The following is a 72,089-nucleotide window of genomic DNA, read 5'->3' as shown; positions in this document are numbered from 1 at the left end:
CACATCCGAACTCAGTTGAATATAGTGCGTGTATGGGTACGCATACTAAATTTCTCGGACTTCAACTGACTTCGCCAATACGCATACGGGTATACATACTATAGCTCCAGGAATTCATTTGACCAACCAGTACGTATACGTGTATGCATACTAGATTGTCGGTCTTGGACTACACATATGCAAGTACGCATACTGTGTTTATATGCAGTCATGGTTAATCGTTCTAAACTCCCATTTCAATCATTGAAACATCCTCGGAAGACGGGAATATCTGTCTCACTCAAACTATTAGCTTCAAAGCAATTTTCAAGTGATCGAATGATCGATACGAAACATTCCGAGTCTATATCAAATGACTGTCTCACACAAATCATATAAGATGTTACCCGACGATTTTCACATGTTCATCTTTTGACTTTCGTCAAGAATATAAGATGAACTTGGTTAAAGAAAAATCTTACCAACACATATTTCGAGAAATATGTAAGCGAGTTAAACTCAGCTCGAAATATCCAATGTGTATAAATTGAATATTATATAGTTATACGACTTTTGTCTCAAAAAGGATATAAAGAAATAAACTTTCCAAGTGATAGATGAGTTTGAGTCTCCGCATACCTTTTGTTGATGAGGTTCCACAAGCCCTCCTTTGTAGTTTTTCGTCTTCAATTGATGAATACCGTGAAGTCTAAATCTCAACTAGACAATCTATCCTAGTATGAGACATCACTATAAGTAGACCAGAAATTAAGACTTATAGTTTTGATCACTAAACTTGACAAACAAGATTGAGATAACAACGCTTGCGAGTTCGACCGAACAGTGCTCTAACAAATATCCAGCTGCTTTGCTATTCCCTAAGATGAAAAATCTAACAAATTAAACACAACATTTGATCAATCTTCTTCACTTTTATCAAAACCCACAATCTTAAATATATCATCTAAGATTTCTCGACTAACATGATTAAAAGCTTTTTTAAAATCAATGTAATTTCCTTGACAGTTCGTGTTATATTAGATTACACAAGGTGTGTCTTTCATATGTTGATATCAAAAATATTGTGATATACTTGGTACCCTCATCATTTCAAATATTATTCCTAGAGATATAATTTTTATGTAGAAAATTGTGCATGGTATCTTACCCACTAGTGTTAACCTTTGCCCGATATTGTTCTAATATATCTCCAGACTGCGATCTTTGTTAGTGTCATAAGTCTCTAAAAACCATAAAACATTTGTTCATAGATTGCTCTTTTAGTAGAGTGGTTTGGTTTGCTATATATTTCAATAGTTTGTTACTTCATAGGTCTTCATATTCCATGAGTCTTTGGTTAATTTATATATTTAACGTTAACAAAGATCCCAAGTTCCTCACCATCTTTTGTCCAGTTTTCTGCTCAATTATGTTATGGTTTATCTGGAAGGTGAAATATGGCGAGTATTTAAAATTCTTCGGATGATACCCAATTCTTGTGTCTTTTCTCAAAATAAATCATTTATACTCCCATGAGAAACTTTTTTTACTCCCGTTACTGATAATATATCATTGCTCATATATAGATCAACTGATGAATAATGTCTTAAATGTCCCACTATAATACGTTTTACATTTTCATTGACTCTAACATCTAAAGAGATTGGGTTACAATTGGTATTATTTGGATCACAGGTCATAGGAAGGAAGAATCAGAGAAACTAAAGGATATAACTATCCCGTCAGATCAGTAACTAAAGAAGAAGCTCTACCTGCAGCTCTGACAATGGGATGATATAAAGAGAAAGGTATCATCATTTTATAAGAATGATAATGAAGTTTAAGAAGATCTTTGATAAGCAAATGGAAGGGAGAAAAAAACGCCAACTGATCTCTCTACTTTAAACAACTATATTATTAATTTGAATTTCCTTAAGTGTGTATTAACTTTTGCAAGTTGTCAAAATTTAGTACTAAGCAACTCAAAGGTTATTGCCCTACGTTGGTTTAGGAAGGGATTATATTCCTCCTTTAGCGATGGGAAATCTCGAAACTCTTGGTTATTTTCTTCTCCCCGGTTGATGGGTTGAGTTATAATGAAAGGATTTCCAAGTCAGAAAAATCCTTGGTTCCATAAATATGGTTAAGATATATATAATTGAGGGGAAAATCAAAGACTAAAAAAATATATTTTAAATTTTTTTACGTGAGCCAGGCATGAAAGTATCTTTGATATGTGGTTCAATTCTTGAAATTTGTAACAGAAGATAAAATTAGAAAGTTCCTTGCTATGCCAATTTAGTTTGCTGGATCCAAATTTACGGTGCAAGAATTCCAAGTTTCAAATTTCATGCCACCTCATCGGTTGTAATTGATCATGGAATACCAGGTTTAATGGTTTTCTCTTCCAAAATCTCTATTGAATCTGATGAACCCTTATAACAAAAACATGAGGGAAAAAAATGTAATTGAATGTTGGAAATTTTTTATTAAATGTGGAACCATGGAACTAGAATCACACATGCCAGAGACATGGATAATAACCCAAAATACTTTCACAGGATTTTGGTGGGCCCGGGAAAGCGTATAAAATTGAAGTAAAATGAAACGGGCCTACAGTAATACCGCAAGTGCACGGTTGTCAGTTGTAGCTCGTGCAAGTACGGGTCGATCCACAGAGATTGGGGGTGTTTGGAGTTTCTAGCTATTTGGGCTCTAAATTGCTATTGGGCTTCTAATTGTGCTTTGGGCTTAGTGGGTTTTTGTAGCAATGAAAAGGTTTTGGGCTCAGTGGGCTTTTGGTCTTTTGAATTGCACTGGGCCTTGGGCTAACAGTGACTGTGAATTGGGCTCTAGCTTTTCACCTGGGCTTTGATTAAGTCCACAGTGGGCTTTTGTAATGACTGAACTTGTAGCCCAGAATTGAACTGGACCTGAAGCAGCAGCAGTAGTGGCTTCAGCAGCAGCAGAAGCAGTCACAGCAGCAGCAAAAGCAATGCACAGCAGCAGCAAAAGCAGTGTATAGCAGCAAAAGCAGTGCACAGCAGCAGCAGCTGGGGGAGAACAAGGCAGCAGAAGCAAAGGCAGATGCTCAGCAGGGAAAGGGAGAGCAGGAGCTGTGCAGGCAGACAAGGTAAAGCAGGCTCTAGGCAGACAGGAAACAAAATCACACAGGGCCAAGGATGGCATTTACAATGACAATGAAGATGGTAGTGAAACAAACTAACAATGATCATGGGAAAGAAGCAAAAATCAGTGGCAATGAGGCACAAAGGCAGTTAGCCTAAGGCAAGGGAGCAGCAATGAAACAAATGATAACAGTGGCAGTTAACAGGAAACAAAACCAAATAAACCAAGGCTGTTAGCCAAGGGCAGGGAGGAGTTTGCAGCTGTGGCTAAGCTAAGGCTTAGAATCCACCTTGTGTCCTAGCTAAACAATGCAATTCTAGATTTAAAAACTTAAGCATCCAACTAGAATGGGAAGAGAATCAGCTTGCTCACTGATTTGCCCCTAGCATTGACTGTCTTTTGACAGAACAATCAATCACAGGCATATCAGAGCACCAACTTCTTCCCATTACTCAAGCAAAACAGGCCTTCCTAGCAATTCATCATTCAATAGAACTAAGGTTTCATCTGAGCCTCAGCAGTGAACTCAGAACATAATTAACACTACAATGGAACTAAACATGATCATTTAAACTACTAAACAGTGAATGAAAATTGCAAAAGAAGAACCCTAAATATTAACAGTGAAATCAGCAAAGAACAAACATGAACAGAAATTGAAGAACCCTAAATATTAAATTGAAAATTAAAACTAAAATTAAACAGTGATTAACCCAAATTTGGGGGTATCTCGGCTAACCAAGAACAACCTTTAACATCCTACATCACTTCCCTTTTATAGCTTACAACAAATTACAAAACCCTAATTCGAAACCCTAATTTTTTGGGGAAAATCAAATTCTCTCACCAATTTCCTGAATTGAGCTCGACCCATGCTTTGGGTATGTCCCCTCTGCTCTTCTGAAGCTTTTCCTGCCCTCAATTTTGTCTTCTCCTCGCTGTTGGTGAAACCCTAGCTCGAGATTTCTTGTCAAACCCACACCTAGGGTTCAGAGATGTGAATTTGGAAAGAAGTCTAGGCTAGGGAGAGATGTCGTGGTGTTGTCGGGTGGTTGTGGTGGTGGTGTGGTTCGAGAAGAAGGTGTAGCTGGTGGAGGTGATGGAGTTGCAGAGCTGTGGAGCAGCTCTCTGCAGACGGAGTGGAGGAGAAGAACTCGATGTTTTTGGGAGAAGGGTCTGTTTGTTTGGGGTGTAGGTGTTCGGTTGCTAGGGTGTGAAGCGGGGATAGCGAACTTTGATGAACATCGAGTAAAGAGCGTTGGATGATCCCATATAGATTGAATCGAACGGCTACGATGGAGAGGTATGTGGCGACCGTTGGATTATGAGATACAACAAAATTGACGGCTTCAGATGGAGTTAGGTACTATGGTGTTTCACAGGAGCTTCGGATTTTGATGCACAATGATGAGGAGACCGTTGGATTCAGATGTGATCCAATCTGACGGATAACGATGGAGACGGGTATGGATATTGGAAATGGGTTTGGGTAAGGGTTTTGGGCCTTGGGTATGCCAAGCCCATATCTTCTTTAAGAACAATTCTTCCTCTTCAATCCCACTTCTAGTTGATCCGGCTCTTGCAAACATCATTCTTCGCTTCCTCCTAGCGAGAGTCTTTGCCGTTCCTTTGCTCTTTTCGCTCCGCTATTCATCCAAACTTTATTTATTACCTAAAAATGCAAAATTAATTAATAAAAATATTTATTCTTGAAAACCAAGAAAATACAGAATATGGGATAAAATGTAGAATTAATGCACAAAAGATGAGTTAAATGCAAACAAAAAGATATAAAAATATGCACTTTTTAGCACTCATCAGATTTCTACATAAAGAAGAAGAATGAGTTACATAGAAGTTATAAGAATGCATGGGAATACGACAACCGAAATTGAGGAAATCAAACATAAATTATTCAGAAATATGCCTCACCCCGATACACAAATCTAGGCCTGTATTTTTGCAGTTTGCAAATCTAGGCCTGTATTTTTGCAGTTTGCAAATATAGGCCTACTTTAACTTTTCTATCCATCTTGGTCAAGTCACACAACATTTTATTTATTTACCCTTTACTCGTCGCCGCATTGACCTTTTATATAAGTTTTCAGGTTCATCAAGCTTGGTTCAGGATTTTTTCACAGTTATTATTTTATTTACATAATTTTCCCAAAGGGTTCATTATTTCTAAGTGTTATGCGATTTTTGGTTGGTGTGGAATCGACCATCTACAATAGTTTTGAGGTTCGTCAAGCACGATTTAGGGTCGTTACACTGTTTTTAGGTTCGTGGAGCATGTTCAGGATCGTTACACTGCTTTCAAGATCGGAAAATCATTTACCCTCCCCACCAAAGAGATGTAGTTCAGGGTTGGATATGACTTTTTAATAGGTGAAATAAAGGGTTTTTTCATAAACATGCCTACATTTGCGAAGTGAATAAAAAACAAACTTAAATTTGAAAAGTGCAAACAAAATTAAAAATAAAAGGACATCAAACAAGGTATTGTGGGCATTTTCAAAACCTTTTTTTACTCTCAAGCTCAAAGGCATATTTCGATAGAAAACAAGCAATTTTCTAATGTTTCAGCTGAACACACTAGTCGGATGAAGGGTGATTTTGATGAGGATGAATGTACAACTGCCATGGAACCATTGGGTTAGAATATATACCCTGGGCCTAATGGATTTCCCACAAGCTTTTATGTTGTTTTTGTGACCTCATCAAGCATGCATTCATTGGTATTGTTAAAGAATTGTTAGATTTTGTTTTTGGATTGGAGATCGAAGATTACTTTTACTGCGTTGACTCATAATAAAAAAATCCATATAAGAGATAAAGGACTTGTGGCCTATCAATTTCTTCATGGAGTTTAGAAAATCTTCTCTAAAATGCTAAATGAAAGACTCAAACGTATTGTGCTTCCTAGTTTAATTTTAAACAATAATAATATACTTTCATTAAGAAGAGAGATCTTTTGGAAAGATTTTTAATAGGTAATGAACCGATAGACTCAAGAGATATAACATAAGTTCGAATCTGAACCAGTATATGAGACCAAACCATGTGTTTATTAACGTAGACATGTATTTACTTCAATTATAAATAAAAATCTATGTAATGGGGAAGTAAAGTAAATCACACGACAAAACAATATTTTGTTAACGAGTAAAACTACAAGGTAGAAAAGCCCTGGGACCTAGTCCTATTTATAATACCCTCAAAATTAAGCCTTTATACAACTAACACTGCAACAATTTTGTATAGTTGAGACCAAGTAATATAAATCCAAGTTACCCAGTCCCTTCAATTATCCCTGCACCTACAACCAGTCTGGTCTACGCATGTGAATCCCAAGATAGATTCTACTGTCTCAAGTTGCTTCACCTACTGCGAAGTATTATACCACTCAACTTCTTTGGGTTATAATTCGAAACAGTAAAGGGCTAACCTGTTTCAGTAACCTCTCTATCAATCTCTAGAAATAAATCAAAATTAAGTTGAGTACAAAGGTTCTTCCATTTAATTAGTATAAAATCCTTTGTCGGTTAAATCAACTAAGATCAAAACTATCGAAATTATAAATCTTAGTTTACAAATATCAGAGTTGATCTCAAAGAAAAACACCAAGATTTTTGATATATACAACAAGCTTTAAAGTATATTCGAGATAAACAACTTATTGGATCTCAGTCAATCAAGTGTGTAAGAAGTTAGCATAAAGATCAGAACACCAAAAACAAAATTTTATAACCTTTATTTTCCAAAATAGCTGCACAAAGAACTTGATTCCCACTAATGATGGATAATGCAGAGAAATGATTCTGTCAAGAATGGATGATAATAGTCATATCTTCAGATTTTGGGCAATAAAGTAGACTGGAATAGTTTATACTTGAAATTTTCGAGTGACCTTATATCATAAAAGAAGAGAATAAACATACCAGATATATCAAGGTTCAAATTCGTAGTTAGTCAATCAAATCAATAATCGTAAACTAAAATAATAATACGATGTAGTTTCTCACCAAAATTAATACTAAAGCTCCCATATAAGACTTCAAGCGAAGGCCATGTAAGAGATATCTAGCGAGGAATATCTTAGGAAATAAACCTCTACCAATAGTTTAAATGAATTCCATGTAAGCATCCCAGGACTTAGGAAAGAAACCTCTACCAGCCTTTAAAACCGTTCCTCCAAGACAAATTTCTAGCTATTCTATCTATTTTTTTTGTGATAGCCTAAGGCAACATAAAACATCCCATATTGTAGGTGCCTATAGATTCCTCGGTAAATTTGATTTGAATACTCCTACCAGCAGGGGAAAGACTTTTTCTTGTCCATCCCTTCAACCTTTCGTGCACTTTGTCCACAACCGACTGGAAACACCTATCCTTGGAGGTGTGAGTAAAGAGATCCACCCCTAGATGCATGTCATTTATACTAACTCTTATGACATTTAAGGTCTTTTTTGCTTTTAATAGTGATAATTTTAGTCTTTTTATTTAAAAATATCCCACTTTTTTTTTCTTTCAAAGTTTATCATTTGTCCTGAATTGGCACTGATGGTTCTAGAAAGTAGTAAGACTTGTGAAGATATGATTTTAAATCTAATTTGTAATATTCAAATAGAAAACTTAATCAAAAGATGATATCAAGATTATAAAGAGTATTGAAACTAAATATTCCAATATTCAATAATTTTTAAGTGATTCATGAGTGATTCAATTCATGCAACTCATACATTCAAGTTGATTCTAAAATATTGCCAATAATTAGATTTTCAAAATAATAGAAGTAAATCAAAAGCATGGAACATCAAGAGCACTAGACTAAACATGTACCATCAAAAATAAAATAAAATCTATTTAATAAAAATCATACATTCAATTTTAATTAAAAGCAAATAATCATAAAAAAACTGCAAAAATTAATCAAATAAAAATATACCGCTTTATTGTTGGGAAAATGACTCCCTTTGTCGGCTCAACAATGGAGTTTAGCTCCTCATAGTAATCACTCTCTCAAAATAATAGTTCATGGCGCAAAATGTTTACAAAAAAGAGAAAAATAAAAAATAAAAGAAAACAGAGAAATCATAACGTTTATAGATGTTGCAGAACCAGTGTTACAGTGGAACAATCATAACGGAGTGTCGCATCTGAATGATAGACTTTTTTTGAAGAAAAGGTAACGGTTTATAAACGACTATTTGTTAGTGTATGTTCTTCTTGTTATTCATACTTTTTCTGTTGGTGATGAAAACTATCTGCAATTTTATTTTTAACTCTATTCTCTGCCCCAAGCACTCTGTCTACTCCCTAAACTTCACCCAAGACTCCAAATTATACTACTAAGAGAAACCTAGGTCGAAAATCATCTCAATTACTTTAAACAATTCTCGTAGTTGATGAAGATATTTACAGGAATATTTTTTCTCCTTTTTCACGCGTCATCCGAGTTGTCTAATTTATCCACATCCTCTCATTCGATGAGCTAAATAATGAAGAAAATATATTCTATTGAGTCGCATGATAACTGCCTCACTTCATAACTGACCCCGTGTATACCTCTTTTCTTGTTTTCGAAAATATCCAAATAGATGTACGATTGTCCATCAAGTCTAAACATGTAGAAAGTCTTGTTATTATGGTAAAAAGATAATCATGTCTTAATGATACGAAAATCCCCATATCATGACCAAAATCTCACATATTTGATATTTACTTTTCCCGCCAAAACTTCTGTTTCAAATGGTGAAGATGGAGTACCCCTATCTGAAATGGGGTTCCTTTAGCAAATTGGGTGACCTTATCTAAAATGAGAGCGCCGTTGGTGTCTGTGTTAAAAGTCAACTTCAAGAAGAATGTTATTGCAGTTGTTGGTAATACAACCAATGCAGTTGAGTGTGCCACTGTCTTTGGTTGTCCGTCGACCTCTTTTCCAGTGAAATATTTGGGTATTCTATTAGGGAGTAAATCTAAAGTTATGGGTGTCTGAAATGTTATTTTACAAAGATTTCGAAAAAAGGTTGAGCTCTTGGCAGAAAAGATAATTATCAAAGGATGGAAGACTAATTCTTATTAATCATGTACTCTCAAGCTTGCCAATATACTATCTCTCTTTGTTTCAGTTGTCTGTTTCAGTTGAGAAGAAAATGTAGAAAATGATGAGGCATTTCCTATGAGGTTCATCTATTCAAAAACCAAAGAAGAGCTGGGTTGGATGGAGTAATGTTTGCCTTCCAAAGGAAATATGAGGAGTATGTATAAAAAAGTTGCGATCAATGAACAAATCACTTCATGCCAAATTGATATAGATATATAGGAAGGAACAAAAAGCTTTATGAAGGAAAAATTATCAGGTAGAAGTTTGGTGGTAATGCGAAAGCTTTTCTTCCAAATGAGACTAATAAGTCAATTGGTAAAAGCTTGCAGCAAAATACTATCATACAAATAAGAAGTGGTAACAAAAGTTTGTTATGGAGGATAATAAGGTGAATGGTCACTCTTTAATGTCTCTTTTCCCTAGCCATTACAAACTGAGAAAAAAAAGGATTCAACTATTCAAGATTGTGCTACCACCGATGGAGGTTGGAATTTGGATTTTTGTAGGAATTTGAATGATGATGAAGTGGATGAAATTTCTCAACTATTGCCATTACTTCCTAACATTGTTCTTGGAGTGGTGATGATCAGTGTGTTTGGCAGCTTGGTAATTAATTTTTTGTTATAGGTTGTTATAAATCTTTTAAAGATGATGGTATACTTTCATTCCTGCTCTATGGAATCCCAAAATTCCACAAAAGGTGATATTAATTGTATGGACTTTATGTTACAATACTGCACCTACAATGGACTCCTACATAAATTCTTTTTCTGTGAATGGATGCTTGCTTTATTAGAAAGATTTAGAATCTGATCATCATATCTTCCTTCATTGTCAAACTACTAAAAGTATATGGAACTACTTTATGCAGGGGTATCACATTCAATGAGTGTTTCATGATACAGTGAAGAAGACCCTATAGGAATAGAATAAGAAAAAATGGTAAAAATCAGTCTCTTAGAAGGAACATGTAAGATTTGATTCCATTTTCCATTTGGTGGGAAGTTTGGACAGAGAGAAATAACATGGTTTTCAATGAAAAATATAAGCACTTAGATTGTATTATTGATAATGTCAAAACTCTCATGTATAACTAGCGTGTGGGTTCAAATATTTTTGAGAGAATTGCTCTTAACATGGTTTTGGGTAATTGGAATGCTGTAATGAGTCATTTGTAGTGTGTAGTACTCTATTATAATTGAGTTACTGTCTTTGTTTCTCTCTAACTGAATCACATTTCAGTGATGAAGTTGTCTTCTCAATATATCACCCTTTTTTGTAGATATTTAAGAAGGGATCGTATACTGTAGATTGTAAATGGTGGATCAAAACAATACGATTGATATTTATATAGTGAAATGCGGGTTTGATTCTATTTGTGACCAAAGCGATATTAGCTTTCCAAGTGAGATTATTTGGAGTCGTCATTATCCGTATAAAGTAAACTTTTTTCTATGGATTCTATACCATGAAAGGTTGATGACGACCGACAAGATTATTGAAAGGGGTATGGATGTAGATAGGGTGCGCCGGTTTTGTGAAGAAGAAGATGAAACAAGTGCCCATTTATTCTATGATTTTTAGCGAACAAAGAGAGTGTGGGATTATTTTTCCCAAGGATGCAACCCCGATTGAAATTACGGTAGTAATATATCCGCAATTATAAAAACTTGGAGTCATGATTGGGGTGATGAAAGACTTGACCGTATATGGAACAACTTATCGGTGGCAATATGGTGGTTCATTTGGAAAGAAAGGAATTTTAGAATCTTCGATCACAAAAAGAGAAACTTGGAAAGTATTATAATTCGAGATATTAAGATTCAAGCTTATTTTTTGGCGGAGTCAAACATTAATATTGGTTTGGACGGCTAACTGATGTAATTTTATATAGTGGTAAGAAGGTTGTCGTTCTCTCGGACTTTGTTGAATTGATTCTAGACTTAAATATACTAAAAATAAGAAATTATATACAAAATAAGTCACGGGATGAAGAATTTACTGGGACTCGGTATTCCACTGCTTTTCATGTTCATGAGGTTCATAAATTAATCCTAGACATTTATAGCTCAAAACAAAAGAAATAATAACTCTATTCTTTGCCAAAGTAGATTTCATAAAACATTAGTTGTAAGTTGTGAGCATGACGCATCAAAAGTAATTAAAACCAAGCATGCGACATCAAACAAAATAACAAATAATTATTGGAAATCATAAAACAATTAAATTCTATGTAAATAGTTATAAAAGAATTATTTTAATTACCACATGAACGAAACACAGCCTCCTCCGTCGTCCCAGTGATGGATCTAGTTCCGCATGGTGAAAACACACTCAAAGGAATTTTTCATTGCTCAAAAAGGTGTTTACAAATGATGGAAAAGGTGAGAAATAATTAAAACCGGATTTGTAACAATTATATTTGTTACAAACCAAACTGTTACAGAGAACGATAAATATGAAGTGTCGCTGGCACTGTAGCAATACGACTGTCTTCTGTGGTTTAATGTTCTTCGTGTTCTTCTTCACCAGCAAAACTGGTTCATCTCTGCAACTTGATTTTTCTCCATCCTCAACCCTCTGTTCGCTCCCCTATCACTCCATATCTCGCTCTGCTTCTCTACGTACACCTTAAATAGTCTCCCAGAACCGAAAATAATCCTCCATAACTCCAGCAAATCTTCCATTACTCAGTATTGAAGAAAAATATTCTCGGGAATATTTTCTTCCCCTGTTTCACGATATTCCGTGTATATTCCTCTTTGATCTAATTGAAAGCACTTACCAACCTTGTTGTAGTATAACAGGCTGGTATATATCCAAAACAAGAGAAAATCCGACCAAATATCCATGAGTTTAATGGAGAATATCTTCCCATGCACGTACGCCTCTATCTTCTTCAACACGAGAATCTAGCCAATTTTATCCGACAAAATAGGTCATACCATGTCTGTTAAGACCAGTCACATCATCCCAACAATTCTCAGCCATTGAGTCTCTCTAAAATGTCCTCAAATCTGGAACAAAAAATTCTGCAGGTGAGAAACAAGTTTCCTGCCAAAATTCAGTTTCAAACGAGGAAGATGATGGTTGTCCCCTATCCAGAGTATGGGCGCCTTTAACAGCTGGGGTGTCTGGGGGTGCCCTTATCCAAAATTAGGGTACCTTTAGTACTTTTCCGGGGGGTTCCCCGAGCAACTTTTCGAGCCGAATTTTCCAAAAAATTTTATTTCCAAAAAATGCCTACAAACACATAAAACACCATAATAAGTACGAAATCGAGTACCAACAATACAAAACATTGAGGACAAATTAGACACAAAAATGTGTCTATCACTAACATAGTGATAGTTTTATGAGACTCGTATTCTTATCGGCCCATTTGAGTCGGATATGGGATGTTTGGTGCTTATTTATTTCATTTTTATTCTCACTTGACTATCTGCTCTTTATTCTTTTCTTAGGGTGACCGATTCCAAACTCGGTTTCCTTTTTTTGTGTCGGTTGTATTTATTAGGTTGAGGTACTCTCCTTAAGTACCTTTTTTCAATGAATTCTTTTCCTACTGACCTATTGTTGATGGTGGCTTTTAGTTTAGGGAAAAAATTGTTAAAGTCTCTACCTGACCCGGCATCAGAAGTAGTAGACCTTGGTATGTCTATATTAAAGAATATATCAAATCTGATGAGTGCCTATGCCTCTCTTCATATTGTATTGAAACTAAATATCTTAGATGAATTGTTCACTAGTATAGATCCTAACGAGTATTTAAGCTCCCGGTTGCATTATTCACTAATGCAGGGCCCGATGAGTATCTATCATATGTTTCGTTCCCAGCTGAACTCTTAGTACTGACATGAAATGAAAATTAATGTTCACTCCCAGCTGAGTAGCATGAATTTCCCAAAGTGTCAGGATTAAGATGCACATGGAGATACTCAATCAGAGGCGCGCGAGTTGCGCCAGTGAGACCAAAGCTGCGCTGCTCTCTAAGATAAATATTAATGATTTTGTGTTAACGTGCAAAAAATACACCAAAATTGATTTAGTTTGTGTCAATTCACAAAATTTAATTTATAACCTAATTTTGTGTCAGAAAATTAGGGTTTTGCCCAAAACTAGAGCTTGCATGATATATCGATCCCTATTAGTCGATACTAAACCTAAGAAAGCTAGGAAACCGACCCATCATAAAGCTAGTAGGAGTAGAATCCTACCAAAAGTTGCAAAAGAGGAAAAAAGAGAAACCGTGACTAATATGGGCGGTAACAAAAGGAGGCGCGACTGCGCCACTTGGCCGGTCTATTTACCCTATTTGCACCTACCATCACCGATCGGACCCGCCTCATGTTGTTGTCCGTCGACCCCGCTTTCCCATAGGCCAATCAAATCTCTCTAAAGTTGTAAGCTACACTTCTAATTAAAGATGGAAGTAGGTTAGTCAACACGTTTAAATCCTTGAGAAAATAGATTTTGGCTGTCCAAGTCAGTTGCAAACTAATCACGACCACCCAACTTGGAAAGCTCCATTACCTAACCTTAGCTCTTGCAAGCTCGGCAAACAAGGTGCCGTTATGACAACCATTCGCCCACTTATTATCACGACCAATCACGTCGCTCATAGCCTACCTTCTTTGCTCCAAATCATTGACTAAAGTAGGTTAGTCGAGTGGCTTGTTTATATAAGAAATTGAATCTAGGCTACCCATGACAGTATTAAAATGATCACGGCCGTACGACTTGGCCGGTCGATTTAGCAAGATTGACCCTCTCCTGGCGCGACCGAGCAGGCTCCATGACACTCATCGACGAGCCTCTATTATTTTGGCTAATTAGAGCTCTCCTATCCTGCATGCGACGTTCACAACTGCTGACCAAAATAGGCTAGTTGAGCGGCTTGAAAAAGAGTCCTAATTAGGTCAAAACCGCGCATGGCAGTCTTAGATTAATCACAGCCGTCCAACTTATCTGGTCGAATTGATCGGCTTAGATTTAAGTTTGAGCGACCAATGAGGTGCCTTTATGTTCACCAGCGACCCATCTTTGGCGTTGACCAATCATATGCTCCTAGCATATCTTCCCCTCTCCGAATATTTGGCCAAAGTAGGCTAGTCACGCTGCTTATAAAAATCTTAAATACATTCAACGATAATCAACAACTGCCTCAAATCATCTCAACCATCCAACTTACCTAGCCGATTTAACCGGCTTAGATCTAATTTGAGTCGACCAATGAGATGCCATAATGGTTATCGGTCGTCTTTCTTCCATAAGGAGCGGTCACTCCGTCCCAACCTACACGAACAACTCCTGGCAGTTGCTCAAAGATAACCGGTCATACTCTTTTATGAGACCGTAAATCCACGCGTGGTTTGAGAAGGCTATGAACAACGATGCTTTACATGCGTCTATTATGTTTAAGATGCTTGCTTAACAGCGATGCTTTACAAGCATCAATTACAAACAATATTTCATGAATATTTAATTATTTGTTTAACCTAAAAGCATCATACGCTATTTTTTGAGTACTAACTCACGACAAGTCTCATTCATACGAATTGACTTGCCACTTATGACCACATGTCGCGGCGTCGCCTAGCTTGCGCGTGATTGGTAAAAATAATTAGGTCTTGCAAGCAAGATCCACTTAGCAACTACCATGAAAGACTTGTTCCATTCATCATATAACTTGCTCCATATCTTCTATAAAGATACTCGAGACATCAAACATGTCACAAACTTGGGGGATGTTCATCAGGGTATTGGTTTGGCGGTTTACAACATTGCGGTGTGCAATATACCCATTATGAGAATGTGACAGGACGAGCGGACATTTCACGAGTAAAGGAGTAGTGAGTACGAAACCGTCCAGTCTTCCTCCATGATAGGGACACGGTTGCATCACTTTCATATGATCTCCACCTTCTCACTCCTTCACAACTTCCGCTTCCTATGAGATCAGGGTGTACAGGCATGGTTACACATAAATAGGTTTTCTAATATATTTCCGAGGGAATCATCATGGTCAACATGCAAGTATCTAGAACACACAGAGAACACTGCTTACAACCTTCAAGCAGGCTCTACTTTCTGATACACGTTCATGCACCTTCACCTCTCACAGAGTCTGTCACTCTGATCTCAATACCTTCTTTGCTTCCCTCCCTAAAACCAACCCTTCTCCTTCATTTTGTGACCGAAACAAGACTAAAACGACCATTTCTTCGTTTAGGTCAGAATTGTTCAAATTGATCTCTCGACACTAAAGTACTCCTGTGTAGTACATTTGTTTAAGGTCTATACTCGTTTCTCATTTACACACCTAATTTACCATTTTCAGCAGAATCAGTTTTTATCCTACTATGAGATTTGACAAATTTAACAACTTACTGTGGGTTCAATTTTTTTTTTGAAGAAATTACTCTTAATGTGGTTTTGAGTAATTGGAATGCAGTAATGAGTTCTTTGTAATGTGCAGTACTTTACCATAATTAAGTTACTGTCCTTGTGTCTCTCTAGCTGAATCAAATTTTAGTGATCAGTCTGTTTTCTCGATATGTAACCTTTTTATGAGTAGAATTTCCTTTCAAACACAATCCTTACTAATCCGGTACTCGAGTTAGTGGCCATGGATAATACAAGGTCATCGTCAATCCTTCCAAGGATGCTAATAACAGGTACGATTTTGTTTGGGGTGTACCAACCCAAAAAGAATGACCGTTTGTCTTATTTGTATTTCAATACACCCCGAGTATATTTGTACCCCAATTAGCAACCTTGAATCTTTCTCTCACCATTTTTTCCCCTTTGGTTCTTTAAAGTCTAAACTATGCAGCCGCCCACTTGAGGAGCAAAAGAAATACTCTATCCAGTCGAATGATGCATTTCAGATTTCCTTGAAGAAAACGCCATAATTGGTGCTAGAGCTAGATGGTGATATATCGCTGTCGATTAAAGGAGCAAAAGTGTGTACGCATTGTTGGGTAGGGGACTAAAAACAAAAGCTTTAAAGACTTTAATTTTTTAACACAGAAGACATCAATTTGCTCCACTTGGCATATGCCTGAGACACCTACTATTTCTAGGATACATTCCAACATTTTCTTGTAGAGTTAACAAGGATACAATTGAGGCAATTAAAATTATGGACCACTCTTGATAACAGAATCTCCAATATGCCAAAACAGTAAGATTCTGCATGCCGATTGTTTTAAGACCTTGTTAGCAACGGAGACGATTCAAGCACTTGGTTTTTACTTTGATCAAGCATTATCATGCCAGTCTCTAACACCAGTCACTGCAAAAAGATGAGATGTTTTGCAAGCCCATGGGAACTTCTTGGATATATTTTTTTGCCAACGTATCTTTTAGAATCAGCTAGGTTGGTGATGTGTTTAACATAGCCGATTGTATCGAGGAAACTCTAAGACTACTGGATGGAAGTTGTGCAATCTTGTCTAATTAGAGCAGCCCCCCAGTATCATAAGCCTGGATGGGAATGTTATCGGCTATATCCGTAGGCGAAAATGAAGAGCAGTTCCAAGGCGTCTACCTTGTTTAAACACAATGTTCTACTGATTTCGATCGATCATAGCTACAAATTTTCACTGTCTTCACTCGATCATAGCTATAAAAAAGAGCTCAACCACGTTTTGTTGCTTTATATTTTAAGAACAATGTTCCCTTAGACAATTTCAGTCATGTATTCTTTCAACGGGTTACTTTCTGATCGGGCCACTGCCCAGAAACCCCTTGACCCAGTGGGTGCTTCCTAGACTCCGACGACATGACCTATCAGCTCAATCACATGTTAAGGCCTTTTTTCCATGCACATGGTTAAAAAAATTTGTTTGACATACTAGGTGATATGACAAATGAGTTGTGTCATTATGGAAAAACCGCTGAGCGACCGAGTTTCTAATGAACGAAATAGATCGCCAGTGCTATCATGAATATCACTCGACACAAAGTCTAGCACCAATGGCTATTTTTTTGTCGCCTATAAATAGGTAATTGTCAAACTAAAAAACCACACCAAAATTCTTACTCGAGTTTTTTCTCTCTTTCTCAATCTAATTTCTCTGTTTCTCTCTTTTTCAATCTAATTTATTTTTTCAGTTTTTCCCAAATGGCACAATTTTAAGCCAACTTAATCCGCAACACAACTTGATTTTTCTGGAGTAGTACTTGAAGGTGCCGTTAAGAAGACATGTGATAGTTCTAAAGAAAAAGGTAAGAAGCAAAGAAGTCTTCAAGTTTTGGATACTAACCAATTCAAAACTACAACTAAGAAAAGGCAAAGAAAAGTTCAAGACAAGAAAAATCAAGGCAAAACAAATTTGAAGACGAAGAAGAAGATAAACAAAGGAAACTCCATTCATGAGCGCATTGACTGAAGGTTTTGTGAAATGAAGAAGATAAACTAGATGAAGAACATTGTCCCAAATTTTTATTTTTATAGTCTATATTTCAAATTATTATAATCTAGTTTTATGTGTTGTAAAATGAATGTTAATGATTAATTCGAAGTTTAACAAAAATGAAAATTTGAATCGTGTTATTGAAAATTAAGCTTAATTCTATTCTTAATTCAATCTTACATTTTAATTAGAGCTACATTTTAGTTTAAACTAAAGTAAGAAAAATATTAAAACTTAATACTTGACTTAACTTGGCAATTAAGAAATTAAACATAAATATTGAATTATATTTACGAAATCCTCTTAAAATCTCGAAACAACTTCCAAATTGGAAGTCTTTCCGTTGATGCGACGATATTCCGCACGACACCTTTGTTATAATGGTTTCACTATCGCTCATGTTTGGGCCTTCTTGCTGAAGTAAAACAAGATACATACTAATTTCCTTATTCATTACAGTGAAGCGATGAGACAACCCTGAAGCATCACGATTGTTGAGGTTCATTGTTTGTTCTTGAAATTTTTCAAATATCCTTTCCCAAAAAGTATCACGATGGAATGCATCTGTGAATATAGTCTCAGTAAAAAAAAACATAATTCCTGCAAATACACAGTAGTAAATTTTGGTAATCGCCTCCTAATTCAACTTTGCACATTGGCACAATCAGCAACTCTTTGATTTTCGGCAGCATGTTGGTTTGTTATGAACTCAACCATGTTCATATTATCAGCTTTGCTCTTTGAAGAATTGGAAGAATGATGAAAAGAGTTGGAAATTGAGAAATTTTAGAGAGATTTAGAAATTCTGATATGAGTTGAAATGAGTTTGAAATTGGATATTTATAGAGGGGAAAATTGTAGCCGTTGGATGAGGAACAAATAAGCGATGATCAACTCAGCGAGCAACATCATGACTATCGCTTGTGCTCGAATGACAAACGAGCGATCTTATGACCGTACAACAATGGACAATCTATCGCTCGTTAGACACTCTATCGTGTATGCCTAAGCGGTATATTTTACACTTGGATAGATATGCTTGTCACTTTGGCATACCCATAATGGGTGCTAAAGTGGCAAAATCAGCTCTTGACATGTTCATAAAAATAGGCCTAAGAAGTTTTCGCCCCTTTGTACTTGCAAATAAAATGAGTAAAACAATATATGATTAGCTATGTTGAAGTAAATTAGAATTGCAGATTGCAATGAATATTACCATTACAAAGGGTAACTCAATCATCTCAATGCCTCTCATACATCCCTTTTGTCCTACGTGGGACAAATGCACCATCTAAGGGTGTGCATGGTTTGGATTTATTTGATTTTAATGTCATCTATATCCTATCCGATGAATGAGGGATTTCAAATTTGATATTTACATTAAATTCGAATATGCTTAAAAAAATTTGTAACATTTGGGAATATCCAACAAAATTCTACTCTCACATCCGCATCCGATATAAAATCCACTGAATATTAAGAAAAACATCTGGGCCCAATCTATTAATGCACGAACCGGACATCCACCTGCAAAAAAAAATAGGTGGGATGGTTCGGGGAGGTGGATTGGGTGCAAATGCTCATCCCAATAGGCAACCCCCTTACAATGAACGATTTTTTTGGGGACTACTCCATTTTGGTGGGGGACTATTATTCATTTTTTGGGTAGATATTAGAAGTAATCCTAAGCCATCTCTTATCCAAATATTTATGTTAATACCAAACTTACTCTTCTTAATTAAATAAGTTAGTGTAATGATTAATTAAATAATTAAGTTAAGTTAATTTATAATTAGTGAGGTTAGATTAATTAGTCGGGTGTTTTTAGAAGAATAAGTTTTGAGAAGAAGGGGGTTTCGTGTTTTTTTTCTTTTCTTTTTCTAAGATGGTTGATTTCGAAATGAGGGTTTTGGGTACTTAAATATACTTCAAATTTAGTTAATTTTGCTTGAATTGGCCAAAACTTTCGAAAAATGAAAATTTTATAAACTGATTTCGGCTATGACAATAGAGTTCGGCTACGAAATCTGAAGAACAGGTAGTCGAACTCTTCTGCTAGTGTAGTTCGGCTAATGGTTCTGAAGACACATATAGCCGAACTAAGCTTTAACGGAGTTTTTGCTTTCAGAGAAGAGTTCGGTTAGGAAAAAAATTGCGACATAACAGAACTATCAATTCGGATAGGAATTTTTTTTACGACGTAACCGAATTAAAAGTTCCGCTAGGGAAAAAAACTGCGACGTAACCGTATTTTTCTATGAAAGCAAAAACTCCATTAAAACTAAGTTCGGCAACCTGTGCCTATAAACTTTTTTTTTTTTGCGAAATAGCCGAACTTTTCTTCATTTTCTTTGTTTCCATTAGGTTCGGCTAGTTCGAGAAAATTCTTCCCAAAATTCCTAACTGAAGTTCTCTTTGCAACTTCCATTTTCAACTCATTTTGATGATTACTTCTCATTTTTCCAACCAAAAACGAATGAAAAGTAATGGGTTTGGAGGTGGTGGTGGTTTGAGGTGGTCGGTGGTGGTGATAGCGAAGGTTGTAGGTGGTGGTCGGTGGTGGTGAGTGGCGGTGGTGATGGGAGGAGGTGGTTATATATATGTAGGTGGTTATTAGGTTGGTTTTAAATTGAATTAAGTAAAGGGTAGGTTAGTCATTTCCACACTTTAAGACATCCCTTATAACTATAGGGTAGATATTCTTATCACACAATAATCCACCACTAAAAGAGAGTACTTTGCCCGAAAAAACAGTTCCTTAACGGGAAAATTAGGGGGAGACCCAAAAAAAAAAAAATTCTCATTGTCAGGCCCACGATTAATTTTGGATACTGTGACACACATAAATATTTCCGTGACACTCATAATTATCCGAAATTATTAAAACCTGTCTGCATGACGGTTTTCGCATCCGTATGACGTGTTATGCATACTATTTTTTTAGGGATAACTCGTTATGCATCCTAATTTTTCAGGGGTATAATTGGCAACACAACTTGGATATAACATATCTAAAAATCCGCGCCTTGGAATTTTACAAATTTTATATCGTTGGAAATCTTTTAAAGAGATCTACGCAACGAGTACAAACAACAATATCAAATTTTTGTTTTTCACGAAAAAATCGGAGGTTATCATCGTTTTAGGGAAAATTTTCGAAAACTGACTTCATATTCATTATGCAGCCTCCAAAAAAGATGCATAACACATTATGCAGACGCATAACGAATTATGTAACCATTTTCTCGACTGCATAACAAGTTATGCATCTGCATAACAAAGTTATGCATCTATAACAAGTTATGTAGCCGTTGTTTTGGTAGATTTTAGTGTGTATATAAAAAAAATGATGCATAATGCAGTATGCATCCATATTTACAGATGCATATCAGGTTATGCATCTATTTTCTCGATGCATAAAAGATTGTTCAACAATTTTCTCGATGCATAATGCATTATGCAGTCACATTTTCGGATGCATAACAGGTTATGCATCCATTTTCACGGCTGCATAACATGTTATGCAGATATTATTATAGGTGCATGACAAGTAATGCAGTTTTTTTTATTGCTGGTTTCGATACTAGCAAATAAGTTGATGCATAACGTGTTATGCAACCGTTTTCTGGACTGCATAACAAGTTGTGCAACAACTTTTGTAGATGCATAACAGGGTATGCATCCGTTTGCATGACTTCATAACATGTTATGCAGATATTTTCTCGACTGCATGACAGATTATGAAGTCATAACAACATCATCATCTTCTTTCATGTTTCAATAACTTCCATGTTTCAATAACTTCTCTTGCATACAATCATCCATTTTCATGAATTTCTTCTTGCTCAAACCCTAACTTCTTCCATCACCACCTAAACATACATATAATGCTTCACGATTCCCTTTGCTTCGTTGCAGCAGAACTCAACCCTGAGATGCATCCACAGTTCTGCAGCTCAGTCCATTTGCATCAAATACATTACAACATCACAACAACACCATTTTTATAGTAGCAATTCCAACTGCATCTGCAATCAACATTCTACATCTCTGTAACCCTTCCATCAAGTACTTCCAGTGCCCATCCAACCACAAAGCACATTCTTAACTCCATTCTTACAACATCCAAGCCTGCAATCTCAGTCATGTCCATACTCAGTGCCTCCAACAACCTTGTATCAACATCTAGTCAACAACAACAACTTAACCTGCAGCTCACTGCACCATCTCATATCCACCTGCGACATCTGTTAAGCCGCAACTTCGAATTCAATAACCACTTTCTGCAACAGCTGCAACTCCACAACCTGTGACCTAGGCATACATCTAACATTCATCCAATACCAATTTCATCTCTTATTCCCTGCAATACTCTCAGTTGCATTTTCAGTAGCACCAATTCTGAAATCCACCACCTGCAACAGCTCACAATCTATCCTGTAAGTTCATATCCATCCACCTAAACCCATTTTACATCCTTGACAGTGACCACCACCACAGAACACCCATCACCATTTCTGCAGCTGCTGCAATTTATAATCCAGACCTAGGCATTCATCTATAAACTCAGACCATATTCTCCCCGTCAAATCAATCTCTCCCAAACTCTCAAATAACACAACACAACAACATCATCTCAGATCTTTTATTGCAGCTGAACTTCAATTTTTTTCATCTTCCACCTCATCTGAGCACCCTAATTTCATTAACAACAGCAACATCATAAGCTGTAACTCATCTTCATCTTATTCTTGACTGCAATAGATTCGAAATCCCCATCGATCTCAACTCGATTGAATCTTTTCTCGTTTGTGTTATTCTCACAAATCCTAACAATCAACACATATCTCAACTCCAACAACTTCATCTCCTTCTCTGCTCAAATTTTAGTTCGATTCCACTCTGAATTTCATCGATTTCATCTCCCCATCTCAGCAGCCGTCTGTTCTTCTCAATCTTATATTCGAAATCAATTCCCACAACCCCATGAATCTCTTTTTTTTTTTGAGTTTCTGGTGTCGCCATTCTTCTCACGGTTTCAGACAGTGTAGAACTAACAATTCATATTGACTGATTTGATTTCTAGGGTTTTTCGATGGATAATTTTACTCATCGGGAATTCACGGTAGAGTGGAGAGGAAGAAGAAAAGGAATTGAAGATGAAGAATAAGAAGAAAAAAAGACTGAACCTAATTTTATAAATTCTGAGTGTGGGAGAAATTTTACCCAGAAAATGGGTGCGGGCTTGAACTTTTCTGAGCGTGAGTTTCACAGTGGAGAAAATCACAAAAATGGGTGTGATTGTAGTTTTCACTTCCTTAAAATACCATGTATATTGTATATCCCCAGAAAAACGTTCACAACACTAAGAACCCAACCCAAGTAAACCACAGTTAACGGGCATGGGCTGTCAACTTCAGTTCCACACCTTAAAGAGCCCAACTAGTTAGGAATCATTCTAAGACGGCAAGACACCAATGGACATCACATTTGGATTTGGTGGAAACTCCACCATCCACACCGTATGGAGCATATATAAGCTACACGGCAGAAACACTCGCAACAAGTTTTGATATGATCGACTTTGAATGTCGTTGACTACAGCCGGAGCCTACAGAAGTCCTAGACTGATGGAGAAAATTCCTATTCAACCCTCCAGATAGAAGATATAATCAGCCAGGTTATTCTTTCTTATGCTTCATATTACTTCCATTACATTTAAACGTATTAAGACTCACTAAATGGAGTTTAAGAATGAAGGCTTACAACTTTAGGAGCACCAAAGACGCTGCCAGTAGAGATCCGTTTACAAAGGTTCCCCCGAGGAGGCTGCATATACGATTCGTAGGTACCCTCCCTGGGATTAATCCACTGAAGAGATGCTTTTATACTGATTCCCCGAGATTTTACACGGATATCCCGAGAAGGGTCCTTAAACAAACGGTAAGAAGTTGTACCTATGGTTCTCCGCCCACTGCCGTCGCCGATTGTGTATACCTGGACCTCTCCTTTTTCGTAACCATCCGAACCTGGGTAGCAGATCCTAACAACTTTGTATTGATTATTAGTCATTCAATTGACGTATCAAAACCCAAAGGTAGCTAAGTAATCTTTTTCGCGTAAGGTGTATTCAGGAAGATTGAATATGTGGATAGGATCAGTTCCATGGTGATATCTGAGGAGACAAATCAGTCCGTTACATGAACCAACTATGCCACCCGATTCGAGCATACCATGTATGCTGACACTGGTTTCTTGAAGTGTCTTGTAAGAGAAGTTGTCATGGTGCTAGTCCGGTTCCGGGTTTTTACCCATGGCAGTTATGCAACAAGAACCAACAAAGATGTTACCAGTAGAACCTTAAAAATAAGAATGCAATGTCAAACAATGCACATCACAAGACCAAGCAAAACAACAATGGAATTTACAAGGCAATAATTTATCAGACTTAAACTCGCTCATCTCCTGTCCAATAATCCTTCATCTTGGGGCCAGTAGGTCCGTCTTCTCCATAAACTTCTCTCGGCAGACCATTTATGACGCGCTTGAATACATCCTTAAGCTTTCCAGGAAGTAATTTCTCAATCTTATCAAATTCCTCCTTAGTATTGTAGTCGATTTTCGGACCCCATTTCTTCAAATAGTTCAACCAAGGAGGCTCAACGATTACCGTACCCAAGTACTCCGCTGACACTACAACATATCTCTCTCCTGTATTCATCACAAAGTCACTCTTAGCGGTATCGTTCCGTATGCCAATGCCAAGACTAGCATTCCCCTGGAGAACCAATCCTGGTTTCGCGTAAAATGGATGGCCATGCAGCGCGGAATACGTTACAAACTTGTTTCCACCTTGGAACTCCAGGTCTGATGCATTCACCCAACTTCCTTTACTGTGCTGTGAGAAATAAGCATCCCATAGTTTCCCGTTGAAATTACTTATTCTTAAGGTCAAATGCTCCCAGTCGCCAATATGTTCACCAATCTTTCCTAACGGTATGTTGATGAGTTCCACCTTCGCCGTCCCCGGACCATTAAACGGGTAGAAGAACCAGAAAACAAGATCCGTGAAGGTTCCACCTAGCATTGGCTTAACATGTATATAAGATTCCGAGCTTCCTAAATCACCTTTCTTAACTCTCTCCTTGGCATCCTTATCAATTGGCAAGTCCAACCAGTATGTGTCATCATTCCAACCGCCTTGCGGAAGATTCGAACCCGTCGGATCGATTGGGGCGGGATTAGACTCGTCGCCTTTCTTGTATAAAAGAGCGCCGTTGTTGAAGTACCAACTCACGGAAGAGGGGAGATATTGTTCTTTTGGATGAAAGTAAATCCATGGTGAATAAGTTTGTACTAGTGCTTGAATTTGGCTCAAGTTCGGCATACACGATAGATTAGAATCTTTGTTCTTCAAACAAGACATGGCAGCCGTTGAACTTTGTCCGCCGTCAATTTCCGCCACGAACGTACCGACGGAAACACTTAGGGACTGAGTTGCTCTGTTGGTTGGTCTCAAACCATATGCATTGATCCCGCCTATATATATTCAGATAGTTCACCCTTAAAATGATTAGTAATTTGGCACTCATTTAAATCCAATGTGCAAGTTAAAGACTTCAATTCATTCGATAATGATATCAGTGATCTGAGTTCGAAATTCGCTGTCAGCAAAATAACTCCAATTTAAACACAAAAAGATTGAGCAATGGTCGAAGTTCATTGATTACCTGCTCCAAACAACAAATCAGAACGCTCGCACGACTCAGTGAGGTCCGACCGGACGCACCGGATTTTGTCAAGAGATGGCTTTGCAGATGATTTGGTGACGACGTGACCTACAGATCTGTAACCTTCAGGAGCAACAGGCAACCAAATATAACCATTGCCATCTTTTTTTATCGTAGACTTTTCACTACTCCAAACAAGTGTATAATCAACCGGCATCTTCAGCGTTCCACTGTTGCCAATGTCTTTTCCAACAAGAATCCAACCAGAAAGAGGTTTGTTGTTCTGTTGGACGTAGCTGCCAAGCATGAAATATCCATATGGAATTGGCGACGGTTCAAAAAAAGTGACCCCTTGATTTCCCGGACCTCCGTCGAGGATTCTCCAGACTTTTGTGAACGTTGAGATTTGTTGCACTTCTAGTCCTCCTAGGTTTATACTCCCACTTCCAAATCCTCCACCATTATTATCACCTGTTGATCATCAAAATATAATAAACTCCATAAGAGAAAATTCACAAACTAAATGAAACTAACAATATATATATACAGAAACTAAGTTTTGGTGCGGCGAGACGATGAAAATTATTCCCTACCGGGTAATGGCGGCCAAGAAGGTAAAGGAGCGGGTAGATTGAATAAACTGTCAACAGGCAAAACCTTAGTTGCTCCGGCGGATGGAAGGTTACCCATTTTTCAATACTGATCAACTATGTCTATGAGTTTTTGAGGTGTATGCATTATATAACTTGATTAATCATATGAAAGTAGTGGTAACATGGATAATGTGAACAAATTAATAATTTGATTATATTCAAGTCAGCAACTGCAGAGAAATTTAACTTGATTAATCATATTGAGATAGATAGACATTATTAGGTGAAAAGGATATTCTTAATACACGAATATTATGAATATATGAAGATGATTATCAAAGAATAGAGTTGAAGAGTAGCTTGAATATTTATTTAAACAGATGATTATCTGGATATATATGTGTGTATATATATATATATATAATAAAAACAACGTGCAAGTAACATTCATGCTAGCTATAGTTGATACGGATATCTTTTTTGAGCCTTAAATTATATAGACTGACGAAGCCAACGTTTTTCTTATCTAGTTGAAGAAAATAATTGATCACTGAGCATATGGGTGGTGGTCGGTTGATGTAAATGTATGAGTTATGACTATAAATATATATATATATATATATATATATTTTGACAAATCAAGAGGCACCAACTAATAATGGCTTCACAATAACATGGTTTAAGGCTTACATGATAATTTAGACGTTGCCTTTCTCCTGGCTCTTACCAAATGCACACACAAAACAGATGTTAATTTTGCTAGTGATTGGATGAATATAGAGATGTTAGATTAATTCGTAATGCACAGAACTTGATTGCTTGAATCAAGTGTAACACTATTTTTACGCGTTAGTTGTTGTATGTACGTAGCAAGAGTACCACCATTTTCAACCCTTTTTGGCATCATTTATTTTATCTCGGCCATCTGCTGTCCCGCTTAACTTTAGTAAGTAAGACTTTTTGTTGTACCCTTTGGGATTTATATCGGTGGTGGTGGATGTTAGGTAAGGAAAGTTTTATCAGTTTCGAACCATGTTTTTCTATTGGGGTATTAAGAAAGTATATAAATCTTGTCCTGTGGAATCATCCGTTAAGGTTTTGATGACAATAATACAACTTTCTTCCACACAATAGTCTTCATTCACTGTAGTTGTAACAACATATAGTAATTGTAAGATCAACAAAATAACCGGGTAAGAGATAAAGATCAGGTAATCTGAATCATCCTTGATCATTTTATTGATCAATACACAGCCCAAAGTACAATAATAGAAGAGGAGCTCTTTGCACAAATGACATCTAGATTATCATCAAGACAATGTACAAAGCTCATAGAAAAGGTGACTACAACGGAAATCAAACATGCTTTGTACTCCATCAACTCTGAAAGCGCTCCTAGACCTGATGGTTATATAGTAAGTTTTTTAAGGTATCTTCGGAAACCACACACCATCAATTGATAGCCATGGTCCGCAGCTTTTTTAGCACCCTAAACATTCACCCACTCATGAATCACACCAATATTACCCTAATCCCAAAAATCGATCATCCATCAAAACTATCCCAATTCAGACCAACCAGCCTTTGCAACGTAGTGTACAAAGTGATATCAGAAATTCTAGTAAATCGCATACGCCCTCTCCTACCATTTATAATAAGTTCATATCAGAGCACTTTCTTCCCACAAAAATCAATACATGATAACATAGCAATCGCTGGAGAACTATTCCATCATATTAAAACCTCAGCTTTCATCAAAGATCCAAAAATATCTCTGAAACTGGATATTAAGAAAGCTTATGATAGCTTAGACTGGGGCTTTATCAAAACAACATTTACAAAAATGGGATTTCCAACCATATTTGTAGATTACATTATGTTATGCATCACTACAGTTACCTACTCAATTAACATAAATGTACCCTTCACGGATACATGACCCCTACGTTGATGGTGGATTTTCGACAAAGGCTAAAATCGTAAAATTATGATCTTGCATATTTCTGATACGGCTTCAGACGCGTACGTGTAACTCATATTTTAGAATTCGTGAAAACTCATTTCACAATATCTGACTAAGTGTACACCTTCTCAGAGCATGCATGAATATGTGATTCGTAAAGCCTCTCAACTGAGCTTTCGACACTTCACATATTTCATAAATACTTCTGTATAAGAATCAATAATGATTGGACGGCTCATAGACATATTGCATGCTAGTATAGAGCGTTAACGTCTTCAGGATGTCTCAATGTTTCCTGACTATACAGAATTAATATTCAGAACGAGTATGATGTCTCTACCATCTCATACCTCGATTATCGAATAAACGCTCCTAGACATATTTCATGCTAGTATAGCCATTCTTAGATTAATTGTAATGTAACATTCATCAATTTAATTCCTAGAAAATAATCTATTTTATCTCATTACTCCGTTTCATGGCTTATTCTTAGCTGAATTCCATGGATTAGTAATAAATATTCAATCTATCTCATTACTCCGCTTCATGACTTATTCTTAGCTGAATTTCATGGATTAGTAATATATATTCACTTTCCGGGCATTTAGGCCAGCACCGAGTAAGCCCCGAGAAAATGGTGCGAGTGTACTTAACAATAATGCACGAACGAGCACCTAAAAATATGCATAAGTGAGCACCCAAATGCATAAACGAGCATTCAAAAATATGGAAGAACGAGGAAACCTATGCAAAATAGGGAAAGAAAGTAATATAAAATAAAATAAACAAGAGGCGCACGGGATCGGGACCACCGGTCTGCCGGTCATGCCACCGTGGCCGGTCCCGCCTCTCCCTTTATTTTATTTGGCCTATTTTATTATTTTCCCTAGTCTCATGAAAACTTATTGTTTGAGCAAACTTCTTCGCTTGAGCAAAACTCTTTGTTTCTCCATATTTCCTCACATGATGAAAAATAATAATATAAATAGGGAAGAGCACGAGACTGGACACACGGGCCGGCCGGCCATGCCTTGGTCGTGGCCGGTCCCACACCTCCCTAATTTATTATTTTATTATTATTATTTCTTCTCTCATCTCATGAAATTCTCTCATTTGAGCAAAAAACATAATGTTTCCATATTTCTCAAATATTGCTCAAACTACCAAAAAGCCAAAAAGTCAAATGGTCACACGACCATCAGGGCTTCTCACGACAAATATTAAAATATCATTACTTTAGTAATCTCAAAATATTGGTTGCACGAGCAAAGTTTTACTTGCTCATTTAAGCAAAATCGAGAGTTTCAGTCAAGACTAAACTCTTCTGAAAATCCAAAATATTGCTTGAACGCGCACCATATATAAAATATCAAAATTATCATAATTGAGTTACGGATAATATGGTGACATGGCCATGCTACCTTGACAGACCAAGGTTCGCCCTTTGGTTTGCATAATCCGGTCTCACACCCTATTATGATTTTGACCTAATTAATCTTCCATAATTCATATTGGGTCCACTCTTTCCAAAGAACTTGGAATTTGATCAATCGACCATCAATTGGTCCAATGACCACCAAGGGCCGATCTCATACCCCTTGGTCGGTTCCTCTCTCTTCATAATTAGGTCTTACCACCTAATGCTCAGGCGAGCACTATTTTTATAATGATTAAACAAGCATTTAATCATCCTTTCACCAACTGGTCCACAAAGGACTTTGGTGCATGCTCATTCGAGCACCTATGTACTACGTGATCGTCCCGTCATCTCATATATCCGGTCCCTATCTCACTCACGGTTGATTTTCAGTAAATCATCAATTCATCGACAATCGATCAAAATTAGGGTTTCAAACCAAATACTCTGCAAAGCATAATTCTGAGCAAGTTCAGACACTAATAAGTTTATGTTGATCCAGCAATCAACATCCTAATTAATTACACAATATTCGGTCCAGCTACCAGTATTTTTAATTAATATTTTATTCGGTCCTGATACTAATAATTCATGAAACGAGCAATATTTATTTAGCTCCTCTAGCAACACTAAATTGCTTAAGTTAGCAAAATACATGATCAACTGGGTTCCAGCAATATTGATTCAACTATCAATATTTAATTGCTCGACCGAGCAATATTTCTCATACTGATCCAGCTATAATATTCAAGTAGCAATACTCCTCATGTTGATTCAACTATCAACATTCGAGAATTCTATTGATCCAGCAATCAATATTCTAATCTATATTTAATGTTTGGTCCTGCTACCAACATTTTTTCTCGACTGAGCAACATGGTTCGAACAGACGACCATCTAATATTTATGATTCCTACTTTGTCATTCGATCATTCATGATATATTAAATCAGAAATGATCATTCTATATAATTCAACAATATCTTCGATTTCCTGTTGAATACTCGACATATTAAAACAAGTCCTTGATCGAGCAATATCATAGGGCGCTCGACCCGAATTATGGAAATATCATTATTACCTCGACTGGTAATGATATATCACAATTCATCAAGACTCAACGTCTTTCCATTGTTTCGTCTCAACAGACACCTTATAATCAATCGATGAGTCTCAGAGCATACCACATTCGTTCATTATGATAGACTCATAAATGCTAAGACTAATCGTCTAATTAAGTCAACAACTGAGTAATTAAATACACTTCTGCCTTGCAGACTCCACATTCATGAGATATCAATCATGTCACATGGGGGAATTCACTAGGGTTTTGGTATGGTAGCCTACGACATATGTGTACACCCACGATGAGAAATGTGAGTAAGTCGTGCAAGCAGTTGAAGGAGTTAGCAAAGTAGTGGATGGACAATCAACCAATTCTCCCACGCACGTGCAACTGATTTAACCACGATTTCACACTTTCCCACTCTCTCACTCCAGCAACCGTCACACTTACTGTGGATCAATGTGTCTACTATTCTTGAAATATAAATAAGTTTCTGAAACCATGATTGAACAACAGTAATTTCTATACACAAGAAATTATCACTCAATCGATCAAAACTTATCTCAGAACTCAACAGTTCACAAAACTTGCAAAAACCATCAACACATTCACAAAACTTGATCATCATTGATCTCACACACACTTCTCAGCTTCCCTCCTACAGATCGACCGTTATCCCTCTTTGTGACCGATTTGACTGTGGAACTGCTATTTTCTTGGTTTAGGATGGAGTCATACAGATTGATCTCTCGAACTCAAAGCAATCACGTGCAGTGCATCTGTTTGAAAAAGGTTTAGGCAATTTTCTCGTTCAAGGAGTCTCCCCCCGCACGCCCGAGTCTGCACTTTCCTAAAAAAACAGTTATTTGTTTTCACTCATCAACAAATTGGCGACCACAGAGGGAGATTAATCTCTCGGTTGCAATCCCAATTCATCAAAATGGTTGATGTTAGGTCAGGTTCAATTACAAATCCTAACCCAAATGGTGCTAGCACTAGCAACAATAATGGTGGTACTCTAGTCACTACTCTCGTTTCCAACAATGGCACTACTGATACCACCCCTCCTCAAACCAACATCGGAAACAACCCTCTTTTCGGCCGATCTCCCAATAAATCAGTGAAAATACACCTAACATAGTTGTTCTCATGAAGGTTCGGGAAATTCTCGCCAAGAATCAAATATACATGGCTACAACATATAAAGAATTATGCAGTTATCTCAAGACGCTCATAGATAAGTTATCGCATGAACAAGCGCAAACCTAGGCAGAAAAAGGAAAATCCAAGGAAGTACCCTCAGCTGTTGATCTTAAAATCTCCCCGATCCAGGTTCCGGAAGATGATGAAGTCGCTGCAGACAACCCTCCAGTGAAAGAGCCGTGTAGTTTCATCACTCTGAAGATTTGGAGCGCTTCTTAGAGAACAGTGGAAAAGATAAGACATCCTCTGTCCATCTCCACCAACCTCCATGCCCTGCTGCTAAACAGAGAATTCCTCTTCCGAAGGGTTATAATTCTCCAACGTTCACACTCTATGATGGAATGGGCAATGCTCGAGAACATGTTTTTCGATTCTTGGAATCGTAGGGAGAGCATGAGCATAACCATGTTGTCCTCCTTAAGGAATTTTCAAAGCCTCTGGCAGGCAGAGCGTACAACTGGTACAATAACATCGCACTAGGAAGCATCGCCAGTTGGGGAGAAATAATTAATATTTTTAACCGGAAATACTTCTTTGTCTCGGAACAAATTGCTCTCTATGATCTGGGAAGAATGTTTCAGAAGAATAATGAGCATCTGAACAACTATGTGAAAAAATTCAGAGTCCAAGCGTTGGATTGCCATGAACCAAACGTCACTGAACAACAACTTGTAGACTTGTGCATTAACAGAATGATCCTGGTCTATAGAGATTTACTGGAAAATATCCTATTCCAGACTTTTTCAGAGCTTAATTAAAAACGCGGGGGTATAACAACCACACCCAATATTTGTTCGACAATCTGTATCGACTAAACTCCAATATAATTCTGAGAGCACAAACTTAAAAATGAGACTCAATCAAGAAAGATGTCAAAGAGCTTTATCTTTTTTTCAATACAATCAGTAAATCAACTAGATAAAAATCCGTGAGACTGATTGTTATGAGAATAACTTGGGTGGTACCAAAGACCAATTTCGGAGTGTCAATCAAGTCATATCCAACAAACAAGGTAGGATTTATCAACTATGACTGAACTGCACACAACCTGTGATATTTAAATTATATAAACAAATATAATGCGAAAAATAAATAACACAGACACCAGAAATTTTGTTAACGAGGAAACCGCAAATGCATAAAAACATCGGTACCTAGTCCAAATTTGAACACCACGCGGTATTAAGCCGCTACAGACTCAATCCTACTACATGTTAACTTCAGACTGGAATGTAGTAGAGCCCTAACCAAGTCTCACACCGATTAAGGTACATTCGCGTTCCTTACGCCTCTTGAATCCCAGCAGGACTCTGCGCATTTGATTCCCTTAGATGATCTCACCCACAACTAAGAGTTGTTACGACCCAAAGTCGAAGACTTATACACAAATCTGTCTCCCACAAATAAGTTTATTATGGTTGTTGTTTCTGTGTTAAGATAAAGATCAAGGTGTACAAGAAACTCAACTAATAATCCGGTCTTATACTCCCGAAGAGCATCCTAGAAATATTAGTCACCTCACAATAACCTAACTGATTAACAGAAAAAGTTATTGCGGAATCATAAGAGTCTGAGATGAAGAACTGTTGTGATTACTTTTTATATCTTACCTATCTAGATAAATTTCGAGAAAATCTTAGAGAAGATTAAACTCAACACGATAGAAAAAGTAAGATCAGACTACGCAACTACAGAGAAAATAGTTGGATCCGGCTTCACGAATCCCAGATGAAGGCCTCAAGTCGTTAACCTAATAATGGTTTTGGAAAACCTAGGTTAATGGAGAATCAACTCTAGTTTGAAACTAGGACACACGAGAGTGTCGGGATTAGGTTTTCCAGATGCTAGAGTTCTCCCTTATATAGTCTTTCAAATCAGGGTTGCTTACAATCAAAGCTAGGATATCTTAGTAACAAAGCAATTGATATTCACCGTTAGATGAAAACCTGATTTAAGATTCAAGTTAAGTATGCTTAGAAAATAAGCAATCAATCTCCACCGTTAGATGGTATTAGCTTGATACACACAAATGAAATATACTTATATTTACATATGGATGAACCGTATCTAAACGTGTATAACCGTTGGATCAATAATAGTTAACCGAAGTTAGCCACGTGAACGCTTATAGTTTAGCCATATTCATCTAACACTTCTAAATCAAATATGATGATCAATCAATCATGATAGATGATCAAATGAATCTAAATGTGTTTCACGAGAGTTGTTCAAATGTTCACTATATCTCATAAAAATATCCATGAACAATTTGAAACATATTCGGTTTGGTTTGTAATTGTACAAAGTACTTATACATGAACCAATTCATGAACTTAACGCTACGGTTTGCAGAACAATTTCGCATACCTTATTTCATCAAAGTTCCAGGGACTTTAGTTCTCAAACGAACCTGAGTTCATGAGTATGAAGTGTCATACTTATCGATTTTAGAACCTAACCATTGTGTTTGCAAACAGAGTACACGAACCACAGTTCTTGACTTACCTAGTCTTAGTCGTTTGCAAACACTTTTCGCAAACCACAGTTCCGGACATTTGACAGTTAAACCCGTTCGCAAACCTGAACTAGTATTCACAGTTCGCATACAAGGTATGAACTGTGCTATATCCAGACATTGGTAGTAGTTATAAAAATCTCATTTAATCATTGAAACATCCTTAGAAGACAACAATGGTACCACTAGCTTCAAGTAATTCTTAATTGATTAATCGATAAATACGAAATTTCCCAAGTTAACATCAAATTATTGTCTCACAAAAATCGTGTAAGATGTTCAAGGTAATTTTCACATGATCATCTTGACTTTAGTTTCCAACAAATAAATTGTCTACAACTAAACTCGTCAAGTAGATGATGAAATTTAGGTAAATCTAAAAAGCTTCCAACACGTATTTCGAGAAATATATAAACGAGATAAACTCGGCTCGAAATTTCAAATGTGTATAATGTAAAAGTATATATAGCTATACAACTTAGTCTCATTAGAATATTAAATAGATTAGACTTTTGAGTGATAGATAAGTTTTAGTATCCACATACCTTTTGTTGATGAAGTTCCTCCAAGCTCTTTAGTAGATCTTGTTCTTCAATTGGTGAACGCCGTGAAGTCTAACGCTCAACTACACACTTATATCCTAATCCGAGACATAGCTATAAGAAGACTAGAAATCATGTATAGAGTTTTGATCAACTAAACTTGACAAACAAGCTTGAGATAACAGTGCTTTCGAGTTCGATTGAGCAGTGCTCTAACATTCTTCAAGGAAAAGGTTGATCAGGAGAACTGGAGACTGAAGGAGTACACAGGAATCCTCTTCCAATCAGGACTTTCACCCTCTCTGAACAACCTGTTAAAGAAGTAGTACAGTCATTGATCGAGCATATATGTGAATTGCTTTATCTCTCAAATGATCAAAGGAAAGATATATTCACGACTATGAATCATATAGTGTCAGGAAAGCGCATGTCCATTCCAGAAATGCCATGAACCTCCAGTCATGGACAAAGAGATGTACGATTAGGAACTTCTTACCACGGTCAATCTCAAGGGAAATAAATTCAAGAGAGCGTTGGTTGATGTTGGAACTGTTGTCAATATTATCCCTTTGAAGAATCTCAGAGATGCAAGCATCACTCGACAAGAAGCTACCCATGCTCCTACTCAGTCAGGGATCACGAAGGAATACCCATATATGTGTACGACTACATCATTATCAAAATGAAAGTTGGTTCGACATGGAAAGAAACCAAGTTTCACGTTATCATAGAGTATCCAGGATATGACATGATCCTTGGATGGACGTGGATCCATGCTGAAAAGACGACTACTGATGAAACGCATTCGGTTGCATATTTTTCTGATGTGGAAAGTTCTGATTCAGGAGATATGATAAACACTCCATCTCCAAACACTTGGAAGAATTTAAAACTCTGATAGGGTTGAAACAAGAACCTGGAGAAGTGCATTGGCGTTCGTCAAAATATTCTGCACTCAGGCAAGTATCGTTCCTCCTTATATATCTATGTCATCTACTTTTAAATATGCTCTCCTGGTCCGGGGACTCAATTCTGTTAAAAAATTAGCTTTTGGAAGACCCTATGAATGGGTAACTTCACCAACAAAAATATTTTACCAAGCGGTTGAATATGGAACCTCTCCGAATCAAGCATCTCACTGGGACATTCATTGCTGAAATGATGTACAAACACGACAAAGAATATCTTGGGTATTCTCCCTTGCATGAGTGTCCATATGTACCACAAAATCAGAAAACTTTGATGATTGCACGAGCATGGAATCCTATTATAAGAGGAATTCCGAACCATCAGAAGATATTCAGAGAAAGAACAATCAAGCCTAACAAATTTCATGAAGGAGATTTGGTTCTCAAGGCAACTAAGCGCAATTTCCATTCCGCAAAAAAATCCAATTGGGAAGGGAATTTCATGATTGCAAAATCTATTATTGGTAAAACTACAAGTTAGCTGACATGGATGGCAAGACGAGTGTGCCAGTGATACAGGAAAATTGACTCAAAGCATTTGGCCTATGAAACTTTCAGCGTTTGAGGTGCTAGATGTCCAAGGAACGAACATCCAAATCATCTAAAATTTGCATTTTAGGATTTTCTTTCACCTGTATTTTCAAATTCCTCCAAAATGTGTGCAGTACTTGCATTCAGTATTTGAATTCAGCAATTAATCGAAGTTCATTTTACTTAAAGAAAATCTTTATCAAGTCCAAAAGAAAGTCCTCAATCATCCACTTATCCAAAACCAAATAAAACCTCACATCTCTCAGGAGTTCAAAGTCAAGAGATTATGGAAGAAAAATTGAAGGAAACCGACAAAATAAGATTTTTTCTCCTCTGCAACTTTCCAGTCTCTCAAAGATGCTTTCTCCAGTTCCATCTCTTCGGTCAACTTAGCAATTTTGGCTTCTTTCTCCATCACAACATCACTGAGAAAAGGTACATTCTTCTTACGTGTATCCATGATGATGTTAATTCTCTGATGCAGCCATTTCAAGTCGAAACCAAGTCTTTCATAATTGTCCAGGTTTTACTCCCTATCAAAGAGTACATCTTTAGTAACATTGCTCCTACCCCTGGTTCAGATATCATCTATAACACGCAAGATAAGTCTTACTTGTATTATCAAGAAATAAGCACGTTCAGGGTCTTTAGTTACAATGATGTGACCGTAGCTTTCCCATATTTTATCATACATATTAGCATATCGGTAGGAACGCTGAATCCACCAACTAGTTCATGATATTGGAGTGGCTCACTAGATGTAGGATCAAAAGCAACCCTTGCATTAGGGTATTCGTGCACCACCATCAGAGTCTCAATCATCGGATCAGTTTCCTCCATCTCTGGGACAACATCAACTTGAGCCTCGGTAATTTCAATAGCTTCAGTATCTACCTCATCATGACCCTGAAGTGCAAGGATGGTTGTTTCACCATTTTGGTTCACAATATTGCTCATGTCATCATTATTAGCTCTGGTACCATCAACTCTTTTGTCTTGCACCTAATATAGCAATTATGTGAGTTAGAATGCTTCAAGCGTGGAATTCAAGTGTCAAACACAAATTTCATAATATAAGTGATTTAACATTATCAAAATTCTTCCATACACATTCAAGACACAAGCAAATAGTGAAAAATCACAAAAAGACGTTTTACAGCAAGCTCGTCTGAGGTGATTTTACACTGCCCTATATAAAGCAACAATATGAGAGCAATTGGTAAGGAATCTAAGGTTGATTCACACGTCATTCTATTCGTATGGATGTCCTATACAACATATCCAAAATTCACAGTAAAAAGATGTGGCCAAAACATCGAATTACAATAGTTCTTCGTCTCCGATTCTTGTGATTCCGCGATAACTTTTTCTATTAATCAGTTAGATTATTGTTAGGTGACTAATATTTCCAGACTGCTTTTCGGGAGTATAAGACCATATTATTAGTTGATTCATGTTCACCCTGATCTTCGTATCAAAAGACATAATAAACAGAATAAAGGATGGACATATATGTGGGAGACATATTTTTTTATAAGTCTTCGACTTTGGGTCGTAGCAACTCTTAGTTGTGAGTGAGATCATCTAAGGAAATCAAGTGTGCAGAATCCATCGTGGTTCTAGAGGCGTAAGGAACGTGATTGTATCTTAATCGGTGTGAGACTTGGTTAGGGATCAACTACATTCCAGTCTAAAGTTAACTTGTAGTAGGCTAGAGTATGTAGTGGATTAATACGGTGTGGTGTTCAAATCTGGACCAGGTCCCGTGGTTTTCCTGCATTTGCGGTTTCCTCGTTAACAAAATTTCTAGTGTCTGTGTTATTTGTTTTCTGTATTATATTTGTTTGTACAATTGAAATATCACAGGTTGTGCGTAATTCAATCACAGTTGATAAATCCGACCTTGTTTGTTGGATATAACTTGATTGACACTTGACATTGGTCTTTGGTACCGTCCAAGTTATTTCTCATATCAATCAGGCTCACGGATTTCGATCTGTTCGATTTGCTGATTGTATTGAGAAAGAGATAAAGCTCTTTGATATATTTCTTGATTGAGTCTCACTTTTAAGATGGTGCTCTAGGAATTATATTGGAGTTTAGTCCATACAGTTTTCCGAACGAATTATTGGGTGTGGTTGTTATACCCCCGCTTTTTCAAAAGCTATCATATTTGTATCAATACTAGGGTTGACTGTTGTAGCAATATTATTAAAGTGATTAGTAATACAATTTGCACTTTCAACTCTGTTGTTTATCCACACCCCATTGTCCTTCTTCTGAATCTTTCTTGATCTCTATTGTGAAAATGCGCAGTATTTTTATCTCTTACAGCTAAATTTTGATCTCTACTTTTGTCTTTCCAAATTTTCTCCCAGACTGTGTACCTTTTTAAGTTCCAAGGTTAACCTAGCGAAATAAGCATACTTTTCAATGTAGTTAGAACTTTTATTGACTTTATCAAGTTTATTCTTATCTTATATGTTAGATCTGATATTACCAAATATATTTTTATTCCATGTTTTAAGGGTATGTTTGACATTTTTTAGCTTTTCAATCAGAGTATAAGCATGTGAACCTTGGACCAGACTGCTCTAGAATTATATAATAAGAGGTTTACATTCAACATGTTTTATCCAATCTCCAAAGTATTTGAAAGGAGTTGGTCCATAAATCCATAAGTTGTGAGTGTTGAGATAGATGGGGACATGATCAGAACATAAAGGATATGGGTAATATTAGAATTTGGGAAATTAATATTTCAGTCATTATTTACTAATATCCAATGTTTGTTTTGTAAAATTCTACCAGTTCTATGGTTATTCCATGTATAAATATACCTTGTAAATCCCAAGTCAAAAAGACCGCAATCATTAACTATGTCTTTGAATTTTGCAGCTTCACTATGGTTAACAGGATGAATGTTGTTCTTTTTCCTGTTCATGAAACACAACATTATAATCTCCTATTATAACCCAAGATTTATCTACTTTACGAGACATAAGTTCACTATTTCCCATGATTCCACTTTTAGTGGAGCATAAGGACTGCCATAAAAGCAAGATAGAATTGATTTCATTATATTATTATGAAAAGGTGTCAGTCAAGGCTTTTATTATTATTATTATAATAATAAATTAAGAAAGAAAAAGAAAAATTACAAGAAACTAGTTGGTAACCTCGCTCCAACCCCTTTTTGGATAGCTAAACCTAGTCTAATGAAAAGAAAATTGTGAACTTTAATATTAGCATCATGCCTAGCTATGTAATTTTTCAATCTTAATAAAAACTTTGTGGTTTCAATACCAAGTTCACCTTAAGTAGTAAACGCCAAGGTAACAAAATTGAAAATGCGGGGGTCTCACAACCACACCCAACAATTCGTTTGGCAATCTGAGAGAACTTACTCCAATATACTTTATAGAGAATCAACTAGACATTCATACTTAATCTAGAGAAAAGTATATAAAAGAGTTTTATATCTCTGACTCTTAATTCAATCCGCAATCATCAAATAGAAACCCGCGAGCCTGATTGGATATAAGAGGAGTAAACTTGAACGGTACCAAGTACCAATGTTCAAGGATCAATCAACATCAATCAACAACCAAAGGTTGGATTTCCCAATTGATCAATTCAACGCACAACCTGTGATATTTCAATTATATAAAGAAATATAATACGGAAAAGAAATAACACAGACACCAGAATTTTGTTAACGAGGAAACCGCAGATGCAGAAAAACTCCGGGACCTAGTCCAGTTTGAACACCACACTCTATTAAGCCGCTACAGACACTAACCTACTACCAATGAACTTCGGACTGGAATGTACTTGAACCCTAATCAATCTCACATTGATTCAAGGTACAGTTGCGCTCCTTACACCTATGATCCCAGCAGGATACTACGCACTTGATTCCCTTAGCTGATCTCACCCATAACTAAGAGTTGCTACGACCCAAAGTGGAAGACTTGATAAACAAATCTGTCTCACACAGAAAAGTAAATAGGATTGAATAAATATGTCTCCCACAAAAATACCCAAGAGTTTTTGCTCTGTCTTTTGATAAATCAAGGTGAACATGAACCAATTGATAAACCAGACTTATATTCCCGAAGAACAACTCAGTACTATCAATCACCTCAGAATAATCTAAATCGTATGATGGCGAAACTAGATATTGTGGAATCACAAACGATGAGACGAAGATGTTTGCGATCACGTTTTATCTTGCCTATCGGAAAAATTAATCTCGAGCAAATCTTAGAGAAGATAGTACTCAAACGATAGAATTGGGCAAGATCAGAACACGCAACTACAAGAGAAATAGTTGTGTCTGGCTTCACAATCCCAGTGAAGTCTTTCAAGTCGTTAATCTACAAAGTTTATGAAAACCTAAGGTTAAAGGATACACTACACCATTTTAAGGTTTTAGCAACCCAAAGTAGCAACAGAACTAGTGCCTTTGCGAAATTTCTGTTGCTAAGCTTTCGCAACGGCGGATTTCTGTTGCGAATAGCAACCGCTAGTTGTTCATGCGTGCGAAGCGCGCGTGTGGTCGGGAACACTTTGACTTGTTTTTACACCCAAGTCAAAGTTTGGTCGAGTACTCTTCCTTTTTTTTCCACCCTTCAGCCTTATCCGCCTTATTATTCCATCCTTGGAGTTTTCTCAGCCACATTTTTTTCTTTCTTTCTCTTTCTTCTTCGAGCTGCAACTCTGAAGAACCCTAGTTCAGAATAATTTCAAACCCTTTTAACCAGATCAATCATAGGACCACCATCAGTCTCTTCACTTCTCAAGACCCCATCTCAGATTCAAAAGCAAACCCTAGTCTCTTCTTCAAATAACTTCTTCTTAATCAAGAGCATAAAGTCATCAGAATCAGCTTCAGATCCCCTTTCACAAAATCGATTGAACCACAGCAACCCTAGTTCGATCAAAAGGTAATAATCGTTTTGTTCTGTGTATATGTTGGCTTTAGGCTTATGTTTGTTAAAGGATTTCAGTTGGAATTTTTATTGCAGTTGGAAGCTGAGATTTTAGGTCATTTGTGAGATTTGGAAGCATCGATATGATAATCAGGTAATAAGGTCATTTTTTTTGTTCTAGTTTTATGACTTTGGGTTTAATTTTAGGTTTCGTTGTCTGTGAGATTTGGGTTTCTGTTTTTTTCTAAAAAAAAAATTCGATTTGAGTTTAAATGTTATACCCAAATAGCAGTTGCTGGAGGTGCTAGGTGATTCATCCTGTTTATGCTACCACATACATTGGATATAATATTTGATTGTATGATTTGAAAGTAAACATCTTTTATATGATGGCTGTCTTTTGATTGTGGAAGAGTTAACGTTTTAGGAAATTATTTATTCTCAATGGTAGGATTACCTTATGGGAGTTCTAATTTAAAGTTGTTATTGGTAAGCTTCTTAAAATTGTATGGATGCTTTTATGTACCAAGTGTATCCTTTCTTTTTACTTTTTACTTTCTATAAAGCTTTTTCATATGAATATGGTGGGCTGTTTTTTACATTTTTACTTTTTCATAGGTTAGTGAAAATTATGTTGTACTCAGGTTCTTATCTATGGATTATTTTGTTGCAAGAGAAGGTTCTGAGTTTAAGTGTGCTTGAGGTGGACTTGGTTTTGCAACTGCATAGGTCATGAAGAAGGTCCTTGATCAAACTTTCAGGGACCTGTAAGTTGACTATTTAATGTTGTGTCATTTTTTTGTTTGGTGCTGTTCTTCCTCTTGGAAGCCTCATATGATCACTAGAATACATGCATGTGCGACTACTTAGTGATGAAGTCCCTACTGGGCAATTAAATTCATAGTGATAGGAAAAAGATAAAAACGGAAAATTTGAAGATTACAACATGACGTCTATGCAGTGATTGACTATATTGACAGTAACTGTATCATTGAATGACCTTTCTCGTATAATCCCTTGGATATAATCGTCTTGCCTTATTTTAATTGTAGACTACCCTTAGTTTGTACGAAAAAAAAGTTGCATCCACATGTGGTTGTATATCTTCCTGAGGGATCATTTTCTTAAATACGATATATTACTTTCATTTCTTTAATGTATTTGGGAAACCATGACCTGAACTCGCTTCCTCACTGGTTTTCAGTAAGAGGGGGGTGAACAACAAAGTTCTCAAAGTTCCTGGAGTAGAACATAAGGTAACAGTTTTCTTTACAGTTGTTGCTTCTTATTTTTTTCTTTTGTAATTTTTTGACATGTGGATAACTATATCTTGATAGTTTCGTCATTTCATTTCCTGCACATGAAATCGACTTGGATAATATCTGGATTACTTACTCTCAGAGGTTTTTTTTAGTTGCAATGGGGTTTCACTCGTTTAGTCAATGGTTGGGGAGTATAAATAATTATCCACCGCGTAATATTTTACAGGTTCTTGATGCGACAAGCAGTGAACCATGGGGTCCTCATGGGTGAAATTTGTCAGATATTGCACAAGCTACGAAAAACTAGTAAGTTGATTCATCTTTTTAGGTGCTCTCCTCAGTTCATATTCCATAAAAATATATGCTTATTTCATATTTTGCATTTCTGCAGTCATGAATATCAAACGGTAATGGCTGTGCTTTGGAAGCGAATCAATGATACTGGCAAAAATTGGCGCCACGTGTACAAGGTTTGCACATCCCCTATGGTCTCTATGATTTCTGTAGAGCTTTATATCTGTGGGCTGAATTATGCTGAGATGCTATGGCGCGATATATGTGTGATTATGCATCTTCTAGAATTTCATCTTTGACATCTTGTAGGATTTTAAGAAACAATTTTGTTTCGGTTTGGTTATTTGTGGTTTTGTCATTTTTTACTAAAGAAATAGACTGGAATCCGATTTGATCTTGCATATGGTTTTTAGGTTTAGTTTTTATGATATTCATTTTGCTTCTTTTCTCAAAATGAGTCTGTTGCATCTGTGACTAAAGTCTTTTTGCGTTGAGCTTCAGGCATTGACTGTTCTTGAATACCTGGTAGGACATGGGTCTGAACGTGTTATAGATGAAATCAAAGAACATGCATACCAAATTTCGGTAATTTCCAAAATCTTCCCTCCACTCGGGTTTACTAATATTCTATCTATGTCTGTTAATATTTTCCATTTGGAAATGATTGTTTGCAACATCTGAATTTTCGTAAGCTTTTATGATGGTAATTAAGTATTCTTGATGATACTCCTGTTGAGTTTATTTCGCAACTTTCTGTTAATCGCACTCTTCCAATTTTAAATATACTAAGTGAGCTTCTTTACTGAGACATATGCAGACATTATCTGGTTTTCAATATATCGATTCCAGTGGGAGGGACCAGGGAAGTAATGTCAGAAAGAAATCTCAGTCTTTGGTGGCACTAGTGAACCGACAATATTAATATAATCAGTTTTTCTTTTATGTATGTGTGTGGTTTGGGTTCTGTTATATTTTATTGCGCATGTAACTGCAGTGCAGGTCAGTTGAAGCGCTAGTAGCCACCCGGGGGGATATCAATCCCTGGTAAGTACACTTCTTTTTCTTATGCTTATCATATTGAGTTCAAATGGATATTAATTTTCAATATATAATCGCTTTTGAGGTAATATGTTGTTCGTGATGTCGCTACGGTGAGATTATGTTGTTGCTGACCTTTCTCCGGTAAGTCTCTATTGTGATCTTCGTTACTCACATGAAGCCATTGGGTCTGTTGGGTCTTCATAATTCAACAAGTTCCTAATTCTTTCATATTTGTGTAATTGGCAGTTTCAGTACGTCAATTAACAACAAAAGATGACGGTAGATTCAGGTAATGTTGTTACTTACTCTTAGATTTTTTGTATCAATATGTTGTCATATTTATATGTGATGTATGAGTTATTTTAACACTCTTAAAGTTTCGCAGGAATCGGCAAAAGCTTATGTCATGTGCTGTCTGGGTCCTCATTCTGCACCTACCTGTGAATTTCCAATTCCCTTTGTTGTCCTTCAACATGATGCAGATACACTCACAATAGCAGTAGTTTTTGAATGTTCATGATCAACAACTACTCTGAAACGAAGGTAAACAAACTTCTTTTGAAAGTTTTCGTCTATAAGTCATAAGCTTATGATGGCAGACCTTGCAGACTAGAATTTAGTTGATTGAACAATCATTTCATTCACTAGTATACGTATCTATGGTGTTCATTGTCTTATTCTCAGACACTATCATGCAGTATGGGCTTTTACTAAATGCTGCTTAAAAATTCACACCAAACCCTTTGATTGTAGCTATTCCTTTGGATTAGGTGAACAATTCTGAACATGATACTATTTGCGTGTGCGATTGTATGGTATTGAGGTTGGATTTTAGGAATGTATTATTGTTCTCTCATTCTCACACTTGTCTCTCTGAACAGACTGCATTATCAAGGATCCTAGTTATTATTACTACATTTTGATAAGTGAACTGAAATGGAACTTTAAAAGTTTGTTCTAAGCCTCTTACGAGCATGCAGCTCAGTTTCAGTTCACTTATAGTAAAGTAGTAGAAGAAAGAGTTCTCTTTGCCCTCTCACATGATGTTCTCTTAAATATTTTGCTTGGATTTGCTTCTACATACATCTCCATTTAGTTCACTTATAGCAGAGTTTGTTGATATTTGCTTTACATGGTTTTGATTGTCTTTGCATATTATACAAAATCTAGGGTTTAGTCTTTTGTTTGTGACCTCAGTACTGAAACATCAAATTGGTTATTATGCAGGTATTTGGCCTTAAGTCAAAAAGAAATACTCTGGTGATATTTTAGCAGCAGCTGAATCTACGTATGATTTGCTGAGGAAATTAATTAAGCAAGCGGAGTCTCGTGATACTTCTGGTGATATTTTAGTCTTTCTTTCTCTGTTTTTAAATGCCACTGTCAGTTGACACAAACTAGATTACCCATCCCTTTATGAACAACAACATACATCGAATATTGTATGTCAGTCACAAAATTTTGGGTTCAGTAAGTTTACTTGTGAAGAATCATCTTTTATAATATTATCTAGTGGTGATTCTCAACAAGATTCTTAACAATACAGTTTTGTATCTCCATTGTAGTTTGTATATCTGTGTGGATGTTGAATATGGGGAACTGGGTAATTGCAGGGGGCGAAATGTTGGGGGAAATGAATATTGACTAGGTCAATAAACACAGACTTGACCTTTTTTTTTGTCGTTGCAAAAAATTAGCAACGCCGATGATCAGTTGCTAAATTAGAACCAGAACCAGAAATTAGAACCTTAACCAACAATATCTAGTCTCGGGTAGGGGTATTCCTATAATTAGCAACAGATTAGCAACAGCTACATGTTGTTGCTCATAAAAAATTTAGCAACGGAGAGCGCCTGTGCGAATTTCCGTTGCTGACCGTGATTAGCAACAAGCTCATGTCATTGCTAAAAATTGCGACACCGTGTTTAGCAACGGTAAAAGCCTGTTGCGACCCCGTTTAGCAACAGCTATGTAGGTTGCTAATACCTTAAAATGGTGTAATGATAATCGACTCTAGTTTATGCAACTAGTAACACACATGAGGTGTCGGGATTAGGTTTCCCAATTGGTAGAGTTCTCCTTTATATAGTTTTCAAATCAGGGTTTGCAATCTAAGTTACCTTGGTAACAAAGCATTCATTATTCACCGTTAGATGAAAAACCTGATTCAACCAAGCTAATATCTTTCAACCGTTAGATCGAGCTTAGCTTGTTACACACAAATGAAATGTACCCTCATTTAGGTTTATGAACCGTACCCAAACGTGTACACCATGTTGGCTCAACAATAGTTAACTGAAGTTAGACATATGATAACTCTCATATCAACCATATTCATCTTAACCATAACTAGTTCAAATGACTGAAATGAAACTATTAAAAGAGTCATTCAATTGTTATATTCTCATAGAAGTATACAAGAACACAATCGAAACAAAATCGGTTTGATTCACTCGAATCAATTCATGAACATTATAGCCACAGTTTGCAAAGATTGCATCCTTATAATATAAATGTTTAAGTTCATGTACACAACCGATTTTAGAAAGTAACCCACTCAAGTACGCAAAAGGGTACGCATACTTGAGTATCCAGACTTGAGTTTGGTTACGTCAGTACGCGTATGGGTGCGCATACTACAACACTTTCCAAACTCCAGCAGATTTTCACGGACGTGAACTTTCCGCCGGTATGCGTACGTATACTTTCCTAGACATCAGCAACCACCAGTACGCGTACGGGTACTCATACTTCAGGCTTCCGGTTTTGGACTTGCACAATAATGTGATTTCCACACTATGTTTGTATCCAAACATGGTTACATGATTCTAAATTCTTTATTTCAATCATTGAAACTTTCTTAGAGGGTGTTATATAGTTGTTATTCACAAACTATTTTTCATAAAAGCAATTTTCAAGTTATTGAAATTATCATAATTAAACATTCCAAGACTTCACCAAATAATTGTATCACACAAACCATGTGGGATGTTACTCAGAAATTTTCATATAATCTTATTCGGACTTTCGTCACGAATGTAAGATGAACTTGGCCGAAGCGAAATCTTGCCAAAACATATTCCGAGAAATATATAAGCGAGTTAAACTCAGCTCGAAATCTCAAATGTTTATAATAGAAAACTATATCGTAGCACGACTTATATCTTAATATAGGAGATAAAGTATAAATAGACTTTCCAAGTGATAGATAAGTTTCAGTCTCCACATACCTTTTGTCGAAAAGTTACAAGATCCCCTTAGTAGTTATTCGTATTCAAATGATGAACGTCGTGAAGTCTAAAGCTCAACTACACAATTTATGTCCTAGTCCGAGACATCTAAATAGGATAGAAATAAAGATTTATAGTTTTGATCACTAACATTGACAAGCATGCTTGAGATAGCAACGCATGCGAGTTCGACCGAGCAATGCTCTAACAAAAAATTATATCCATCGACTCTACATACATCAAGGTATTTACCCCTTTTACGTTCAACGGCACTACACAAAGCAATACCCGGTGTAAAAGCTTCTACTCCACCCCCAGAAAAAGGAGAAACCCCCGTCACATCCAAACAAGTATCACGTCCCTCCTCCCAATTGGATACAAGAATGTCTGCTGGTCTGGAATCGCCATCACCACGAGATAAGATACCCAAAGACGCTTCAACTTTACTATTATTATTATTGTTGTTGTTGTTTTTGTTTTTTGTAAATAGAAAGTGCCACGGGGGATTATTTGTTATTATTATTAGTGATTTCCATATTTATATAATTAAAGGGATGATCAAGAATAGTCAGGTTTATTAAGACTTAAACCACCTTTTACCTCTCTAGGAGGTATAAGCGAGAAGTTTGGAAACTTCATTTATTCATGGTGTCATTCATTCCTTGTTTCGTTGCTTATTTTTGGATGAAAACAACATATCAAGATTATTTTTATTTAGGATATCTTTAAGGTTATTCATTGTTGGTATATTTTCCGGTCTCTAGCAATTCCAACCTATAACCCTAATAAACAGCCAAAAGTAGGGACAAATCTTATCATGCAAAATAAAATATTCAAACACAATGATGGAGTTATGATAAGATTTAATGGAAGCCCTAGTTGACTGATAGTTACTTTTGGGGTTATTGACCAAATACTAAAGGTTGACAAGTTTTAGGCACACCTTATTGTTGCTATTAACTTCAGTCATTTTAGCATTTCCACCAGTCAGAGCTTTTTCCAGATCCATTTCTTCAAAGATTTTCCTTGGATGTTTTCGTTTCTTCATGTTATCGAAAGAGGATGAAAGATTGTTTTGACCAAACCAATTAAAAACTAAAGAGTAAATAGCTAAAAGGGAAAAAGAGCAAAGAAAAGTTAATTTGGAGTGCAAATTAAACGAGGCCGCATAACCAAAATCAGTGATAAGCTTCTAAAATTAAAGAACTGAATCAAAATTTCAAATAAATTGTAAATAAGATAATTTAATTGAATGTCAACAAGATTGGAAATAAAAATGAATATCGAAAGAAAAGAAGGTGATGCCGTATTAGTTGTAGAAAATTGATGCACTTAGATTGAAGATAGCAGGACTATGAGTCTAGTAAAAGATGAAAGAAAACGAATCATGGAGTCTTGAAAGGTCTTCAGAAGCTGGTAATGGTGTTAGCCGACTAAATTAGTCAAACCTTGAAGTCTTCAAATGAATCAGGATCTTAATTTTAGAGTCTTTACAACTTTGTAACTCGGTGTCTTAACAACTTGAAGATCTCAAAATATTGTTTTAATAATTTATGGTAATAGATCTGACAGCGAATTGGACCAGAATACATTTGAAAAAAATTATCGGAGGTTTTCCACGATCTTCACCGCCGTCGTGGTGGTTACTGGCTAGATTTTGGTATCTATTGACTATGAAGCGGTGTTTGCCGGTTATGTTTCGGTGTTTTAGTGGTGGCGAACAAATCGCCAAGAGAGGGCAAGGGTAGCTTTAGTCTTTATCATTTATCACATACTAGGACATCGCTTATCCCACTACCTAGATGGGAATAACCCGGCAGCACCGTTAGAAAAATTATCACCTACTCCATTGTTAAGATTAGCTCCTTTCAATTCGTGAACCCTAAACTGTCTTGATGAAACCCTAACTTCTTTTCAAGTTTCAATGAAGTATCCGGAGATGGATGAAACTTTGCTTTCTATTCTTCTAGATATGTTTCTTGCTGGGAGAAGCTGAGCTTCTTGATTCAGTAGGAACTCACAAGAGATTATCCATGATTAACGGACCAAACAACATTCCGGTTCTTTGTGCACTCACCTTCTGCAGGTACGGCGATTGAATTTCATATTATTAAACAGCAAGCACGACTGCCTTAAGTTTTTTAGTTGTTTCAAATCCAATGTTGTTTATGTTTATCAAAGGACATCATTGCATCACGCAACTCAGTATAACCAGTACTAATAGAAATGCAATCAAAATGAATGAAAATTACTCTTATTGTTGATTACATATTCTAGAAATAGAAAAGATACACTAATACAAACAAAATTTTGCCAAAAACTGTATATCCATTGTGGTTTTGTTCTTCTGCGTTTACGCATTAATGGATGCTTGAATTTCTTCTAGGGTTCTTCCTTTGGTTTCTGGCACCATCTTAGCCACAAACAGAACAGTCATTGCACATACTCCAGAATACAGGAAGAATGTACCTGAAAACCATAAAAAGCAAAATTCTACTGGTAAACAAGAACGTGCCTAGTAGACATTTTAGGTTTATTTAGGAAAGTAAGATATGTTTTACCTGAGGCACTCCAGCTAATTAGAAAATTGAAAGTGTAAGAAACAGCCCAAGCACCAAACCAGTTCACAAGAGTTACTAAGCTTCCTGCCACACCCTTTACATTTATTGGGAAAATCTGTGATGAAAAATGATGTTCAGATTTGATATCTTTAGTTAGTTGGTATATATTATGTTACTCGAGAATGTATTGCATTTGAGTTCATTACTATAAACTGAAGTTACCTCAGACATAATAACCCAAGGCACTGGTCCGGTTCCAATTGAGAAGGCTGCTATGTATATCTGTTCCCGTTGAGAAGGTATAAATGAGAAAAGCTTTAAAACTCTTGTACGGTAGAAACTCCATAGTTTATTACCAACTTGTATACTCCAAATCAGAGTTATTTAAGAGTCTAGTCTTACCAATACTCCAGCAAGAGCTAGTAGGGGAACCCAGTTCAATAACATCTGATGGGTCTGTTTCACAAATTACATACTACTGTTATATTACAAGAACAAATTCAGTGGGAAAGAGAAGGGTTCTGAAATGTTTATTGGCAGTGTACCTTAAGATAGAAAGAGAGTCCAGCAAGTGAGCATCCAAGGAAGGTTCCTGTCGCAGACACCTGAAAAGCAACCCAGACCACATTTTTCACCAAGGTGTCTCTTTATACTTGTAGGCTAACATGAACTGTCAGTCCACTTACCATCATAAGAGGCCTTCTTCCTGATTTATCCATTAAGATTGCACCCAATATTGTTATCGGTACCTGTTAATCAGTTTGTTATTTAGACTTTAGCTTAGTTTTCTCAAATTCTGAGTATTGTGCTTCTGATACGCTGTTTACGTCTTGTACAACATATTCAATGCATTTATTTAGGAAAAAAAACTAGAAGTAAGGAGGAGAAGTGACATAGTTGGAAACCTGGATCGAGGCCCAGGCTACTGTCCCGACTTTGCCTGAAAGTCCTGTAATCCGGAAATAGAAGTACAATCAAGAAATTGTCTAAGAGCCAGAGGAACCTATAAGAATTATTACAAAGAATTATATGTTGTTTCTGTTACCTGCTAATGCAAAAGTTTCGCTGGCGTAGAACCCAATCCCATTTATCCCTCCAAATTGCTGACATACCATAAGCCCAACTCCAATCTGAACATGAGTTCCAAAATTTCAGTTTGCAAGCTTATAGAGATATTCAACTATTTTTAAAAATAAGTTACTAAAAGGGCTTACAATGAGTGGACGAATATATTTTCTCTGAAACAAGTCCGCCATCTTAGCTTTAGGTAGGTGTTTAATGTCTTCAATGTAGTCCTGTTCATAAAAGTGACTATAAGTTCGAATAGTCGACACACTTCATCAAGCTTGATTTGGGTTACAGTTTTGCATTTCACAATTTATAGACCTGAATTTCTGCAGATTCATGAGAAATATCTGCATCCCTTCCTCGAAGCCTCTGTAATGCCACTTCAAACTCTTTTTGTCGGCCTACCTTTGCCTGGAAAATTGACAAGATTAATATACTGAGTGTCCGTCTTCTATCATTCTCCTTTTTCAAAAATCACAGGTATCTAGTTATTAATATTCTGTTGCTCACCAGCCATCTTGGAGACTCTGGAATGAATGTTAGACCCGCGAGCAGGATAACACAGGGAAGTAGTCCTTCAAGCAAACCACAATTATCAATTCCTTGTCTCCAGATTTTCATTAAAATCTGAGCAGTTTTTTATTTCTGGAAAACTTATTAAACTAGTTACTTTAGCACTTACCTGTAAGAGCAAGCGTTCTCCATGTTACAACTGTACCCATTAGGAAGGCAGTTGATGCTCCAATAACGATCATGAGCTGCAGATGATATATACTATTTTCATTACTGGTCTTATACTTCTTAATTGTTCTTTACTTCTCATTATTTTTTGGTGATAAAGCCTTAATTACAGATCAATGTTTGTTTGAATTGCAGCTCTAAATGCTACTTTACCTGATTAGCTGTTGTGAGTCCTCCACGAAGATTCTTTGGTGCTATTTCAGCTATGAACACAGGTATCTGTTACAGAAATTAGTTTTAGTATGAAAAGATTGCCTAAACTGTGTTAAGGTTGTATAATAACATCAAATGTTTGAATCCTACCACATAGGAGAAAACTCCAATTCCGTATCCTGTAAAGACCCTTCCGACGTCAAGCAAGAAAACTCCCTTGACAGACATGAAAACTTTCATCAACATAAATGACTTGAACAAATTAGATATAGTGTCTAAGAAAACAAGCAAACCTTAGCGATATAGATAGAAAGCCATCCTATAAGGCAGAATGCAGCTGACATTCTCATTGCCTGTTTCATTGACAGTGAATTAATGAACGATTGTAAGATTAAGAATTCTAGGCTTGTGGGGATGGGCATTAAACATCTTTATCTTTACATACCCCTTTTCGCCCAATAAAGTCCGCAATGCGACCACTTGTGATTGCACCAATCATTGCCCCGATTGTTAGTATGGAACCGAACATGGAATACTGCAAAAGGACAAAAAGATGAGGAATTTTGGGATGCAGATGTGCTCATTTTGTGTGTGTATTACAGGTGAACATACAATAATGGAAGTCCAAACTCAAACATAAACCAAGTCCTGTACTTGGCAATGTTTCTGTACGTTTCTTTTCTTTACAACCGCCTTTTCTGTGTTGCAAGTTTGCACTATTTTGAATTGTACAGAAGATCTCGATCTTCTTAAACTTTGAGAAAATAATCCAGGAGGTACAGGATGATTGGTCTGACAATTGCTGTCACTTCAATGCTGTTTACACATGTCAAATGAGTGGGGTTTGGGGTTGATATAGATGAGTATAATCCATTAACATTTCCCAACCAAGATGGTATTGGCCATTCTTGGCTTGATGCATATTAGATTCAGGCCTAGGAAAACATGCAGGATTAGATAGGTTTGACTTCCATTTTATTTCATTGCCTAGGAATTTGCCAACGGGAACTTTTTTCCTTGTGTGAGATCCAGTTCAGACCACTGGTGTTCCCGTTTGCAACCATGTCAGTGTGACACAACCCAAGGTTGGAGAAAGAATATATGCATAGTATCTAACAACCGAAACATGTAAACTTGGATCAAAGATCCAATATGCTGTTAAAAACTGAAAATGTGATGTAACTTATGGGCCATGAGTCATTCAACTTTTACCCGAACCCAACACTTTAATTACACATTTGAATGACTAGGTAAGTTTTTCCAACAAACCTGAGACAAAGAGAGCCCAAGATCTCCCCTGATTCCAGATTGGGTTGGTGCTGAAAATCCCACCTGCAGAACCAAACAGATTTACTAAAGAAAACAACATATTTACAGTTAAGTACCAGTTCAGGATTCTAAGTAAGCTAAACATAAAGTAGTAGTCCAACAGTAATTTCTTAGTAAATCCAGTGTTAGTAGCTCAGTGAACTCACTTGAATTTATGTACATTTAGTATTTTCTATCTAAATGCAGTTTCTATTTGGTTTTGGTGAACAGGTAGGTGGAGAAGGGAGTAGCTAGAAGTACCAGCTAGCAAAATTGGTAGTGTTCGTTGTTGATGGCAACTTAAACCTGGTTCCAGTTCCCCCGTTCAGAAAAAAAAAAAAAAAGAATGGAGTGGCTGTGCTCAAAATGTTACTTACACATGATCCAAACTCAAAAGAGCCACACACTGCGACAAATGTACTAAGTAAAACCATCCCGAGTGATCCTCCATTGTCGCTTCCATCAAGCTTATCGTCTTGTCCAGAAGCAACCGTCTTTCCTTGCTTTAGTAATGGTGCATTCATCTCATCAATCCCTCTATTTTCACCATCTTCGATATCCCCAGCTTTACTCATAGTTTATCTGTCAAGGTATAAGAGTAAAGAAGAAGGTGCAAAGATGAAGTCCCAGTACTTGAAAGATGCTGAACAAGAAGGGAGATATATAAGAAGTGTATCACATCATAGTACAAGTGAAATGAGAGTTGCATATTACTGTGGAGCTGGCACTGACTAGGTTCTTCATTGACACATGATTTTCAAACTAAATTAACCAGTACATTCAAATGAGTTGGATCTGTTTTTGATTGAGACAGAGATGGTCAAAACAACAAGTTTTGTACAGTTTTGATAAGTTTGATATTTCTCAAATTGAACCACTAGTTGCGTATCAAAAGCTTACACTTTACATGTTATGTGTGACCTCATCATGCTTGATTGATGAATCTTCTTTGTCCTCTTATGCGACATATATATAAATCGAAACACTACATCAAACTGTTTCCAGGCAACATCCAGGTTTAGATACAGAGACGGTATCTCCCAAGGCCAGAAATCATTTCTTTTTGGATGTTCAGCTTCCCATCTAATGCTCTAACTAGTGACTAGGGGTGTGGACCAGTGTTGCATTTCACCTCGCACATACGGATGCAACTAGATTTTTTTGCGCCCCGGAGTATTCCGGTCACTGTCAGTGAGCTTATATTTTTTGCGCCCTAGAGTATTTCTGGCAAGGAACAATTGGTGACGGACGAAAGTTAATTGTAAGTGCTCGGCTGCAGTATATGTGGTCGACATGAGAAAAACAGGGCACTGGAAATGGACAAATAAATGAACTTTTAAATTGGGAAAGTAGTAAGATATTCAACTATATAATGCTGTACATGCCAAAAATGGAGTGATAAATAAATTTTAGTAAAACTGCTGTGGATCGGAAACTGCAGATGGTGGCCATCATACACACATCTAACAAAACAAAATTCCTGAATCTGAGTCAACAGAATTTGCTTTATAGTAATTCATAGGCGGCCTTTTCGAGCTTGTTAGTAGTCATATTCCAGCACTTGGTATGGATCGTTGGATTCTCCAAAGCAGTTTAAGCAAACATACTTGCCAGTCTCGTATTTCTCTTCTTAGAAGAGGGATATTCCCAGTAATCCGATATCTATCCATTTATGGGGAGACTTCAGATGACATCTGGGGCGAAAATGTCGTCTTCATTGGACCTGTTGGCTTGAGCTTTTCTAAAAAAAAATCAATATTGAAATTGGCATATGTCATTTCATGAGCCTTATTCAGATCCCCAGGACTATCCCACCCTGCAGACTTGTTTACAAGTTCCAGGATTATCCCTACTGCCAATATGTTCACTTAAACTTTTCTCAATCATAGCCATTAATGGAAAGTGACTAAGTACACTATACAAACATGTTCAGGAAAATGTTAGGAGGAAAATAAGATATCATGTACATACACAAATTACCCGTACTGTTGGTCAAAATTATATTTCCTTCTTGTTATTACAGCTATACACTTATCTTTATACCTCTGAGACCCACTTACAATGCCAAAAATAAAGGAAGATCTCAGTCTCTCTCCAACCAATTCCACCAAAAATTTATGTACAACTTTCGCTGCCAGTGGTGACTGACTGGTGATAGGTTGGAGCAGCTCTCAAAGATTTGAATGAGCACTTCATCGAGGATGGACCACCCAAAACCAAACTTGGAGCTGTGGGCATCATTCTAATCCAATTTTACTGGATCAATCAAATAACTCTCTCTTGCTCTCTGATTTATCTGTTCAAGATTTGGAGTAACCAAATAAGCTTCGCCGTATAGAAACTGCTAATTCGCCAACTGTGTTAGGATGGAACAGGACGGCACAAACTCCAGAACATAGTGCAGCAACAGCTACTATTAAGACCAAGAGGCGGGGGCTCATAACAGCTTTTGAGAAAATACGGCTGCAACTCTTTTCTGTCTGAGGTTGAAAATGGGTGTTGTCCCTAGTTATATCTCCATTCAAAAGTGGAATAGTTACTGAGTTTCTTACTGATCCTAAATTCTTCTCCATAGCCATCTCCATGTCCTGCAATTATTAAAAGAAAAGAAAATCAGAATTATGAAATACCATAAAATGAATAAAAGCAGCAAATATTGCCCCTCTGGCCTCTTAAGTACTACAGTGTAATATGATAAATGAGAATTACTTAACTATCAACAGATATGCTGCCTTCTTATATACAAAAAAGAAAATTCAGGCTTAGTATCTACAAATCAGAAAAATTCTGAGGTACAGTGGTACTACAAACAACTCAAAACTTACCACAATGCTTCTTGGAGTGAAATAGAGCCTGCCGTTTTCACTACGGTTTTGAGAAAAACAGTATCCTTCAGAAAGGGAGCTTTGATTACACTGCACTACTTCCCCGCCACTTTGGATTCTCTTATGAACTGATTCTCTTGCTTGAACTATATATTTTTGGAACAAATTCAGATCAGCATCGCTTATATTAACTGGAATGAATAGCTTCTGGGCATCCATCACATCCTCCAATGACTGCAATATTTTCTCCAAGAGATCAATGGAGTCATTCCCTATTAGGAAGCTTAGTAGGCGATTCAGTCTTTGAACTTTCGAAGAACTTAAAAGCTTGTCTTCTTCCAAATTAGGCTCCTTGAGTAACCAGGCAATATCTAAGATAAGTTCAGACATTACTTTTTGCCTCGATCCAAAGACCTTGCAAGACCCAGAAACAGCATCAAGAACGCCAAACTGGCTTCTCTTTGAATAGAGGGTTTCATCAAGCTTCTTTTGCACCATTTTCATTCCAGAACAAGTTTGTCTGTCTCCAAAGAGTATAGGAATGAAATTGGATAACCCAAACTCATTTTCAACCTACAAAAAATAATAAAAGAATTCAAACTGGGTGTAAAGTAATTACAAAGGTAAGCTCTGACATAGAAGCAAGAATTTATACATCGGGGACAAGAAAATAACAAATCACAAAACAAACTAAGAGCGAAAATGTTAGTAGTAGCTTCACACTGTTTTCCGCTATTTCATGTCACATCAAACAGTAAATAATTTTGATTGACAAAGGAAGGCTTATTCATTGTTCAAATATACTGTTGCAACTAGCACCTAAATGTCAAAAGCTGGATAATCAGCAGTAGTGAAAGTTGAAACGCATCTTATGTAAGCCGGCAAGTCCAAACTGAAAACAAATACGATGTCCCCACAATAATGGAAAACCTACCTCAATAAATGCAGGGCCAAAAACCTCAACATCAGTCTTAGGGATACGTATCTTGTATATCTGATGGTCACAACAAGGTTTCTTCACTTCATTACCATGGCAGGATGCAGTCTTTCCGTTAGAAATGGCAAAACAGTAAGTAAATGGGAGATATTTTCCACCAAAAGATATAAGAAACCTGACATAAAAAACAGATATCTATATCAGAACATTGTTCTTCATCTACCTTTATTTTAGCATTGTAAAGTATGAGTAGAATGTGCATTCTTCGTGTGGAATTGTAGATTATCGTGTTCACTGCTATACTGAAAGGAAACTGGAAGCTTAGGGAGTTCATAAGAAAGACCTATTTCAAATCTAAGTATATACCCAGCTCTCTCGCTAACATACAATGCATCACATTTATGTATCTTAAAGTGTTGGTTATGGCTTTGGATGCTCACTCTTAAATGAATGGAACACATACCGAAATTTAGGCTGGAGCAGATTGCTTCCACAAACAACAAACTCCACTGGTTTACCAGCCTCAAAACAAGTAGGATGAACGTAATGAAGTCTGGGAGCCTGCATTTCCACCATCACATTTTTCAGTGAAGTTCCACCTACATTGACCACAAAAAATTAAAGAGAATGAAGTATGGAACATACTTCCACCAAAAGCAAGCTTCAACCTTCTCACAACCAAAACAATACATATTAAATATACATAGGAAAGGGGAAAAAAACAATAACAAAAACAGTACAAATAGGTGCAAGGAAGAAGGTTAAACCCATACAAACTATAGCCACTTAGCTCAAATAATAAGTTTCATACAAGTCTTAACTCCTGAATATGGGATTTTAGGCTTTCTCCAATGAATAAAGTCTATGGGTAGTTGGCGTCTAATAGATCTTCCAAAGTTAGGAACTGATTGTACAATTTTATAAGATCTTCTCTCGATGAACTATCATATAGAGCTATATCGCCATATAGGTTAGTTCGTGAAAGGCGAACAACTTAATAGTAATTGAACATAAGACCAACTACACTTTTATGGAAAAAACTGCTTACCCTTTGAAAAGAGAACTAAAATCAACAAGCAACTTTAAAATACAAAAATAATAGCTGCAAATTATCTGACAGTAGGTGAAAAGTTTATTAATCAAGAGATATACCTTTAAGAACTCTAAAAATCATGTCATTTAAGTAAACAGTTATGGTGCCTCTTCCATGCAACAGACAATCAGGTGCACCAACAAGCCTATGTATATAGGAACCAGCATCTTCAGCTACCTGTCAAATTTAACAAAACAAATATTGAGGCTAAAAGGTAGTGAGCTGGAAAGAGAATTGCTAGGAGAATGTTGGATAGTATGTTTATAACACAAGAGGTTGGTCCATGTACTAGTAAATGATAAGGTTGGGAAGGATAAAGGAGGCAAAAACGTCCAAAATTTCGCTAAACGCAACTTCCTTTGAACGAAAATTTAAACTAGTAGGCATATGCTCCTAAGTCCTAACAAGCTAACACTTAAAGATTATGGTTCCTTTTTACAAAGTCCTGTTAATTGCATGGTCATTTTGTTTGAGGAAACCAGAACTTATACCTTCTCCCACATATATCGTGGCATCGCAATAAATATAGTCAAGATGGTACAGCCTGGACGGATATATCCCTCCAACTCAAGTGGCATGCTGGCCAACCATTGGAATATCTGCGAGTTCAGAGAACCCATTAGTCAACTTCCAACTTTCTGGTGAAAGTAAACTATTTTCTTGTTCTAATATGAAACTAGAACAAAAATGCTTTACTTGGTGGCGAAGTCGTCTTGGGAATTCTGCAGGGTTCCAGTCATAAAGCTTGAATGATATTCGACCTGTCGGACACTACATAAAAAGAATGAGTTATTATCTTTTGCAGGAACAGAAGATGAGCAATAAAAATTAGAGAGCCTGCAATTTGACCTACCACAGATGAATATGCACTCTTATCGTCACCAAAAGATGAGGAAAGAGTCAATGTGGAATTATCTTTCCTCGGTTCCTTCCGAGTTTCACCAGAAGCCGCACTACGGATATCTTGAGATTGAGAGCTGGGAATTGAGCTAAGAGGAGAAACACGTCCATCTTCAGACTCCGGCGCTGCCTCCTCTACTGTATGGCTGCTCACTGGTATACTATCTGGCAAAAAAAAAGATGATTTCTTAAACATCTTAAAATTTTAAGCATATGTTTTGGAAGCATACACATATGTCCATAACATATTTCAACAGCAAATATGGTTTCCTATCGTCCTCCCTTGCCTTGGAATCAATATTTCAAGAGCTCTCTACTAGTCTAATCTACAATCGCACAACATAACATTGCCCACATAAAAGCCTGTGGTAACAGAAAAGCTGCCCCGTACCTTTCCCTGCCTCACCCTCACCAGCAAGATCATCAGCAATCACACCCTCCTGACTTTCCTTTCCACCAACACTTTTAGAATCAGCTTTTCTTCTCCGCCTCTTATTGTGGCGCTCTAGCTTTCTTCTACAGCTTCGTTTTCCTTCATCAAAATCTGGCAAGATGTGAAACCTAAAAGTAGATGAAACAAATTTGAAGTTAGCAATCACGAAAGTCTACAGTGAACTTCTCTCAATCGAGCATAACCATAAGAAAATACTCTAATAATCCTTCAGATCTTAAGTTACATTCAGAGTCAAGAGTACAGATACGAGCATGAACGAAAATTGCAGGTCAATCATAAGTGTAAAGTAACTGCTACAATCCCTAAACTGCATTAACAACTCTCCTAAAAGGGGACAACCATAATAAAATACTGAAACAACCCTTTCAAATCTTAATCTACATCTTCAGTTACCAACTTACTATGCTTTGCCACAAACAGTTATACACAGACATACTAGCATACTAGTCACAATTATATGACGAACAGACATGTACAAATATTGTCGTTCAACTGTAAATGTCACCTCTCCTATATAAAAAATTGCAGTAACCAATCCTTCAATCATACATCTTTAGCTATCATGCATATTTTACGCAATCATTTTACTGGCTTTCAAGTATGAATTACAAAGACTAACAAACATATGTAGTTCATTATGCCCAATTTATCAGCTAGAATCCCTGAATCTTTCACAGCCACGTGCATTGATCATTGGTCTAAAGCTACTCTATCAATCATTTTAACATTAAAAACCTAGAAATGCTTCCTCATTTCATAACTATAGACTAAAATTCACAAATAAAAATCAGAAGAAGTTAAAAAACATACTTGCCACATTGTTGACAATATCGTTTAGTTTCACCATCAAGAAATACGGAACTAGCATTAGCACAAGTTAAGCAAACCCTATGTCTTCTATGATAACCTTTCAATTCACTAATATCAACTTCACAACCAGGCACTTGACAACAAATCGTTGACGATGCAGTTGAAGTTCTTGATCTTTTCTTCATAGCTTGTTTTTCTTCTTCTTCCAGCAATAACTTCTCATCAACTTCTGGACATGAACATGGTATTATACCAGCTAAAAAGTTCTCACATGTCAATCTCGGATCTCTTTTCCGTACTCTATTATTATCCGATTCATCTGAACCATGTCCAGTTTGATTATTATGATGAGAATTTGATTCTTCTGGTGGTGGTGATGGATCAATTTGATTGAATTCGTTACTCCAGGAAATGTTTAACGAATCATCAACATTGAAATCTAATAAACTATTCCATTCCCAATTCTCATCGAGTAATTGATTTTGAGGATCCATTTTTCTGTTTTTAGAAACCCTGAGAATTGAAGACGATGAAGGTGAGATTTGGGGATGTAAGAAGAGTAAAATGGAAACCCTAGAAAGTTGGAGATGTTTTTTCTGGAGGTTGTTGTTTGTTGGACTTTAGGAGTGGCGGAGAAGAGAAGGAAAGGACAGCGAAACACTGAATCAGCTTTAGAGTCAACAACTGTTAGGTGGCAACTCCGAGTCGTGACGTGGAATACAACCTTGGCTGGGATAGAATATACTATGGCGACACTTTTTTGGGATAAATTTCCAGGGCAAATTTTACCGGGGAACCTACTTGTCCAACCAACCTGCATTTTACCGGGAAATGCATTTCCTTCAAGTTTTATCAATACTTCTTCGTTATCAATACTTTTTTTTTTATTGGGGATCATTCTTACGTGGCTGAGACAAATAAAAGTTGGACATTTTACTTCAAGTTTTATCTCTTATGCTAAAATTAATTTTGGAATAGTTTTATAAAGGGTCATAATTATGAGGAAAAAATATTTTTGAAATTATCACCCAATAACAATATTTTCTACTTTAAGAAAAATCAATTTTGGAATAAAAAATTGATGTTGTGTTTATAGACCTAGGGTCATGGAAGATATGACTTCCTCCTAACCCCTTTTTATTAGATGGCATCTTTGTCATGATTTTTCATTAACCTTTACCCGAACATTGGAGATTAATTTCTGGTTAAAAAAGTGTTAAATTCTAGGTGTCATGTCTTTTTAAGACCTTCACCCTAGCATTGGAGGTGCTCTTAAAAGATTTTTCTTTATCTTTTTGTGCAGGATGAAAAGACTTCAATTTTTAGGAGCGACCCAAAAAGATTTAGAGACGGTTAATCTACCTTTGATCAATTATCCACACATTTTTCGGAATGACTAATCTACCTTTGATCAATTATTGTTAATTCGAATTACTATTAATCGGTAGTTATAGATTATATAGTTAGTGTTCAGAAACCATTAAGATTTAAGATTTTAGATAATAAGAAGTGGGAAAAAACTAGGTTTACCTAAAATCAAAACAAAAATGGATGGGTATGGAGAAGAAGGTGGGAAACATTATGAAGAATATCATATTGGAGGTCCAGTAACGATTAGAGAGATGATAGACACATTTTTGTGTCTGATATAATCTCAATTGTATTTAGTGCTCGATTTTGTATTTATTTTGGCTTTTTATGTTTTTGTAGGTGTTTTTGGAAAATAAAGATTTTGCGGCGAAATTGGCTCGAAAAGTGTTTTTTGCGTTCATAGGAGGACATTTGCTATTCGGACCCTCACTTTGGATAAGGGGTAACCTAATTACTAAAGGGCATCCCATTTCCAGGCATCTGCTAATTGCACCCCTACTCTGGATAAGGGGCAACCATCTTCAACATTCAAAGTTCAGGTTTTGGCGGGAAAAAAGTGTAGTTAAAGAGCAGTTTTGGAAATCGTGATTTGGAGGAGTTTGAGGTCGATTAAACCTCTGATTTTCATAAGATAGACTCCTTATGGGTCTAGGAATCTGATATGGGTGTTTAAATCGATTAGATTGGGCTCAAACGACGGATTTTTCTAACAACAAGAAAATATGGAAAGTCACATGTGTGACCTGTTTTAGGGAATTTTAGAGTGATTAAAACGCTGTAAACCTTCTCAAAGATTTGTATCTATCTAAGGAAGAGTTTAGAATAAAAAGGAAAGCTCAGAAACACGTAGAAATCCTTAAACAAGAAATTGTCGCAACTTGGCCGTGAAGATAAGAAAAGAGATATTGGAAGATTTTGGAGAGATTTAATCGGTATTTTTGATATAAATAGATGTCTTGAGTCATATACAAGAGGTGTCGAGAGTTTGGGAACCTAAGGAGAGCCATAGAAGAAGAAATCAGAGCTTTACCAAACTCTGTTTCTGTTGTTGCTGCAGTTGAAGAAGAAGAACAGCTGAAGAACATTGACCCTCGGTAGACAGTCGCAGAAAAGCGTCGATGTTTAACAGCTGAAGAACATTAAGTTGTTCAGGGCAGTCTTATTCTAGGGTTTTAAAATCAGCAACAAAGCAACAGTTTTTTTGTAACAGTTCCATTGTAACAGCTGTTTTGTAACACCAATACACTGTTGCAAACAGTATGTGTTATTACTTTTCACTCTTTTAATCATCTTTTGAGCAACAAACACATATTTTGAGATCATGATTAATATGAGGAGCTAAACTCCAAACACTGGGATGACGGAGGAAGCCATATTTCATACGTGTGGTAATTATATTTAATTCTTTTTATGACTTTTTGCATTAATTTAATCGTTTTATGATATTTCTTAATTAGTTGTGAAGTCGTATGATGATGTATGCTTGGTCTAAGTGCTTTTGATGTATCATGCTAGTGATTTACAGTTAATCTTTTTAAAATCTACCCTGGCAATTAGAGTCAATAAACAAGAGATATAATTGTCTAAGAATTGATTTTTAAACCACATGGTATGAGGTTTGGTGGAATCCTGAGTCTCAGTAATCTCTCGACATTGTGACAAACCTTGTGTATGTATTTTCTTTATTTTTATTGTTTTCTATTATTAAGTCTGAAATTGAGTCTACACAAGTTCGAGTTGAACGAACTTTATTTACCACTTAAAAAACTACATCAATTTTTGGCGCCGCCGACGCGGATTTGTATTTAGATTTTTTTTAGGTTTGTTTTTATTTTTATTATTTATTTTTTTGTTCTTTTTTACGTGTTTTGGTATTTTTCGATTCTTTTCAGATTTGGAGCGAAGCTACAAGGAAAGAAAAGTACTATAAAAGGAAAGCATCGCCAAAGAAGGAAAGAAAAGAGGAATCTGAAAGGAGTGAAGAAGAAGATTTTGTATATAGTTATTTTGTTTATTTTTAGAAACTGTAAATAGTATTTTATTTTTGTAATTTTTCTTTTCCTTTTTGGACATTTTTATTTTTGACTTTATTTTTGGACCGGACATTATTATTATTTTGAAACCCTAAGGAAGTGTTAACAATTAAATATAAACTGTTTGCAGGGAAGGACGACAGTTACGATATTGTCTCGGCCCCTCGGGTTCGTACACTGACATTGGAGTCGGTGGCCTGAGTCGACTTCAAGGGTTCATCGCCCGTCTGGTACGGGAGGTAAGACTTTATCCACCCAGGAATCCCCTGTCAGTGGGTTTTATTTTGTGTGACAACTCACACCCCTGCAGTAGAATGTCGAACTGGTATTACAATAGCCAATACAATGAATATTCGGCTGAGTTTCAAAATGGACGTTACTACTTTGACCATAGTGTGAATAGTGGTTGGGATCATTAGCCTTTTGAAGATTATGGTCCATACCATGGTGAGCCCAATTACTATCCACATACGCACCGGTCATATGAGCAAAATTCTTATATTTCTTCTTTAGAAGAGTCTCTCAGGAAATTAGAAGAGTCGACACGTAGGATAGCTGAGATGAATAACTTAGTTTATGACGAAAGAAAACTTTCTTTAGAGGAATCCCTCAAGCTGATAGCTGAGACGAACGAAAGAACTGCTCGAAATAATCTTTCAATATAGTGTCTCCAATAATACCCTTGAAAATGAGGATAGTTATTTGCATAAACAGGATAACGAGGATAAAATTGGTTACACTACTTGTTTAGATGAGGTTCAACCTTTTTCATGTTATTATAATGATTATGATGAGGATAGTGTTGATGAAGAATTTGAAATAAATAGGCATAGTGATCAGGAATTTGCTACTCCAACTGAGCTTAATAATAATATTATTTCTAGTTCAAATCCAAATAATTTTAATAATTATTCACCCATTCAAAAGGACAAGGATTTGACTAGAAATACCCCCGTTTTAGACGATGTAGTATTTCCTGTTTACGAAGTCGATAATGGTTTAGATGAACGAGTTTATTCTGAGAATACTGTTTTAGAGTCCCAAGACTTAAAAACATTAGTCTTAGACAAAGAAGATGAACTCGTGCAGCTTTTAAATATGAGTGAGGATGCATCACCTGAGTATAATCTACACGAAGAAATTGACCATTTTCAGGATTCTAATGATCTAGAAATTAGGGAAATTGTAGCTAGTCTATCTAGAGACACCCAAAACTCTAAGTTTGGGGGTGATTATCATTCTCCTTGTACCTTACCTTTAGCTCTTACAGAGATCCCTCACTTGGGACTTGACATATGTGCCTCAACCATTTTACAAGATTATCTTCATACACGTTTTCCTGAACCTAGTGATGTCCACAAGAAATTTCAGTTATTAGAAACCCATCCTCTGGTTGATGTGGTTTACCCAGGCTATGATACCCAGATTGATTTTGTTTTCCCACCAAATATTTTTCTTCCAAATGTGGGAATGTTTGATTTTCAAATGTGTCGAATATTAAGTTTTGAGACTAAACCTAATTACTTTAGGAGATTAGGGTCGACATACTTGTTTAAAGAAGATCACCACTCTCATTGTGGTCAGTTGTGTAAGTCAAATATGATTGACTTAGAGGATCCTCAATTATTCAGGTTATTATTATGTGCTTCTAAGTTTTTATTAGAGTTTTTCCAGACTCTAAAACCTGAACATTTGGATCTAACTTATGAGGAAACGCAATCCATGAAAATATTTTATTTGGACCCAGTTATAGATCCTGAACCTGAACCACAACTAGATGTAGTTGTCTTAAACAGGAAACTAGACAAGGATGTGCTTTATTTGTTCATTTTCTTGGCATGTTGCAGATTCCTTTTACTTGTGATAGCTCTATTTGGTTTTGATGACCCACAGATATTTCGGCTATTTCTTTATGATTTTATAAGGTGACTAATCCTTTCTTAGTCTGGCTGAAGATATTAAACTTAGCACTTCTTGGGATGTAACCCATTCTCATGCAACACGATAATATCTTTCCTTATCTCTTTTGCTTCAAATGGTAACAAATTCTCCTTGTTCATGCTTTTAATTTGATCTTTAGAACATTGAGGACAATGTTAGATTTAAGTTTGGGGGTATAGGAGAAACTTTTTAGTTGCACAATTAAACTCCAGAGCCTAGAAATTTATGCTTATTAAGGATGGCACTAACCAATCTAAGTGGATGGAATCATTTTGGTAGTAGGAGTTGAGGAACCAATCTGACTAGATGGCAACATCTAAAGAGTCTATTCATAAAAGCACATATCTCAGGTGTTAGAAATAACATGATAGTTTCACCATATCTCGTCGAGTCCTTTTCACTTCTGTTTTTATTTTGTTTTGTTTTTAAACTATGTTTCTCTAAGTGATTAAGTGGGGCTCACGATTCAAGTTGTTACCAATGCTAGGGTGAATTAGAGTGATTGAGATACAAAAAAAAAAAAAAAAAAAAAAAAAGACCATCAGACCAACTGGAATAAATTCAATAAAGTCGACCACTGGAACCCTTGTATATGCCAGTTGTGTTGACCTAGAGTTAGGATTATCAATCACTGGTTCCCTTGTATATGCCAGTGTGTTGATATTAGTCAGACTAGTATCTCAGTCCATTAGGATAGGTTCATTTTGGCGGAGGCCTTCAGACATATATGAGAAACACCGTTCACCTAGTAAACATCAAAACCATCTATGTTTTTCTATATCCATCTTCTTGATCTATCCATGTGATTAGTTTTGACTCCAGATATAGATGTCCATAGTGCGACTATCTGAGTAGAGCTCTGTCACTTCATATGAATTTTAGTATGCTTGAGTGCAAATTCGTGTACAACAATTGGAATTTCACATCAGGGTACTTCCTCCTGTGGTCAATAAGTATGCCAACCAAGGAGATTCTTTAGTGCCTTCCAAGGTTCTGTGTAGATAGCTAGGGTCTGAAGTAAAAAGGTTTTGTGGGTATACCTCTGGTAATCCCTCCGGAGATAACACTCCGCCACTAGGGACACCTAGGGGTTTAAAGGCTTATTGCCTACGCTAAATGCAATCGACGATGCCTGCGACAATGAGTTAGGATTTTATTTCTATTTTATTTTTGCTCGAGGACTAGCAAATAATAGGTTCGGGGGTATTTGATAGACACATTTTTGTGTCTGATATAATCTTAATTGTATATATTGTTAGTGCTCGATTTTGTATTTATTTTGGCTTTTTATGTCTTTGTAGGTGTTTTTGGAAAAATAAGATTTTGCGGCGAAATTGCCTCGAAAAGTGTTTGTTGCGTTCATGGGAGGACATTTGCTATTCGGACCCTCACTTTGGATAAGGGGTAACCTAATTACTAAAGGGCATCCCATTTCCAGGCATCTGCCAATTGCACCCCTACTCTGGATAAGGGGCAACCATCTTCAACATTCAAAGTTCAGGTTTTGGCGGGAAAAAAGTGTAGTTAAAGAGCAGTTTTGGAAATCGTGATTTGGAGGAGTTTGAGGTCGATTAAACCTCTGATTTTCATAGGATAGACTCCTTATGGGTCTAGGAATCTGATATGGGTGTTTAAATCGATTAGATTGGGCTCAAAGGACGGATTTTTCTCACAACAAGAAAATATGGAAAGTCACGTGTGTGACCTGTTTTAGGGAATTTTAGAGTGATTAAAACGCTGTAAGCCTTACCAAAGATTTGTATCTATCTAAGGAAGAGTTTAGAATAAAAAGGAAAGCTCAGAAATGCGTAGAAATCCTAAAACAAGAAATTGTCGCAACTTGGCCGTGAAGAGAAGGAAAGAGATATTGGAAGATTTGGGAGAGATTTAATCGGTATTTTTGATATAAATAGATGTCTTGGGTCATATAGAAGAGGTGTCGAGAGTTTGGGAACCTAAGGAGAGCCATAGAAGAATTTACCAAACTCTGTTTCTGCTGCTGCTGTTGTTGAAGAAGAAGAACAACTGAAGAACATTGACCCTCGGTAGACAGTCGCAGAAAAGTGTCGTTGTTTAACAGCTGAAGAACATTAAGCTGTTCAGGGCAGTCTTATTCTAGGGTTATAAAATCAGCGACAAAGCAACAGTTTTTCTGTAACAGTTCCATTGTAACAACTGTTTTGCAACACCAACACACTGTTGCAAACAGTCTGTGTTATTACTTTTCACTCTTTTAATCATCTTTTGAGCAACAAACACATATTTTGAGATCATGATTAATATGAGGAGCTAAACCCCAACACTGGGATGACGGAGGAAGCCATATTTCATACGTGTGGTAATTATATTTAATTATTTTTATGACTTTTTGCATTAATTTAATTGTTTTATGATTTTTCTTAATTAGTTGTGAAGTCGTATGATGATGTATGCTTGGTCTAAGTGCTTTTGATGCATCATGCTTGTGATTTACAGTTAATCTTTTTAAAATCTACCCCAAAGAATTAGAGTCAATAAACAAGAGCTATAATTGTCTAAGAATTGATTTTTGAACCACATGGTATGAGGTTTGGTGGAATCCTGAGTCTCAGTAATCTCTCGACATTGTGACAAACCTTGTGTATATATTTTCTTTATTTTTATTGTTTTCTATTATTAAGTCTGAAATTGAGTCTACACAAGTCCGAGTTGAACGAACTTTATTTACCACTTAAAAAACTACATCAAGAGACGACTAAATGCATTTGGCGCCATTAACGTCTCAGAATCGGTAGATAAAGTACTATTATACCTTTCTGTTCAAATAGAGAAGCACAATCGGTAGTCTCGTGATGTTCATTTGCTACCTATTGTGATAGTCACCCCAAATTCTAATTTTTTCAAAACAAATGCAATTTCGAATTCCTCTACTTTTACAATAGGTACCCTGGTATCCATTATCTACCGATGATGATAATAGCCCCAAATTCTAATTTTTTCAAAATAAATGAAACTTTGAATTTTTATACTTTCACAATCGGTAGTTTGACAAATTAGATCTTTGTCGATTATGTCCAAATTTGGGTATAGAAACTCAAAATACCAAACATAATCGTTAGATAAGTATCAAAAATGTTTACCATTTAAGAATGTTCTTTTTAAGGAATGGAGAACACAATAATAATCGGTTGATAAAACAATACTATATCGATTGTAAAAGGGTATATAGGTATTTTCCTAACGACTAGGACATCCCATAGCCACATCTATGGGTGGGTACACAAAAATCACCCCTAAATCTTTTTGAGTCGCCCCTAAAAATGCCAGTATAAAAATGATTAATCAAGTGAAGAAAAAAATTACACAGTTTGATTAAAAAGATACAGAAATGTTGTCCCACCATTTTTCAGAAACATTGTGTCTTCTTCAACTACCGAATAATACAATTATTCCGAATAGCGCTAATAAACAAGCTAATTTGGTTATTTTTATTTTTTAAGTAGAAGAGTATATTTTTTACTATATTATTGTGAATGGGAATGTTGTTTATGCTTCTTCTTCAAGTCAATTTGATAGCTTTAAGAACAGCTAAGCTTTTGGCTTTTTCGGGATTTTTTAAAATCCCATTGATTGTTCTACATCCTTTATATGACCATGTTGCATTAGTCAGAATATGATCAATAACAATCTGATTAGTATCATTATTAAAGGAAGTATCACAGTAGTCCTTATTACAATTGGTGGAAGTCTTTCCACAATTAATTTTGTTGGTGGCTGCATAAAACTCTCGGTAAAGAGAGGTTTTAGTTTTTTTTAGCTTGATTAATGGCAAACCTAACTGTAAACAAAAGATTCAAGTTTTATGTATTGAAAGATTTTAAAGCACATTTATCTCTACATGCACCAGGAAGCGGTAAAAACTACATATAACTTATCATAGAGTTGGTTATGTATTAACTATTTATTAATCCAATTTTCAGTGCAAATATTAAATCCTGAATCTTTTAGCACATATTGAACAAATTGAACAGAAATCCAAATACCTTTTAAGAAAATGAAATTTATGATAATATGCTCAGATGTTCTAAGCTATCTGTATCATACATACTGCAAGATTGATCATGTCCAAAATTATGACGAGAAAGTTCGGCTTTCGTGGTTAAAATTTTCAATGCATTTTCATTTAAAAAAATGGACCTTGAGAGAAAAGAGGCTTTCCACAGAGTTGTAGACAGGGTTAAGGAGTTGAGGATTATCAACTTGGTGGTGAACATTAAGGAGTTTGTAAAACAATTGCACGGTGAACTGGCCATTATTGGTGTAAGGCCAGATAGTTTTATCCTTCCCAATTAACTGAATTTTATTGTTCAAGATTCTCTGAGCATTGTGTAAGGTGAAAAACCTAATAATAACATCAGGTTCCTATGATTTGAGTTTTGATCAATAAAGTCAGACACTGAAAGGTTCAGGTTGGGATAAACTTTGCTTAATTCTTGAGGTGCATCGACAATCCAGTTATCTACAAATATGTGAATGATATGACCATTTCTAACCTCCCACGTGCAGTTTTTTATGATAGCAAGACCAGTGCAAATGCCTTTTCACAGTTAGGAACCTTAGTTTCCTTTATGAAAATGGTGGCAGTTATTAAGATCAAAAACTCTTATGGACAGTGTGAAAAATCATGTAAAAACCGCCTCTTCACATGATTTTTTCATGGGACTCATGGTATTCAGTCTGGACCTTCCATTCCCCCCAAAGGTTCACCATTTCCCTTTAGATAGTTATTTTTTGAAAATACGGTTCTTGTACGGTTTTTCACATGGTCGGTATAAAATGATTGTATTACAATACTTATATTTTAAAACAGTGATACGTAGATCATTAGGAAAATTGATGAGATTTCATATGCAACTTTAAAAGTAAAGCAATGTTAAAAATATTCAAATTCATAAATTCCAACCTACCATGAAGTTTGTGAGAACAAAATTTTCTTCGTCACTTCAAGCCACCTTGGTTACACTTACCTTACCAGAAGTCTATATAAGACTCCTCAATCTTATAGATGATGTTGTCTAAAATAAGAAAAGTGTCCATATGATAAATAGGAAAGGATTTGAAATTGAGTCACATTATTCCCGATATCGGGTCTGATTTTTGATCAGATCAGATCAGGGATTTCCTTGCAGATTTTTAAGATATTGTATCAATGGATTTTCACTGTAATCTTAATTTTCTAGGATAGTCAATCTATATTTTGAAGTTTTCTCTGCTTGAAAAGTTGCAAGGAGGTTACTTCTTCTTTGATTAAGAATCTTTCCGTTCTTCAATATAAGAGTGATGCAATTCACAATAGTAAGTTGGTGGTAATGGTGAATCATGTTGAGGTTTTATTATTTCAACTGCTAAACTTTGTTTCAAATTTTTGCAACTATACCCATTAAAACTTTTACATGTGAATACCTAAAGGATTTAGGTGCTTACTTAAAGATCGTTTTGTCAAAAGTCGATTTTCTACAAAATATTGGAAATTTTCGCTTAAGTTTATGAAGCTACAAAGTATGGTTTTCTCTCAGTCCATGCAAATTACTTTATCGGGTAAAGATATAATATATTATCAGTTTCACTATTAAAGTTAGTTTTCGTAAAGTCTAGTCAATGTATGAAAGCATTAAACTAGGTTTATATTGTTGTTCAAATAATTAACTAGACAACATATTTCAATTCGTACAATTATTTTAAAATCTGCACACATTTTTAGGTATGACTTTGTGATCCTAGTCTAGTATAGTTTCTCGTTGCGATAAATATATTATTTTATGTATTGATTTTCTATAATTTAGATATCTCTTTCTGAATATACAATTTGTAAATATCTGAATTTTCTTTGTTTTCTGAGGTAAGGTTTATGTCTCCCTCATTTCCTTTGTTGCTTTTTCTTTTTTATTAAAAAATTTGATAGCCTATTAAAAAAAACTGGAAAGGATTTGAGCACGTGTTGTACCGAGATTGGTCTACCATTCTGTGAATGGGTATTCTTTTCTTATATAACTCAAGATAGTATCTCTATCCTTTCAAGCTTTTAACATTTACTGTGGGAGACAGCTCAGGATAAAAGTAACCTTATTTTCAAAATTAGAAGTAGACAAATATCAAGTTGGGATACCTAACAACTGATCCTGAGTTTATAAGAGCCGCATGGGAACTTGCACAGTAAAAAAAAAAATCCCTGATAATATCGTAATAACAAGAAAATATGAATATTTTATTATCAACTAACATGAACAAAAATATGATGAGGAAAACTCAAAAAATATTGTCACAGATATGCGAATAATAATATGTCTTGTTTTTCATTTACAATAAATAAATCGTATGTTAAAATCGGGGATTTATGATCAATTTTAATATTTGTGAATGATATAATTGTACAATTTAATGTAATATTATAATATATACATCGTATATTATCTAAAATTGTATAACTTAATAGTTCGAGTAAATCCTTCTTTAATTTAGAGGTTACATGTTCGAATTTGGATGTTACATCTATATCAAATGTCGATGGCCATGAGTAAAAACATTTTTTACCTGTTCGCTCAAGTAAACACGATTTTATTAAACAAAATTGAAAAATCGAATTTAGGTTTGAGCGTCATAATTCAGATCTCGATAATCACTGACAAAAGATTAAATACTTATACAAAATCCCAATAACCCAAACTTAAAACTTTTTTTATTAAATAAAAAGAGAGAATGGGATTTGGATTTGAGTGTTTTAGATCAAATCTCGATATTTAAGGTAATATTTCTTTTTAAAACTTGTACAAGATATCGATAGCATAGAATTAAAACATTTTTTGTTAAACAAAATAGAGAAATGAGTCTTGGATTTAAGCATGTTAGTGAGGAAAAAAATCCTAAAAATGAGGGAGTATGCGATTAAGGGTTGAACAAGGTCTAGAACTGGGTGGGTGTATCCGATTTGCCCGA

General features: G+C 36.1%; 3 protein-coding genes and 2 long non-coding RNA genes across 6 annotated transcripts; 2 read left to right on the top strand and 3 right to left on the bottom strand.

Annotated features, from left to right (window-relative positions):
- Positions 1-23,980: 23,980 nt before the first annotated feature.
- LOC113336738 lies at positions 23,981-26,309 on the bottom strand. The gene is made up of 3 exons (XM_026582406.1): positions 25,958-26,309; positions 25,365-25,835; positions 23,981-25,173 (listed from the first exon to the last, which is right to left on the bottom strand). Exons 1-3 carry the CDS (start codon positions 26,052-26,054, stop codon positions 24,083-24,085), a joined length of 1,659 nt encoding a protein of 552 aa, XP_026438191.1. The 5' UTR covers positions 26,055-26,309; the 3' UTR covers positions 23,981-24,082.
- Positions 26,310-40,873: 14,564 nt separating this feature from the next.
- On the top strand, positions 40,874-45,254 carry LOC113336698. Of its 2 annotated transcripts, none has more exons than XR_003353998.1 (10): positions 40,874-41,110; positions 41,192-41,249; positions 42,300-42,351; positions 42,584-42,663; positions 42,749-42,827; positions 43,153-43,236; positions 43,469-43,695; positions 43,945-43,981; positions 44,078-44,235; positions 44,920-45,254. It is a non-coding gene; the product is annotated as an uncharacterized LOC113336698 (long non-coding RNA). The 2 variants fall into 2 exon arrangements; XR_003353997.1 differs by having other exon boundaries at positions 43,469-43,833; positions 43,939-43,981.
- A 3,389-nt stretch (positions 45,255-48,643) lies between these two features.
- LOC113336674 lies at positions 48,644-53,097 on the top strand. Its single transcript, XR_003353993.1, has 3 exons — positions 48,644-49,008; positions 51,428-51,507; positions 52,985-53,097. It is a non-coding gene; the product is annotated as an uncharacterized LOC113336674 (long non-coding RNA).
- LOC113336673 (sugar transporter ERD6-like 16) lies at positions 49,256-53,335 on the bottom strand. The gene is made up of 18 exons (XM_026582317.1): positions 53,131-53,335; positions 52,715-52,777; positions 51,891-51,980; positions 51,739-51,798; positions 51,596-51,661; positions 51,446-51,511; positions 51,234-51,309; positions 51,062-51,126; positions 50,870-50,962; positions 50,698-50,778; positions 50,529-50,613; positions 50,389-50,432; positions 50,170-50,232; positions 50,029-50,088; positions 49,886-49,939; positions 49,706-49,765; positions 49,484-49,598; positions 49,256-49,391 (listed from the first exon to the last, which is right to left on the bottom strand). Exons 1-18 carry the CDS (start codon positions 53,326-53,328, stop codon positions 49,276-49,278), a joined length of 1,455 nt encoding a protein of 484 aa, XP_026438102.1. The 5' UTR covers positions 53,329-53,335; the 3' UTR covers positions 49,256-49,275.
- A 1,346-nt stretch (positions 53,336-54,681) lies between these two features.
- On the bottom strand, positions 54,682-60,392 carry LOC113336855 (squamosa promoter-binding-like protein 7). Its single transcript, XM_026582542.1, has 10 exons — positions 59,773-60,392; positions 58,900-59,069; positions 58,462-58,673; positions 58,305-58,379; positions 58,100-58,207; positions 57,668-57,785; positions 56,979-57,114; positions 56,513-56,690; positions 55,579-56,151; positions 54,682-55,341 (listed from the first exon to the last, which is right to left on the bottom strand). The coding sequence occupies exons 1-10, from the start codon at positions 60,264-60,266 to the stop codon at positions 55,054-55,056; spliced, it is 2,352 nt and encodes a 783-aa protein (XP_026438327.1). The 5' UTR covers positions 60,267-60,392; the 3' UTR covers positions 54,682-55,053.
- Positions 60,393-72,089: the final 11,697 nt, after the last annotated feature.

The sequence above is a fragment of the Papaver somniferum genome, unplaced genomic scaffold (genome assembly GCF_003573695.1).
Source record: "Papaver somniferum cultivar HN1 unplaced genomic scaffold, ASM357369v1 unplaced-scaffold_154, whole genome shotgun sequence".
NCBI lineage: Eukaryota > Viridiplantae > Streptophyta > Magnoliopsida > Ranunculales > Papaveraceae > Papaver > Papaver somniferum.
Note: the sequence above shows the minus strand (reverse complement) of the source record. Positions and strands in the feature narration are given on the sequence as shown.

Coding starts and splice junctions, on each gene's coding strand:
- LOC113336855 (XM_026582542.1), bottom strand. CDS start 60,266: ATGGATCCTCAAAATCAATTACTCGATGAGAATTGGGAATGGAATAGT. Junction 58,208..58,304: donor CAAGACGACTTCGCCACCAA/GTAAAGCATTTT, acceptor CTGAACTCGCAG/ATATTCCAATGGTTGGCCAG. Junction 56,691..56,978: donor CTGCTCCAGCCTAAATTTCG/GTATGTGTTCCA, acceptor TTTTTATGTCAG/GTTTCTTATATCTTTTGGTG.
- LOC113336673 (XM_026582317.1), bottom strand. CDS start 53,328: ATGAGTAAAGCTGGGGATATCGAAGATGGTGAAAATAGAGGGATTGAT. Junction 49,940..50,028: donor GACTCTCTTTCTATCTTAAG/GTACACTGCCAA, acceptor TTTGTGAAACAG/ACCCATCAGATGTTATTGAA. Junction 49,392..49,483: donor AATTAGCTGGAGTGCCTCAG/GTAAAACATATC, acceptor TATGGTTTTCAG/GTACATTCTTCCTGTATTCT.
- LOC113336738 (XM_026582406.1), bottom strand. CDS start 26,054: ATGGGTAACCTTCCATCCGCCGGAGCAACTAAGGTTTTGCCTGTTGAC. Junction 25,836..25,957: donor TTCTTGGCCGCCATTACCCG/GTAGGGAATAAT, acceptor GATGATCAACAG/GTGATAATAATGGTGGAGGA. Junction 25,174..25,364: donor TGATTTGTTGTTTGGAGCAG/GTAATCAATGAA, acceptor GAATATATATAG/GCGGGATCAATGCATATGGT.